At 38.4% G+C, this 72,089-nt stretch overlaps 4 protein-coding genes across 6 annotated transcripts; 2 read left to right on the forward strand and 2 right to left on the reverse strand.

Moving 5' to 3' along the window:
* Window positions 1–705: 705 nt before the first annotated feature.
* LOC112566640 (ras-related protein Rab-32B-like) lies at window positions 706–6,791 on the forward strand. Its single transcript, XM_025242914.1, is given in 9 exon segments — window positions 706–823; window positions 1,002–1,034; window positions 1,426–1,522; window positions 1,805–1,861; window positions 2,291–2,323; window positions 2,862–2,889; window positions 3,210–3,284; window positions 4,328–4,436; window positions 5,184–6,791. Coding segments are annotated over 9 exon segments (714 nt in total). The 5' UTR covers window positions 706–714; the 3' UTR covers window positions 5,357–6,791.
* Window positions 6,792–7,070: 279 nt separating this feature from the next.
* Window positions 7,071–9,596, reverse strand: LOC112566638. Its single transcript, XM_025242909.1, has 4 exons — window positions 9,462–9,596; window positions 8,989–9,039; window positions 7,879–8,721; window positions 7,071–7,450 (listed from the first exon to the last, which is right to left on the reverse strand). Exons 1-4 carry the CDS (start codon window positions 9,525–9,527, stop codon window positions 7,391–7,393), a joined length of 1,020 nt encoding a protein of 339 aa, XP_025098694.1. The 5' UTR covers window positions 9,528–9,596; the 3' UTR covers window positions 7,071–7,390.
* A 113-nt stretch (window positions 9,597–9,709) lies between these two features.
* On the forward strand, window positions 9,710–15,451 carry LOC112566639 (DNA polymerase eta-like). 3 transcript variants are annotated; one of them, XM_025242910.1, is made up of 6 exons: window positions 9,710–9,848; window positions 10,673–10,807; window positions 11,270–11,493; window positions 11,934–12,109; window positions 12,928–13,031; window positions 15,082–15,451. In XM_025242910.1, exons 1-6 carry the CDS (start codon window positions 9,844–9,846, stop codon window positions 15,236–15,238), a joined length of 801 nt encoding a protein of 266 aa, XP_025098695.1. In that variant the 5' UTR covers window positions 9,710–9,843; the 3' UTR covers window positions 15,239–15,451. The 3 variants fall into 3 exon arrangements, with proteins under 3 accessions (XP_025098695.1, XP_025098696.1, XP_025098697.1); XM_025242911.1 differs by having other exon boundaries at window positions 13,736–15,193; XM_025242912.1 differs by having other exon boundaries at window positions 14,517–15,193.
* Window positions 15,452–24,309: 8,858 nt separating this feature from the next.
* Window positions 24,310–53,143, reverse strand: LOC112566636 (ribosomal protein S6 kinase 2 alpha-like). The gene is made up of 21 exons (XM_025242908.1): window positions 52,567–53,143; window positions 49,824–49,859; window positions 48,875–48,991; window positions 48,321–48,402; window positions 47,921–48,001; window positions 40,800–40,879; window positions 40,107–40,213; window positions 39,495–39,675; window positions 38,871–38,941; window positions 38,087–38,175; window positions 37,760–37,927; window positions 37,238–37,368; window positions 36,132–36,182; window positions 35,710–35,784; window positions 35,416–35,505; window positions 34,964–35,122; window positions 33,980–34,141; window positions 33,535–33,611; window positions 32,632–32,749; window positions 31,920–32,057; window positions 24,310–31,377 (listed from the first exon to the last, which is right to left on the reverse strand). Exons 1-21 carry the CDS (start codon window positions 52,624–52,626, stop codon window positions 31,246–31,248), a joined length of 2,205 nt encoding a protein of 734 aa, XP_025098693.1. The 5' UTR covers window positions 52,627–53,143; the 3' UTR covers window positions 24,310–31,245.
* Between the last annotated feature and the right edge of the window lie 18,946 nt (window positions 53,144–72,089).

Consider the following 72,089-nt stretch of genomic DNA (forward strand, 5'->3'; position numbering starts at 1 on the left):
AGCATTTCACCATTAATATTTCTACACTGAAACTGAATCATGATAGGCCTGTATATAGTCAATGGTATTAAATGGTCCTTGTGATAGCAACTGTTTCACAAACACACCCATTAAATCATCTATTACAATCACCTCAACATATGAAGACCAAAGAAGCACCTGTGACTATGCAAAGTTTTCCCCTGGAGGGTGCTCTACAAAAACTTTTCAGTGTTTTCCAAATGCTAGGACAGTTCAGATAACAGATAAACATCTGCCCTTTGATAGGAAAGAAGGGAGACAAATGCGGGAAGGGAGGTAAGGGTGCTTGTCAGGCTAGATGAAAGCAGGTAAGCAAACATGACCATTATTGTATGTGCTCCTCACCTCCCTCCCATTGGTCAAACTGTACTTTGCCACATGGTAGAAGTTTGGTCTTTAAATAAAACAGCATATGTCACTCAGATCTTATAACTTTGATTAAAAGCAGTTCATACATTACTACAGTGTCTATAAAGTCAAACATGACAGAAAACAAAGCACTGGTAAGTATTCTCTAGTTGCTGCTGTAGCTTCTTAGAAATAGCCTCAAGAGTTTGCAAACCACAGAAAATTCAATTACTATGGATGAAACATCTTTCAAAATAACTAGGAAAACAGTATTAAGAACAATTTTGAGCACAATCGTTTTACAGGAGGAAGAACTAGATCATCATTCTCATCAAGAGAACATTGATGAGATACCTCATGAAAATGAGGCGAAAATCAAGTAGAATGTGTGCATTGATGACCCATAAGCAAATGACAGAGAAGCATGTACTGGACAGGTGGAGAAGAACTCCAGGTGATTTGCAGGAGGCTGACTGCACCTGCAGGATCGATCGAGGCATATACAGTACCAGATGTGATCATTAAAGTCTAGTGTCATCATCCAAACCTAGAGCAATGCTTGAAATGTTTACATGTAGACTTGTTCTGGAAATAAACTGAATGATCACATTGTTATATTTGGACCATTGCAGGGAAAACGTCTATCATTCGGCGATACACTGAGGGTAAAGTTTATCAAATCTGAATTTGATTTTTTTATTTATCATCTGGCATAAATTAAAATATTTCTTTATTTCCTTATTCTGTATTAACAAAGCTATATTTTACATTTTCCTTCCCCTTTCTGTTTGTTTTTATTTTTTTAAATAGAAGGCAGATTTTGAAATAAATGTTGCCCCTAACTTTGATATTAAGAATTTATTGATATATTAGAATTTCAACAGCCAGTCCACAATTGAGAGCATAAAGTATTTTCATTGCACAATCACTGATGACAAAAGTTGATGAAAAACATTCCCCCCTCCCCCGGAAGCCAGCAATCATAATCCTTGCTAAATAGAAAGATATACTTGTCTAGTTATCTTTTCTTCATTCTTTCCCTTGTCATTTTTTAAGGCTACTTCTCCCCCAATTACAAACTGACCATTGGAGTGGATTTTGCCCTGAAGAGCATTGACTGGACTGAATCGACCAAAGTTAGCTTACAGCTGTGGTCAGTATAGATATCTTTTTTACTATTCATCTCTTCGGATGAAATTAATCTTGCAAGGTAGCTTTTTAATATCAGTGTGTTGATCACAAAAGTCAAATTCATGTACATAATATTCTGCTCATCATTTTATTAGTTTCCACATATTGTTTACAGGCTCTCACATAACAATAATATTAAAGAGAACATTTTCTTTTTTTAGAGTTGGGGAAGGAAAGCATTTAAATTTTTATTTTATTTTTATATTGAATTATGTCTTGATATTTAAAAAAAGTTTTGCTTTAGGGATATTGCTGGACACGAGCGTTTTGGACACATGACCTGAGTATACTACAAATATGCGTAAGTATTTGCTTTAAACTTTCTCTTTTTTGAACAGTTGAAAATTACATTTACTTACTGAGATTTGTTAAAGCTCGTACACATAACCACTTGGCCTTATGATGAAATCTAGTCATCATTTTGTGACAGGTGATAAATTCAGGATCATTATTATTTGAGCATGAAAAGGTTGGTTTTCTGGAAAACTTGACACAACTTCAGCTTGCAAAAATTTTAAGACCTGTCTGCATTTTTGTCTTGGATGCTTTAGCACTATCTACATGAACTGTTTTGATGAGAAAAATTGATTTTCCTAGTTACAGTATGAGATAAAAAAACTAGACCAAAACTTACCCCAGCTAAACAGTTTGATTGACAAGGATTTTTCATATAGATATAATTATATAACAGATGAATAGGATTATGAATTAAGAATTATTTAACTTTCAGAATTGCTGCCATTGTTGTATTTGATTTGTCCAGGTAGGTGCATCATTTCATTTTCTTTCAAAAATCATAATTACAGATCAGTAAGTCTATCAACCTACAGCAAAAATTGTAAATTTCATATTCCACGTTTACATTCAAAAAATGATACTGAGAAAACATGTAACTTGAAACTGTCTTTAGCAGTATGGGAAGAGGGATAGCGGCTTCATCTTCTCAAGTGGAAAATGTGACTGATACTATCAGTATTACATATAGCCAGTAGGAGTCTATGTGTTCTACTCCATAAAGCACCTTTTATTACGGAAATTACATGATAGAGTGGAAGACATGACCGTGACTGAGATTCTCATTCACAACTTTTTGAACACTGTGAAATTGTGATTAATACATAAGAATATGTTATAAACTGCCTCTGCCTTGACAGTGCCATTTCACGAATAAAAGGGAGATAAAACAATGATGAGATAGACAGCAGGAGAGAAAATGGGATGAGAGGGAGTGGGAGATTGTGTACAAGTATGAGTAGTTTTCTTTGATACATAAAGTACTTTTTATGTGTTTTCGCTCTCAGACCAGCAACATTTGATGCTGTCATAAAGGTGAGCACTGTTTATTTCCAGCAGTCTTCGAGCTTATTGTTCAGAATAAGTATTTGTTGATGGTTTGTTTCTTGAGTCATAATTGTCTTGTTTTATATATCTCAGCATACTAATTCCATGATTTTAGACACTTAGGCAACTTGTTAAATCATTCCATGGCAAATGAAATATCAAGATCGGAAAGGATGTCATATTCTGGTAAAATTTTTTTGAAAAAGTCATTTCCTGTTCATTATATGTATTTATTAATCTTAATGCTTCATATTAAATAATCCTAGACATCAAAATACTATTATAACTATACATATTTCTGCCTGCAGTGGCTGGATGATGTAAACTCCAAGGTGATGTTAGCCAACGAACAACCAGTACCTGTCCTGCTACTAGCAAACAAGGTACCATTCTTATTTTATCTGTGAGGGATCAATATAATAATTAACAACCTGCTCTTAATGAAGAAAAAAAGTAAAGGTCATTCCCTGACCTTTTCAGGTCATTGGGGCACGTGGTGTTCGAGACTCTTTTTTTTCTGCTTGCCAGCGTTAGGTGAGGGCAGTGTCCATCTTCTCTTCCCTCTGTCTTACCTTCCCCAATCCTCTTTGGAGTCAGGTACCCATTACCGCTAGCTGGGTCAACTAAGAGAAGTTTTCTGTGCTATGCTCTTAATGTGCACATCATTTGACACTCCTATATTGCTGTGAATGTCACAAGTATAGTTTGCAATCATGAAACAATTACGAGTAACACCTTTTAAAGAGTTTTGATACTGCAATGTTCAACATAGCTAGTAATTTATCTGATAATTTATGAGATTATTTCATCAACTTAAAAAAAAAACCTTTATAATTTATTCCACATTTAGTTGTTATATATGATCAGTTTTCTATTTTTAATTTCTACTGTGTAAACAGATGTATACTGCACATTTTGGACCTTGTGGACTTGTACATAATTTACATTAAATGGCATTGAGGTCACATAATCAACAATGGACACATCAGTCTTCAATGTACATCACAGAATTAACAGTTATGCTATTTTTTTTTTAATACCACTTAACTACATCAGAGTTCACATTTGCACACAATATATTTACACCTTAGAACTAGATATTTACTGTTATGTTGAAATGTTGATTATAAATACCAAAACAATAAGAAGTCTTATGCTGCACCAGGGTCAGAAACTAGACTTTTGTCCAACACAGGACACACATACATGTTATCATCTGAAAATGTATGATACAAGTAAACGCCACTTTTAATTTTCACTAGAAGTTTACAGTCTCATAGTGAAATGTTATGGATCTAGGGGCAATGAGCTGAAGGAAAATTATTCTATGAGAAATGCTTACATTTCTTAAAAACAATAATCAGAAATGCATGCACCTCTTTCTGCCTTTATGAAGAGGTAATATTCTTAATTTGATGAATTTCAGAGTGACATTGAAGAAGTCAGTATAAATACGGAGCAAATTGACAAGTTTTGCAAAGAACACAAATTCATTGCTTGGTTTCCAACATCAGCAAAAACAAACACAAATATTGGTGAGTCACATGTTATTTCTCTACTTTTCTTCGCTAGTTATGCATTGGAAATGTGTGAAAATACTGAGTACAACATAATAATAATCTGGTAACATATAGCCATATGTTTCCCAATTAAAATCACGCCCGCAATGCTTTACAAAAGCTACCAATTTACTAATTGAAAAATATTCCATGCACCATCATCGTCCCTCCCTGACTGACACACATACACACCACAGACCCATCTACAACCTAAGGAATCATCTTGTTAAAGCCACACATAGGCACAATGCACACAAAGCATTCATGAGTTATCATTTTTCATGGGCTAATGAAGTGGGACAGTGGTAAACAAGATCACAACTGACAGGGTGTTTTCCCTACCCTAAGGGCAAGCTCAAGTGCTTCACAAAAATAAATTTTTACTGCACAGTCTACAGAAAATTTGATATCCAGATTTTCAGCTGTGTGGACAGTTTCCTGATATGATGTTGCATGTTATTCCCTCAGAAATGCCAATAATAATAATTCTGGAATTGAGGTAACTGATGTGCCTCCTGTTTCAGTGCATTTACAAGGTAAACACAAAATACAAGTCTTAGTGCATGTGAAGATTCTAATTTAAATATATTGGTATTTTTGAACTATTTTCATTATCAATAAGACTATATATCACTGTCTGATGGAAAAATTATCCTTATATAGTTCTTCTACATTCTGCTAAGTAAATCGGCCTCCCCATCTGCTTGTTGAACACTGTTGCAGATGAAGCCATGAACTTCCTGGTTAAGTTTATCTTGGACCTTCCAGAAGAAAGTCATCTGCCAGCTCCTGATCGACATTCATTGCCCAACTCTCTCGTTTCCTCCATGGATAATTCCTATACCAGAAGTCTGACTGACAAAGACATGCCAAAAAGATGGTACTGCTGCAGCTGAGAGTACATTGCATTGCCTGTTTATACTGAGAATTCTTGTGCTTTTGCTTTGGAAATGCTAGTGTATGCTCTTTTTCTTGTTATTCTTTTATGTCTTCAGGTAATGAAGGCACTTGAAAATTAAAATATTTATGTAACTGATTGAGCCATAAATACATATTTAATATATATCTTGTTACTTTTACACAGAAACATGACATCTAAAATTATATAGCTCTATATATATGTATACACGTGTTGTAGGTCACAATGTAATTATACTACTTGTGGGGGTTTTCCAGAAAAGCAAGTAAGTAAATTTACATCTCATTGAGAGCCTCTGATGATAAAAGACTTGAATATTGCTTGTTGCAATCAAGGACAAGCAAAGCCTAGTGCTTTCAAACAAACTCTAAAGGCCAGACTTCAAAAATACAGCAAGTTATGCTTGAAAAGAAACAAAAAGAATTTATAATGAAGCTCATGTGATAAAATATTTCTAACTTGGCATATACCCTACTGTTTACTTCTTTTTATTTTTCCTTGGTTTTGAAAGAAGCACAGCAATAAAATTGCTTTGAATATGAAATGAATTAAACAATTTACTTGAAACGGTAGAGAATTATTTTACAAACTTTTTCCTTTTGGTTGGTCTGTACTGCATACTCAATAAATGTACTGAGAAAATTGTATCAACAGCTTTGATGTCTGAAGTCTATGTTACCTATGGAGATCTCATTTTGTAGATTTTCAGTTTAGTAATTATAAAAAATTGCCTAACATGAATTTCTAATTTATGGTTTTGTGACTGTACTGATAAAGACATTACTATTTTTAAGGAAAAGAAGAAAACACAAGGTATTTGATGTTCTTACACAAAGATATAAAGCACTATCTTGAATTGCCCCTTGGGATCAATAAAGTTGTAATCAAATACATGGTGTAGGCCCCCTCAGCAAGCTTTCTGAGTGTAAAAATAGTTTTATGTGAACGACATATTTATAGGTTGTGCTTGAGTACAGAATTTTTTTAATCTGTACATTTAAAAATGGCTCTTTATGTTTAAAAGTGTGGAATTATTTACTTTATTTTTTGGGGTGGGAGGGAGGAGGTGGGAGGTAGAGTCTGGTCAAAGTGACAAATTGATCCAGTTTATTTTTAGATTTCTACTTTTGGAAGGGTGTGACCAAATGGCAGTGGGCTTGCAGACCACTGAGTTTCAATATCTGGCGATTTGTGCCACTGGTGAATGATTGATTCTGTTATGATGGTGCTTATCTACATTGTGCACACATCTGTTATTTGTTGACCTCAAAGCTTTTCTTTTTTTTTCTTTTCACGTGTACCAAAAAAAAAACAAACAAACAAAAAAATAACCAACATTTATGTAAAAATACAACCGATGCATGTTGTTGAGAGTTTGAAGTGTGACAGACTTTTAATAAAATGCATGCCATCATCAGGATTTCCTGTTGTGATCTATTTCAAATATATACTTCCATGCACTTTCGGGCATATGAACACAAACTTTCATGCTAAGAATGCACAATACTTTATAAACTCCTCTAAAATAATTTCCTGCTATTTTCAAATAGTTTATCTTGGTTGTACTTCATCCCCCACTCATTTTATGGTTAATCTTCGTTTTAAATATATTTGTACTTCTGGAATTCATTTCATCATCATTCAAGATCACCAATACACATCTCACTTTGATAGCCAGAAGATAGCAAGCATATTTTGGTTTAAAGACTAATTTTATGCTTATAAATACTGTCTACATTTACAATGCATGCCATTAAAATGAAACGTTTGTTAAAAGCCAATTTATTTATTATTTAAATACACATTATATACAATTGACACTGTAAGTTATTTTTATCAACATATGTAATTATTGAGTACAATGTTCAGGAACCTGGAATGTTGCAAAGGAGAGATAGATATGGCCATCATTGGAGACAGTCTGTATGATAAGCAATTCTAAGTAAAATATTGCACATAAATTACATATAGTCTATTTCTAAACTCTGTCCAAAGGCATAGTTACAAACTGTCACCAGTTATCAAGGAAATCAAAGCCTGTCTTGGGAAGTTCAATGTCATCTGTGGAGCTCTGTAACAATATATACATAAAATGGTATTATTACTAAGCACATGAGTATATCTTTTTTTTTTTCTTACTCTCATGGTCTGCAAGTACAAATTACTACTTTTTTAAAGGTTGTGTTGCCTGCAGTAGCCATATTTTCCATTTTATTAGTCCTCTATTATAGCTTGAATTTTACCACTATATCAGTGAAACTAAAAGAAATATTATCTTAACAGTTAGTGTTGAGAAGATGTATAAATTACTATTATCAAATGAACAAGACTGGTTTCTTATGTTTGTTAGCATAATGGCTAAAAGAAGAGTTCTTTTACATAACATAAATTGAATAGCCAGCATGTAACTGAGATATGTCTGGAATGAAAGGACATACACTTAATGCGATGTTCTGAACGAAACATATTTAAGAGTTTTAAGCAAAATGTTCTACTCACACTGTTTTGTGCAGACAGCAATACTCCAGCCTGCCCCTTTACAATATACAGTACCTCCTCTTTATCTAACTCCTCTGAATCTGCACTTGATGGCTTTAAAAGTTGTGTGGTGTGGTCTGGACTGCTTTCTGCTGATATCTTGCCAGTAGTTTCGCCACGTTCCATCTCCATGGTATCAGGCTCTTTTACTGAAGATATGATTGACTGTTTTAAAACAGGCACTGTCTGCTTTATGTCGTCATCAGAATCTGTAGATGTCTGCCCAACAAAATTTGACCACATGACTGGATTGCTGAATGCATTCCTGTCCTCTTCTTTTGAGTCCTTTATAAGTAACTGTTGGGCAGCATCAGCAGATGACTTCCCTTTATTAGTATCTTTTTTAAAACTGCCAGTCTGATGAGTCTTGTTTGGAGAAGTAGTCTTTTTTCCCTTGTTAACTTTTGCTGATGACACCTGAATGTCTGACTGCTTGTCGGTGGTTATATTTTGAAGTGTCTTCACTTCTGGTGAAGTAAGCACCACCCCATGGGATGGGCTTGCAGAAGCAGAGAGGTCATTAACACTTCCTTCAAAAGCTGGATTAACTTCCTCTAGCAGACTCTCCACCAAACTGGCCGATCCAGATGGACTATGCACAGGTGTTTGAAATTCTAGACATCCACACCCACTGTATTCTTCTAGCACTACTTGTGTCCATGTAGGTGCATTTAGTGAAAAATATTTATCATTTCTAATGACTTGGTCTGTTTCCTGCTCCTCTGTTTCTGACTTGACACATCTATTATGTTGCTTTGTAAGGTTTTCATTGTCCAAATCTAAAAATGTGAGATCCTGCTGACTCTGAAGATCACAAGTGTTAAGAAAGTCAGATGCAGACAATCACTGCAAAGGTTATATCTAGCAGAACATTTGCAACTGACACATTAAATATCAAAATAAATTACAAAATAAAACAATTGAAGAATAGCAAGCAACTATCTTCTAAGATTATTACTGGACAAAATACTTAAAACATAAACACTTTTTATCATCCCATTGTTCAAGAGAATGCACTACACATGAGCGAGTACACAAATATACACTCTTAATGACAAATGCATGGCTCACCTTGGACTTCCATGAGAAAGGACCAGAGTGCTCATCACGCCATGTCCATATCTAAAAAACAAAAGTATAGATTGAAACAAATATTTATTCCAGAAATGGGACAGAATACTGGATGATTAGACAGTCTTTTATTGTTTCTCTAGAGCAAAGCTATATCAAGCACATCAAAATCGAAATCAGATTTTAAGACTCTTTATAAAGCGAAGCAAGAGATAACCGTACATTTGTATCATTACATTGCTTTACATAAAATTAAGTATGTTTGTGCACTAATTGTAACACATCTGTTGACTGGCGGGAACAAACAAAAATATCATACTCTGAATGAAGAATGAATAAAATTTTATAGTGCACTAATCATTGCACACAGACGCATACACAACATGCATATCTGTCTTTTTCTCCCAAGAAGCGCGCATGTCATTCACAATCAAATGGCTGCATAAAGTTATATGTATATGGTATGATATTACATCGTTTTCGTCCACCATAATCTTTTCTCCTGACGATAATTTGAGTACTGGCCAACACTGTTTCATTTTCTCGTTCCCTTCCTTGTCTGAAGCTTTGGAAGGATACAGCTGGCGTATTGAGTAGGGTACATACAGGTCGTTGAGTAATTCTTCTTGCTGTTCGGGTGAATATTTTGTCCACCTGTTTCCTAAATATTTGATTAAAGACTTTTCACGCAAAGCTATTTTCTTAGAAATGTGGTTGAAAGAAGCAAAGTACGAGAGAATTTTCAGCTCCTCCATGTCGCTCTGATCGTCATGTGCGCATGCGCATCTCAACTTCCGGCGAGGCCATGGAGGACTTCAGCGCGAACGGCTCGAAGTGAAAGTGTGATCTACGTTCATGGTGTGAGTGTCAGACCTACAAGTCGTAAATCAGTTAAATTTACATTAAAACTTGCTGACAGAAACAACATAGTTATCTCATGGTACTGAAGTAAGACGCAAATAAAATGTGAAACGACAGGATTGTTGATAGGCTTGACATCAGCACCAGACTGGAGAGCAGAGATAAGCTGATATAAATTCGCATTAGGCAAACATCTTGTGTCAGGGATTCGTCATTAGCTGCATTTAATTTACTAAGTAAGTAGAGAAGCCCAAGAAAAACAATGTCCTGCGGATTGGTTTTCATGAAAACCTAAAAACCAGTTTTATTTTTGTTTTCCAAATTCGATATAACCATGAACGTAGATCTACGTCCATGATATAACAAAGGATAGATTAAAAAAAATAGACAACATTGTGTCTGTTCTTACCAAGAATCAGAATACCACATTAACCTTGGCTTTTAAGAATATGCCACTTTGGAAACCAGGCAGTTGTGTTATTCAGTTGTAGTCACATTGGCATAAATAAGTTATTGCTGAGTTAATGGCACAGTATTAGCATGCTTACATAATGAAAGAGGTAATATATAAGTAGCAGCATTTGTTGCTTTTTGAAGCATGCCCATGGTACTGGTATTTGGAGCATTGCTATTGATTTCAGCATAGCTATTGTGCTGGTGTTTTAAAATTGTTGTGTGATCCCTAAGAACTGTGCTTGTTAAGTTCTATTATAGCCAAAGATGACTTTATTAATTATATGGTGCATTGTTGATGCTGATGTCTCAGTTTTTATTATTTAGAGGAATGGCCATTTTTAATAATATGCTTTGTGTAACTGTTCAGCATCATTGCTGTTGGCTATGAGGCGCGAGCGCTTGGTGTCACACGTAACATGATGGGTGATGATGCAAAAAAGATCTGTCCAGACATCGTGCTAGCACGTGTACCTGAGGTCCGGGGCAAAGCAGATTTAACGAAGTGAGATATTAAAAAAGAAAATTAAATGTTTGGTGTGTGGTCCATCTAAACTTATTCTCCTCAGAAAGATGTATTAAAAATTGTGTTAGTGCGTTTTGTACATTTTTTTTTCATGTTTGACTTAATTCCTTTGTCAGAAATCTTTACTAGGCTATGAAAAGTCATATAAATAAGCAGAAAAATATGGAAGTTAAAAGATTGCTTGATGCTGCAATATTTAATTCATGCTGTGGCCAATTAATTTACAAGTTTAAAAAGCAAGTATATTCATGTTTTTGGCTAACTTTTTATTTTGCATGTGGTCTGAGGAATTGTCTATTTGTTTAAAGTCTATTATTGTCTAAATGTAGTTAAGTATATGTTTATTAATCTTGTATTCAGCTCATGAAACTGCAGCAGCTCCTTAAAAACCTCCCAGTCTAATCAGCAAGTTAGGCTAACACTGACTTGTCTCTGTGACAGGTATCGAGAAGCAGGGGCTGAGGTGATTGAAGTACTGAGCAACTTTTGCAATTGTGTAGAGAGGGCAAGCATTGATGAGGCCTATTTAGACCTTACAGAGGAGGCTAAAAAACTATTAACAAGTCAGACATCTGGATCCTTGACAGCTGACCAGCTATCCAACACATTTGTTGAGGGTTTTGGAGATGATGTTGAGGAGGATATGGATAGAGCCCAGCTGAATGGTGAGATTTTCGTGGACCTCTGTGCACTTGTGACAAGATCCTCTTATGATAGGATCACCTACTTTCCTCTATAATCTCCTCAGTAATATCAGCAAGAAATTATTTGAAGGCAAAAATTATTTTAAATTCAATAAATGTTCAGTGGTTAGAGATATGGAAATGACTATGATGACATTTATTAGATTTCAGGGACAACAAAGATTTGGTGGTGCACTGCTGAGGTGCTCTTAGATTCCACTTAGTCTCATTCAATCCGTGGTGAGAGTCTTACGATAAAGAAGCATGTTAGTGATATGTTGCTATGCTTTGAGTAACATCTGTTTATTGCTTTACTAAACACAGCAGTTTGTAAGTTTATTGCAGTGGCTAACTCAAGCAACATGTTCTTTTTCTTCATAAAGTTTACATCACTTGCAGGTAATTTTATTTCTTTATTTTAGAGGAAGCAGCCAGGCACAGAAATACAGACAAATGGTTGAAACAAGCTCATGCTTCTAAAGAAACAAACAGTGGGGATGTTTTGCTGGCAGCCACTGCATTAATAGTTGAAGAGATGAGAGCTACTATTTTTAAGAACACTGGATTTCAGTGTTCTGCTGGAATTGCACATAATAAAGTAAATTTTTGTTGTTTTGGTATTTGCTAGCATCAGCCATGTCATTGTCATCTGCATCTGATTTTTAGATAAGAATTTCATATGAAAATAAGTTTAATAGATGAGAATACTTGAAGACATAAAAACTCAAAGCAAGCAGGAAGAATTCAATGAATAAAAAAGCTTTTGTGAAATAAAAAGCTTTTGAAGCATAGATGATGCAAAGTGTAGAGATATGTATGAAATAAAGGACTAGAAACTGCTGCTAATGGTGTTTATTATAAACAGTGAGGTCAGATATGACGATATACAAGCTTGGGAAATAGTGCTTATTGCAAATAGTGAGGTCAGATAAAATGGTATACAAACTCAGAAAAGGCTGTGTGGCAATTGATGCAGTATGTTATGCACAGAAAATAGTTGGCAGTTGGTATTTTAATTTCTTATGACAATGACAACTTTATTTGTCCCAGTGGGCAATTTGAACATGGGATACAAAGTAAAAGTTAGAAATAAAAATAAGAAACGAAGTTTGTTGCAAAGTGCAGCATTAAATTATGTCAAGAATATATAACTTTAATTTTATTTCAATTTGGGTGGAATGAATGGTACATTAGTTAGCAATCTTTTTTAAATGGTATTTTATCATTGTGTAGCCTGTGAAGATTTCTTTGGCTATTGGTAGTAAGTTTGCCACAGATATCAAGATTTATTTCTAGCATTTATGTCATTTATTTCTAGCAGTGTTAGGTGCTTAGAGGTGTCTTTTGTTCCTAACTATAAAACATTGAAAATGACTGCTGACACTGATAATCATTGTTGAGATCTTTGTGTGTCAGATGCTTGCCAAGCTTGCTTGTGGTCTACATAAGCCCAACAAACAGACCATAGTGCCTCAGGGCTCTGTGGAAAAAATCTTTAGGACTCTTCCTGTAAGAAAAGTGTGAGTATGCATAGAAGCATGAATGCTTTTTTTTTATTTGTTAAAAGAGGCTATGTTTGATGTACAAGCTAGAGACATATATTTCTGGACTAACAGCTTTCAGGAAGTTGTAGGCTATCAGGTGTTTGTGACCCATTTAACAGCATTTAGAACAACAATATCTAGAACCACAGCATGTTGATATTTTTAATGTTAGTAGTGTACTTGCAACAAGTTTACTGCTGAGTTCTTTCTTTCTTTTTGACTTACTCTTTTGTTTGTGGCACTGGTCCCACTAGCTAAGACAAAGACGTAGAAGTCTGTTGCCTACTAAGCCTCATTAACTTGGGACTGATTACCCATAAACCTTCGTCACTCTGATTCTCTTACCACCTTTAAGTCAAATCAAATCAGACTTTATTATTAAGTCTAAACCTAAGACACATCTTTTCAGAATGACTTCACTGTGACGCTGTCCTAACCATGAGCATGTATAATGTGTGTCTGTAATTTACTTCGTGTATGAGTAGGTGTGTCTGTTGTAGAAGTGAGCGTCTGTTATATGCAAATATGGGTGTGTGTTGTACAAGTGAGCGTGTGCATGGTTGTTGATGATTCATTCTGTATATTATTTATGTAAAGCTCTCTGAGCATATCTTTAGAAAAGCACGATGTATTTCCCCATTATTATTATGACAAAATTCACTGACCTTGACTTCTCACAGTTTTCCCAAATCCAAAAGCAAAACAGGCTCTGAAGCAGGGGTGGGCAAAGTACGGCCTGCGAATGTCTTTGGACCAGCCAGTCTGCCAAATGTGAAGTCCACTTGTTTTCGTTTTTATTCACACTACTTTAATTTGTTTGAAATATAATTTATCAAGTACAACGGTGTTAGAAATCACCAGTCCGTAACATTCTAATGCAGACAAGGTACAAAGATAACAACACGGCTGACATGTCTGATGGAGTCGTTAGAGAACATTGAGGGGGCGGCTGCCTTCAAAGGAAAGGTTGTTTTAAAGTTATGTGAGAGAATTGAAACAGCTTCACTTTACACAATTAGTGAATGTACATATTTGTTGTTCATTCCATTATCACTAGGTGTTGTGTAGTCACGTGGCCTGTGTTTTTGGTATTTTACTGGCCACCACATAGCTTAGAATTCTGACGCCGGCCTGCAAACAAAAATCTTTGCCCACCCCTGATCTAAAGCTTGAGCTTTCGTACCTTCATGGAAACAAAAGCTTGCATTATTTGCACTTCCTCTTCATTTAGATTGTGAAGTTGGAAATATATTTGACCTATGGCCTCTTTCACACATAGACAACCATGATGTAAGTAGAAGATGAATGGAGATTCAAGCATTTTACTTGTAAAACATTTGAACTTAATAAAGGTGGGAAAATTGTGCAGATCTGACACCATGATGACGTTTTGTGTAAAACAAAATTCTGCTTACAGTCTTGTTGCACATTCTTTCTAAATATTATGTCTATCTTCAACAGTCGTAGTCTGGGTGGAAAGCTAGGTGCATCCCTGACAGAGCAGAAATTCTTCAGACTGTTGGACTGTAATTAGAAACATAGAACTGTAATTAGTTTTGTCACAAACATGTGTTGAGAACTTTTTTTTCAATCTTCTTCTGAAAATCACACATGGATAGACCTACATTCAAACTTCCTACCTATATAATGGGCGCAGGTTGTAGGATAGCTTTGAGCTTATTCATGTAGGTATTTTAACAGAGAGTCTACTTTAGTGGCGCAGCTGGAAATCAGAACCAGCGCCACCTAGAATGTAACGACAAGTAATTACAAGGTTATGTTTGTCTGGTGTTTATGTATGTTATGTTTGCTACAAATGTGATGTATGTTATGCATTTTGTATGTACATTATATGTGTATAATATGTATATATGTAATATAATGAATGTTCAGTATATCATTACGTACGCATTGACATGTTACACACTCACCGTTCTGTTTTTTGGTACAGTCATTCTTGATCAGCTTCAGATCTCCTCCTTTTTGCTTTGTTTATGTTGATTGGAATGCATTGTCCAAATTTCAGAATTTGTTGCATTGGGGCGTCTCTAACTGCGCTGGCTGGGACTAGTCGGAAGAATTTACTCTTCCTTAGTTTTTGTATGGTAATCTCACTTGCGAGAGTTATAAATCTTTTCCGAAAACAGCTGAGCTTGGGATACTTCTCTACCATGCCAAGATAGAGCAGCGTTTGCGCAGTTGTGAGCTCATCATCGATGATATCATATAGATGCTGTTTGAAATTGTGAAACACTTGAGTCACGTCATATTCGTCGGAAATTTTCAACAAATTTTCAATTGTTTCATCTGCACAAAACATAATCATCTGTATTACGTTTACTCTTCAATAAACATCTGCACTCCTCGTTACAGGGAATATAATCACGTGAAACTAAGATGAGTGTCATATTCTTAAAAAATAGAACAATACAAATTATATATTCAGAGTGGGTTCCCAGCCTGCAAGAGTTCATCGGCCCCGAACGGGCCCGTTTCGGGCTGAGAAATGGGGCCGTTAAGGGAAGTTACACTCCCAGCCCGCCGTATTATGGGAGCCTAAAGTGCATCGGCCCCTTGCGGGTTTGGGAGAAATAACTCCCTCAGCCCTTCAAAGCCCCACCCTAAAAACACCTCGCAGCCCTTCCATAGTCCCTCAGCCCTCCAAAGCCCCACCCTAAAAACACCTCGCAGCCCTTCCATAGTCCCTCAGCCCTCCAAAGCCCACCCTAAAAACACCTCGCAGCCCTTCCATAGTCCCTCAGCCCTCCATAGCCCCACCCTAAAAACACCTCGCAGCCCTTCCATAGTCCCTCAGCCCTCCATAGCCCCACCCTAAAAACACCTCATAGCCCTTCAAAGCCCCTCTCAGCCCTCCAAAGCCCCATCCTAAAAAACACCTTTCAGCCCTTCAAAGCACTTGGTAAATACCAGCAGACAAAAAATAGACATGATTCAACAATTTATTAAATACAAGCAGATACACAAGGTTTTCATATTAATTTACAACAAAGAATTTTTCACAAATGCCTGATCAAAAAATATTCATTGCAATTTATCATATACATATACAAGCAAAAAAAATAAAGGGTTTTAATATTTATTACAACAAAGAATTTGAGTCTTCAAAAACTTCAGGCTAATTGTTGCAAATACCTGACCCCCCAAAAAAGAAAAAAAAAATCATTACAATCTTCAAAACAATTTATCATATACAAGCAAAAGATAAACAAGGATTGAATATTTATTTACAACAAAGAATTTGTCACAAATGTCTGACCCCACCTCCAAAAAAAGAAAAAAGTCATTACAATCTTCAAAAACAACTTATCATATACAAGCAAAAAATATACATGGTTTTAACATTATTTACAACCAAGAATTTGAGTCTTTACAGTCTTCAGGCTAGTTGTCGCGAATACCTGACCAAAAGAAAAAAAATGAAAAAAATCATTACAATCTTCAAAACATATCATATACAAGCAAGCAAAAAATATACATGGTTTTAACATTTATTTACAACAAAGAATTTGAGTCTTTAAAGTCTTCAGGCTAGTTGTCGGGAATACCTGACCAAAAAAAACAAAAATCCTTACAATCTTCAAAACAATGTACTATATACAACACAAAAAGGAGAGAAGAAATTTATTATATACAAGCCAAAACTAAACATGGTTTTAACATTTATTTACAACAAAGAATTTGAGTCTTCAGTCTTCAGGCTAGTTGTTGCGAAAAAAGCTTTAATTAGATTTCACAACAGCCACTTTCCCCCCTAAATTCTCTACACACAGATTCCTCTTCCAGCCTATCAAATTTCTCACCTGAAACATGGGATTGCTGCTGGAGTCATTCCTTGTTCACCTACATTTCGTAACTTGATTCATATGTGGAGCAAGCTTCGAAACATTTCTCTGTGCTCCTCAACAGCATGACCGATCTGCAATCAAAATATTAGTCCTTTAATGATAAGCAAAAACAAGGCATTTCAATTTATTCACTTCTTACCGATGTGCCATTCAGTTGAAGTAAAACGTATTTCTGTTTCTTACTATTTATGAGCTTTAAAGCAGCTAGGAGGCAACAGGAAGTTGATGGCCAACACCACTTATGTAAATAGATTCATGTAGGCTTGCTTCTAGTGTTGATTACTATTTGTGGATTAGAAAGGAAAACTAATAAGAGGCAGAATCACTAGAACCATATCACATCAAAGCAGTTGCACTTGTAAACAGGTGTACAACATGCAGAAATTACCCAGAACAGGGTAAAAGGCAGGGTTAACTTTCTTCATAAACAAATCATGAATGATAAAGCCATGCTTACATTGATAAATTAAACACATGCATGGTTATTTTCTTTGATTTCTTATTTCACTGACCATCAGATGGCTTTGTCCTTGGACTTGTTCCTCCATTCTTGCCTGTTACTTCCAAACTATTTGTAAGCAGTGGCAGATATAATATCCCCAGGCTGCTGCTGTGCACAAAGGGAAATTGTGATGGTTAAAAGTCAAATACAAATGTTTCATTGTAATACATTTGTACATGAAACTACAGTCTACTTCAGGGTCATATGCAAACCAAACAGGAAAACATATTGACTTGCAAAAACAAAACAAAAACAATCAAGCATGCTCTCAGTATCCCAACCTTTGCCCTACATAACTAGCACCACAATTTCTACCTGCCTGCCCCACTATTTCTTCAAAGAAGCATTTTGACTAAAAGAGCCTGCTCTGTAGTGACAATTATCTCGTTATGAGTAGCAACATCTTTCATGTATTGATGAAATGTCAGTAGTTTTCAGTGTATGGTTAGATATGCTATCTCTCTCTCTTACATATCCATATGTAAAGTTTTCAATCTACTTGAACAGGAACATTAAAAATGGAAAAATTAAAATTTTGACAAGCTATCAAGTGACAGGACACTTAAATGAAAGTGGAGCATTTATCTTGTGAGACTGACTTATAGCTAAACCCAGTCAGACTCACTGCAAGAATCTCTCTCCTTGCAAAATAAAGTACTTAAGCTCACATAATAAAAAAGTAGCAATTTAAGAAGCCACTTCAAAACACTTACTGGTACAGCAATAATCCTGTTTCATATGCAGTGTGATGAAATATTTTAGTTCTTCTTTTTTAATTCCACTCATTCCAGATTGGGAATAACCAGTCTCGTCGTATACCATGTCAGTTGATTTTCTTACAACCCTTCCAGGATCTTGAATATCCTACACAAATAAAGTAAAGCATCCTACACAACATGTTAATTTATGGCATTGTCACAATTCTTCATGAAAAACCTCTAATTACTGTTATTTTATCACGTGTGTGCACATTTATGCAGAAACAATCTGCAGCCTGTGTTGTCCCTTTTTCTAATATATATCCTACATTGCCCAAAGATTACTTGAAGTTATCACTAAACTGTCAAATAGATGAAATTTTAAGCTAATGAGGTAATTGGTTTGGTTGTGTTTACATTGTGTTTAACTAAACTGTAACTGTGGTCAGTCTTCATGTTTGCAATAATGTACAACAGCTTTACAACAATGTTATTTTATATATTATAATTGCAGAATGCAACACAATAGAACACACTTTAAGCATTCATTGTAAAAGTGTGCAAATATTATAAAACTGGACTACTTTATATGAAAGAAAAAAAGTATATATAACACATTTTACCAAACTGAAACACTAATGCATTTCACTCTGTCAGGAATACTGTTTGCTGTTCTCAATGATTAAGAAATGTGTAGCCTTATTTTACAACATGGAACGGTTTATACGCACACTATACATTCAGCTTGGCTCATCTTCAGCCACGCTGTGGAGTTATCTGTTGACTGTTTTGCAATCGGCATTATTACAATGCTTTGACTAAGCACGATCCCCGATCTTCAGCATTTCCTAGAAAGTGAAATAACCAAAGTCTGCATTAAAAAAAAACACAAACAAACAAACAAAAAAACGATTACAATAATCTTTCAATACACGATCGAGTGTTCAAATTTCAATAGAAGGTAAATTGCTAAGAACTATTATAGGGTCAATTAATTATAAGGATTGTTTGAAACACTAATATTTTGCTTCGAGAATTTATACATAAAATACCTTGTGTTAGCCATGCGGCATCTTACTACAGCGAGCACATGGCACAAAGCGGAAGTAGCACGCAACAAATCGACGATTCGGGCTGAACTATACAAATTAAATTAAACTAATACCAGAAATCCTGATACTGTACAGACAGTTTCAACTGGTATGAATAATTCATGTTATAATATTTTACAGAATTTTAGGGTACACGTTACACTTAATTCACAAACTCACCGAGAGTGCGATGACCAAAGCGGTTGTTGCAGGTAGAAGCCCATCGGGCGGCGAGTGTGGAGTCCGACAGCCGGTCAGCAAATGCGGGCGCGAGGTCAGAGGGCGGAGTGAAAAGTCCGACATACGGGTCACTGTAAGCGCGTAACGGCTACGCCCTATGGGCGTTCGGTCATTTAGGAGCGGGATAGCCCGTAGCCCTTACTTTCACCCGTCCCCCCGATCGGGGCCCTTCAAAATCTGAAAGCTTATGCAGGCTGGGTTATGGGTGTTATTGTGTGATCTTGAAAATACATTACTTTTGATTTAATTGATCTTGGAAGACACACCTACAGATTTTAAGTTTATTTAGAAATTTTGACTGATTTTTAAAAAATAAAAAGGTTCAGATGGAGTTCACTTGACAGACTGGAAATTAAATCTTCCAGATTAAACTTTAATGGGCAAAAGTCCCGGTCATTACAGTCTTTGTTGTATTATTATTATTGAATGTTAATAAGTGAATGCATTTGAGTTAATTTTTCAGTGTGTAATCGCTGTCAATAAAATATCAAATGCTTGTTTGTATAATGTTTGATATTTGTTTAAGCTTTTTACCAACAGTCCTAGTTGGTTTTTACAGCTCGTGTTGCCCTTTAACGAGTGGGAAAATGTATAACTTACTTATTAACGATATGCATTCGTGTTGAACCTGCAATTCACATGTAACAAATGAATCTGCACGTTAAAACATGGAACATCAAACTCACCTTTAAAGTCAATAATTCCTGGATAGATGTGGTTTAACATTTCTATGACTGTATCGTACCTCTTTCCCGGTAGGTGTATTTCTTTTAAGTCCTTTTCCTTAAAATTTCCTGTAAACATTGTTCTAAAGACCGAAGAGTTTATCATAAGCAATTGACGATTTACATAGATTTTCGCGCTTTCTCGGGTTACTAAAAATAGATTGTGACGTCACGCAGCAGAGTATCATGGGACTGCTTTGCGGCCAAACACTGCACGTTGTTCTTTCTGTTTACGCTACGGCGACTGACAAAGAGCGACATTTTTTTTAATTAATCTCTGAAACAATGCTGAAAACAGGAGGAACCAAGCATTGCTGTTGGGGTTTATGTAAATCGGACTCCAGATATCCAGAGCGGTTACCGGAGGGGACGTTTTTTATTCCATTTCCAAAGCCTGGTAAGACCAGTGACAAAATGACCCATGCAGTGGGAAAGACAACGGCAAGTTCAAGACTGAGAAAGCAAAGCGCCTGCAGTTTTTATGTGGGCGATCTGATTTCCAAAATGTGGAGAAAATAACCAGGAACACATATATCTGCTCTCTGCAATTTCGTGGTAGAAAAGGCCCAACATCTGAGAGCGACGTTTAACCAGTATTAGCGACTTCTGAGGCTGCGAAAAGGACTTTCACCGAAAATGATTGTCTACATGTTTGACACATCTGAATCGTTTGAGAGCAAATTTTTATCAGTTTATGTTCCTACACTTCAAGTCTATGAATGTCCCTATATTGCCAACAAAGGATATAGATAAAACATCTTTGCCAAGAGTGTTTAGACAGTTTAAAAATGTCAGATACTCTGTAGACCGCACACAATTCTTTTGTCAGACACCCAGGATTATGGGCAGCAAGGCAATGTGTATTCCTCTTACAAGCACCATACCAGAATAAAAGAACTGATTGCAGTCGCCCCTAAAGGTGCTGCATGTTTTATTGATATATTTGAGAAATGTGGCATTCTACAACACATTGAACAAGGAGATGTTTTGCTTGTGGACAAAGGGTTTAAAGTACATGTATAGCATTTGTTTTTGTCGAGACCAGCTTCTATAAAAATCCCTGCATTTCTAGGTAAGCGAGCTAGCCTGTCTGCAGAACAGGAGATGGATACAAGGAGGGTAACCAAGGCACGAATTCATGTAGAACGCTCTAATGAAAGACTGAAAAAGTTCATGCTTCTCAGTAGAACTATCCCGCTAAGCCTCAGTTGTGTTGCCTCCCAAATGGTTTTTCTTGGATGCTGTTTGGTAAATTTTCAGAGTAGCTTATGTATTTAAAAGCAAGTGAAATGCTAATGTACCACATAGATTGGTCAAAGATAGAAATGTGGGAATATTTTTACCAAAAACAGACTGAAAAGAATTTTTGGTGTTAAACTGATGGTCAGCCTATCAATACATTCAGGGGCATATGACAGAAAAGTATTGTAAATAAATCTGTATAGTAATTAATATTATAGGTTATAAGTACTGTTCTGCTTCATAGTAAACAAAGAGAAAAATAAAAAAATCAAAACCGCATTTTTACACGTTCACGTTTTGTTTTTTTAAACAAAAAACTGCGCAGCAACGCATTCGCTGCAAACGCTGGTGTAGTACATGCGGGGAATACATGTCCGCTTTGCATTCCCAGAAGCCCTTACGCGGCTAGATCGTGACGTCATCTGTGGAAAGCGCCATTAAACATACATCGCTTAAGTCGTCCGCCACTTCGAAGCGACTGGCGGACGACTTCCTTTTCCTGTTTCTTGTGTTACTCATAGTTGTTTGAAGACTGTGAAAACCAATAACAGCTAGGACAGGTACTCTATAGGTCCTGCGGGGGAAGACCTCATCAGCAACTGTGAAGAGTTGCAGTTTTTTGAGCAAATGACATAAAGTGACGTCAAAATAAGGTGACGACAAAAAGAAAGAGAGCAGACGACAGTGGTACTCAGAGCCAGAGGGAGCACTGATAGCTCAGCCGTGGTGTAACAAACGAATATTGCGATTTGGGCAAAGGTGTTAATATAAGATTCACAGGAAACCGATGGCCTGGGGGCAAACGCTCAGAGCATTGAAACTTTGGTGAAACCGCGAGTAACAAGAAACGTAGGTCCAGTTAAAAACCTTTATAATCTGACATTTTATTATCTGATGATATAATTATTTCCACTCAATAATTAACGTATGCTGAACAGAAGTCCTACTTTTTTTTAAAAATTTGTATCGTTAGTGTCAGTATCACAAACAATTTAAGAACTCTAATAAAAGTTGCTGCTTAGATTTTACCCTCTCACAACCTACTCTTCTTTATCCCGCTTCTTCCATCAGTCGCGGTGTGTGCGAATAAGTTACAAATCATTAGAATTTGAGAAAGTGAGAAGAAATTGGTGTTTACGCTGAACCAGCAACTAAGACTATATCCCGGCGAGCAGCCAACCATAATATATAGATGCCGCATGTTGAGAAAGAACAGCGTGCCCGAGACGAGAACTGAACCGAGGACAGCCAACCTTCAGTTTGGTGACAGGCGTCACCGGGCCGCCCACATCATTAGAGGACAGCTAACGGCGAACTCGAATCAATGAAATGACAAGTTATGCTGAAAGCTGTCCGCAAGTCAACTATTTGTTACACCAATGTGTAGGAAATTTATGTTTTCATATAAATGTAAATCTGGTCTGACTTCTAACGTCACTAACATATGCAGAAGCCGCTGTTGCTACTGAAGTGTTGCACAACCAGCGAGTCGACCTTTGTCCCCGGGAAGAGGTCACGACCTTTTCTAAGCCCAGACAAGAACTTCGAAGTGCTCACGTGCTTGGATCTCGTTAGCGGAATGAACTTCTTCGTTCATATTCTGAAACGGGCGTGTGTTTACGCCGAGCCAGCAACTAATGTTACATCATGGCGAGACAGGTAGCCCTGTAAACAGATACAGTCAAATCTCCCTACTATGCCACCTACCGGGACCGAGCAAAAGTGGCATAGTAGCGAGAGTGGCATAATACGAGGGTTCGTAAAAACGGCTTTATTAGCTCAAGTTACCCGTCAGTCCAAAGCTCTCAAGGATCGTCGGCTGGCGCTAGTTGTCTCCTCTCATTCTCCCCCTCACCTCTTCATCCTCCACCCCTCCCAACCACATCCGCGCACCTGCATCCTGTCGCTAGTCGACCCTCCCGCTCTCCCTCTGTCACGTGACTGTCACCCGGCCAGCGACCATCACCCCCTATCGTCAGCCTCCACCCTCCCTGTGTGCGTGCTAGGTTCCATCCCCCTAAGTGCGATGCCCCACACTACCATAGAGTATAATAATCGAGCACTGCGCGGAATTTTACAACTTGTACCTTTTAACAATCACAAAAAAGTGGCATAGTAGCGAGAGTAGGGGTGGCATAGTAAATTTTTTTTTACATTGAATTTATAGTCGGGACCGAGCAAAAGTGGCATAATACGGAGAGTGGTATAGTAGCGGGGTGGCATAGTAGAGAGATTTGACTGTACAAGCAGAGAAAACCAGCGTGCCCGAGACTAGAGTATATGAATAATTTTGCATCTGGGTGGTACAATATACGAAGTATCATAATTACCCACGTTAATAAAAGCTGCACTTTGAAATTTAAAAAGACACCAATTGCAGTTCAGGAGTTTGTAACGAGGTTCTAACGTATGGTGCAGGTGTGAAACAGGGTCGGAATGCCCCGTGCTAATGTGATTTTAAACTAGTTTCGCAATCCTAACAGTGCAAACCGCGTGTTCTACCTGACATTGGTGCTGTGAGAACAATGTTTCTCGAACATAGTGAATCCCGTGCACCAGTGACTAAGGGATCTGCCCAAGATTTTTGGGCCCGTCTCCAAGGCCTGCGGAAAATGTTTGCACTATTGATTCCAAGAGTCCTGCGGGTCAATCAGTGAATATTGCGAACACATTCAGCACGCTGCGGTTCCGGGTGACAGGCTTTGCACACGACTGAAAACGCACGGCGGCAAATGTCTACCAACATTTCGCAATCAACTCAGACCACGCCAGTCATTAAAAGTCAAACTTCGTGTCTAACTTCGTTTGTGAATGCTGCAGCCGATGTTCACACACGCACACACACACGCGCGCACAGTGAGGCATCTTCTGAACATCAAAACAAGTCAAATTCTTTAAAAAATATTTACATCTTAGTTCTTGATTTCTGTACATCATAAAACACATTATTGAAAGAACTTGACTCTTGAACTGACAGCTCTGATTTGGCTCATCCCAGTGAGGGGAGATGCAGAAAATAGGGGGAAAATAAACTCCTATGAGGTATACCGAGTATATGAACAAATAATGAATTGCATGACAGGATAAATATGCTATATAACACAGAAAACACAGCATCAACACAAAAAGGGTACAATTTTAAACTTTTAAAAAGCCAAAAGGTTTGTAATCTAAGGGAAAGTTAGTTGGGTGGCCAAGGAACAAACTGCATTTCCCTGTTGTTCAAGAGATCTTCATGCATGCATGTACATACTAACGCATACACACTCACACACTGTGTTAACAGCAAGCATTAAAGTGTCAAGTGCCCTACATGACAAACAGAAAGCCACATCCTTCTGTACTGTAGCTCCTTTACTTCAGAAGCGTCCCTGCATTATCGTTAGAGCTTGCCACAAGCTTAGTAATAGTCCCTTGTTCGATGAGGTCAAAGAGCAAACGGGGAGGTGGACTGGATGAGAGAGAAATGTGACGTATGCAAAGTTTAAAAGAATTACTAGGAAGAGGGAGTAGAGTGGAAGCATATGAAATATGGGCTTAGCAGGAAAGAAAATTATCTAGAGCTTTGAGTCCTGAGAATGTAAACAAGTCTTATCTTTTTATAATTTGTGGGCATCACTCATAAGTTCCTGGGTGGACGAAATATTTTCCTGAACGTAGTCAATTTTTGAATAGGTGGCGTAAAATTATTGTCCTACCAACATGCTCCCAACTATGATTACTGAACACATCACTTATGAAATGTTAAACAGGCATAAGAAGCCTGGCTTGAGGGACTGCAAATGGATGGCTTTTACTGATCTCATCCTGATGTTGAAGCACTGATGGGAAAGTTAAAAAAAAAACTGCTTGAAGTAAGGGGTTCTATGACATATCAATAACAGACTGAACAATATCAAAAACACAAGTCACTAATGATGTGCTTATCACAGGCAGGGTACTTACAGCCCAGCTGATCTATTGTCTATTTAAGGCAATCTGTTTCGCACTGATGCATGTACGCATGACAGTATATGGAGGATGTATCGCTCCGTGTACTGATATGCAGGTGTTGACAATATATGCACACACAAATACATACACAAAACAAGTAACACTCCGCTTCAAACAAAACATGATGATGCCATGTAAAGAGACCTATGTACTAAGAGATATTTTATAGTAAATCAAATCTTTAAAAAAAAAGCAATCTATATTTGGTGCTGGCACCAATGTAAAGACTTTCACAATACCATACATCACTTTTACATGCATTCTGAGAAACAAGCATTTCACCATTAATATTTCTACACTGAAACTGATCATGATAGGCCTGTATATAGTCAATGGTATTAAATGGTCCTTGTGATAGCAACTGTTTCATAAACACACCCATTAAATCATCTACATGTATTACGATCACCTCAACATATGAAGACCAAAGAAGCACCTGTGACTGTGCAAAGTTTTGCCCTGGAGGGTGCTCTACAAAAACTTTTCAGTGTTTTCCAAATGCTAGGACAGTTCAGATAACAGATAAACATCTGCCCTTTGATAGGAAAGAAGGGAGACAAATGCGGGAAGGGAGGTAAGGGTGCTTGTCAGGCTAGATGAAAGCAGGTAAGCAAACATGACCATTATTGTATGTGCTCCTCACCTCCCTCCCATTGGTCAAACTGTATTTTGCCACATGGTAGAAGTTTGGTCTTTAAATAAAACAGCATATGTCACTCAGATCCTATAACTTTGATTAAAAGCAGTTCATACATTACTACAGTGTCTATAAAGTCAAACATGACAGAAAACAAAGCACTGGTAAGTATTCTCTAGTTGCTGCTGTAGCTTCTTAGAAATAGCCTCAAGAGTTTGCAAACCACAGAAAATTCAATTACTATGGATGAAACATCTTTCAAAATAACTAGGAAAACAGTATTAAGAACCAGTTTCTTTTTCAGTGTTAAAGTGTCAACATATTTCTTGTAAGCTTTAGGTGTAAATCTATTAATCAACAGACTGCACAACAGCCTACAAAATACGAGGGTCAGAAAATGTTTAGAAGTGAAAGTGCATAGTTAAAATCTGCATGGAGTGAAAGCAACAATGGAAGCATCTTTAAAAGTGATAGGATGGCGACTTCAAAGTTACCAGTCTGCCATCACAGCAAGCCACATAAAAAATAAAAACCCTGTGTACTGTCCTATAAACAACGGTTTATGATGAGAAATTAAGGTTTGTATAAGCAGATAACAACAAAGGTATGTATTGTTACACAATCATCAGAAATAAAATACAAAAATATAATTTTTTTAACACTCCAACAGCAAGATAATGAACTGTATTACACAAAATAAAGAACTTTTTGTCAGTTTTTGTTAACTTATTAGGTATCCATTGTCATAATACAAATTAACGCCAAGCACACATTCCCCCCCCACCCTCCAAAACCTCTCATACTCTCACTTTCAGCTCTTCCCAGTGACATTAGTACAATCTCCACTTCAAAATGTTGATACACCATCATTGTTTTGTCATGACTTCATATTTTCATACCTGTGTGTAGGGTAAGGGTCACTTCAAAAAAACACAAATAAACACCTGATTCTTTCATGTTTTGCCAGGAACACAGCAATCAAAATCAGTCTTTTCATTTCATGAAAAGGGAATAAATAGAAGAAAAAACAAAAAAATGCTAAAATTCCTTAGCCCACCAATTCCACTGTCACAGATCAAAGAAACATTGTGTTAAAGTCTATTAACAAGGTTAACAATTAGATTGCATTAGTTTGAAAACTGATTTTCTGCTTGCTTCTAATCCTGTTTGAATGTAGAATTAAAAAAACAAGCAGCAACTACATAATTCTATGTAACTGCAAAATTTCAAGCATGTTCATATTCGCAAAATACATGACACTGCTTAAATACAAAATGCTATAAAATGATTAATAAAAATTACTATAAACATCTCTACAACAAAGCCTACAAGCATTAACTTATTACCATTCACTGCATCTGTCTACAGATAAAGAGGCTTTCACTTGGAGTTTATAAGCTATGTACCCTGGTCAAAATCCTTATTATTAGAATTATTTAAAATTTATCATCATAAGACTCATGATTTTGTACCTGAAAAAAAAAAAACAACACATTCTGGGCTGGCCAGTCATGTATGAAGTAACATGCAAAATCACAAGCACCAATTCATTAACTAATAAAATGACTTTAGGGGGATGGATTGCAAGCCTACTTTGTCCATCCCTGTACAATGTGGTGCTGATATGGTTGGTTTGTTGATTTGCCATTTTCACGAATCAAGACACTTCTGCTTGTATGCTATACCTACTGCTGAACCACGTCTGCTTTATATACAAGATTTAAAACAAACTTATCATAATGAAAAAAAGAACTTGAATAAGCTGTTAATGACCGCAATGAGGAATGAAGTATGTATTCTAAGAATGATCAGAATCCTTCACATTGTTTTGTTTAAATAGTTTCCATCTCAAATATGTTTATTCAAATGAAAGTACACTGAACGGCTGAGTGATTAGAGCACCTGTGTCTGAAACTAGAGTAATGCGCACCAGCAAGTAAATGAAATAGCAACTTATGTCCACCTGGTTTATCTAGCTGCTGGAAGTGTACCTGATCTGTTACAAGGTTGGGGATGGAAAGACAGCAAAATAGAGGAGATCGCACTGCCTTTAGCAGGCCCCCCAAAAATGTGAGATCTATAACACCTTATGTCAAGCAACTGAAAGTTTAACCCTGCCTCTACCTTTTTTTTTTAAATTCCAAAGATTATTACACTCTCAAAGATTAATGATCTACCACCAAAGCATTTTTCTCAGAATATCAAGATTTCAGCCACTTTTCATGATCATTAAGATCATTATTTTGATGATGAAGCACAGTCTATTATTTCATTACTTCCCAATGAGTTACTGTGAAACTTAGGCCTCTCTCTCACACACACACACACACGCAGAGGACCCGTTTAACAAAGCCAAGTAAATTAGTCAAGACCGACAAAATAAAAATGCTTTTTTCTGTAGGATGTAGGATAAGAAATAACAAGAGGAAATAGAAACTGTAAGAAAAAGCACATATTTCAAGATTTAAATCTATACTGTTGCTTGCTAATTAGCAGTGCTCATTTCATGCAAAATATTAAGGAGTATGAGCAACAGGCACGACTGTGCATGAATTGAAATTGTGGTTCAGCTCTGGACAAAATTAGTTGCCTCAGCATGTACAATGTTTTATACCCCCATGTAGCACCTTCAACGCACACATAAATTCATTCCAATATTGAGCTTCTAAACCAATGCTGGGGTCATTTTTATGATTTATAATGAACTTGTGACCATGCATACATGTTAAATGTGAATGAGGTTATGAAAACAATGGGGCAAAACAAATGTTGCTTTTTGTACTTCACTCCCTTGAAACCATCCAAAGTATTCCTCATTACTTCCTCTCTTATTTTAGTGTAAACTGAGTGTTTTGTGAAGAAAAGCATGAACCATTCTAGTCTATCTGCAACACAAAAATGTTCAAGGCAAAATGTCATTAACCTTTAGCATGCTTTAAACTTCACAACCTTACTGAAAAACAAAGCAGCAACGTCTTTTTTCAAGATGGAAAGTCATAGGCTAAATTCCCATACATTTTTCACCATAATGTGAAAGGATATTTCTTTCTTTTGTTTCAAGTATAATAGAACTAATCTGAATCGTCAAATGTGGAAAATAAAACCTGCCAGCCAATTTCAACTGTGTGTGTTTGTGTTATCTGTAAGTTATCAAGCAAGTGCTTGATTAAAAAGGCACACGCACATTTTTTCTTGCAACTTCAAAACGTGAGCTGGCAGTACTTAGTGTCAGCACCCTTTTGGCTTCTGAAAAATAAAAACCCACTATGCAGAAGTCTATAGCATTAATGATTATCATTGCAAAGGAAAGGGATTCTGAAAAAAAAAAAAAGAAAAGAAAAATTTTGATGAATGATGAACTCTCACATCATGATATATCAAGGCATTTGTGCCACTCATAAGTTAATACCTAGACAGGTCATGTTTAGAGGCCAGACATCAAACCTTTGACTTCATCACAAAACAAGCCCAAGACCCTCAAAACCCAGAACTGGAGCGCTGGCTGACTGAGGCTTCAGCCAAATGCAGAGAAGCCCACAACACCATGTCTACAACTATGCTGAGAAAACTCTGCCCTCACCCTTCAAAAGCCTCCACTGGGTACATATTGTTGATATGCAGCTCTCTGGCAAATTTCTCTAAAATGCTCCGCTGAAACAGTTGCCAAACTGTCACGTTTCACAAAGTATGCCAAGAAGCCCTTTGTAAACAGTTTATCAGAGCAATAGGTCATTAGTCCTGGTCCTAAAACTAGAGTATGCCAGCATTTTTGGAGCTGTTTCAGAGATTCTGAATGTTGTGCAGCAAAACTTCTATTGCATGTACCCCTTCAGATTTTTACTTCAGAACATCACCTTGTATGCTAAACAAGTACAATCACAGCAATCCTTATCAAGTAGATAATAAACTACTAACACTGCTACGCAGAATGATTCTACAATGATGCAGCAAACTCCTATGTAGATAAGCATCTAAAATTAAAACCCTGTATTAGAATCATCTTGATAAACAATTAAACAAAATTAGCTTAGATGTTGTTTTAGAAAAGTACATCAGGAAGTGTAGAACTTTTCAAAATTATGCAATTCAATAAACAAGACTTGTAATAATTTTACATCAGTAACTGGGATAATATTACCAAGCAAAATTTTAAAAGTGATGATGATTTACAAAACTACTGGGTTACATTGGCAGTCGGAAAAAAGAGGGTCAAATAGCTGTCAAAAACCTGTTGTCTTTATAGCAGACATCACTCAAACTCAATCACAAATGTCTACAGTCACTGCTGTAGACCAAGATAGCTGCTGTCCAACATCCTAGATGGAAAAAAAAAACCAAACAAACAAAAAATTTCCCAGAGAAAGGGACGTATAGGACCTCTGTGCATTTCTTTACTTAGACAACCTTTCAAAGGTTGAGTTTATGAGCAAAATAAAATCTTGCACTGATTACAATCAACTGCACTACAGCAAATACATACACTCAAGATGAAATGGAAGATTTGCCCTTCAAATCAAGCCCATCCAACCTCATAAAAATTCTTATCAGTGGTTACCCATACTGAACAAGTATGGTACTTCCGTTGTCTGTGACCAGTTTTCACAAAATAAACACTATTCCTTCATTTAGTCTGCAGCCCAGTCTCCTTTCTTATAATTCATTCTCTCTTGCAGTCAACATCTGGAAAACACTGCTGCTCGAGCATCATCATTTGTAACAATCACTGTCACCATCGGAGGACTTCTGTCAGTTGTGAAAGTTCACCAAATAATAAGAAAAAGTGGTAGTCAAAGCAAGTCAGAAAGACAAGCAAAAGTTTAAGAACGAGCTATGAGAAAGACAAAAAATATAATCACTCATGCCATTTGTATGTTCTTGATTTCACATGCCATCTGCTCACAAGTAGAAATCTACAAAAGCTGATATTCAGACTTTGTGTTAACTTTGTAGTGATACATTTCACAAAGATATTTTAAGTGCCTAAGCAAGAAAAAGGAGACCAAAAAAAAAAATACAAACTTGCAGGTAAGTATGTGGTATCACTTTCTTTCACTCCTGCTGAGTGATACAAATATGCATCTCCTCTTTTCCAACAAGAAGAGATGCATTTGTTGTGGCTCTGAGGGATAGTCGCTGCTGTATACGAAGGAAAACTTGGGAGAAATCAGACTGGGGTCTACTCCTCTGATGGAGGTGTTACAATGCAGTGGATGACTTCGGACGAGCTTTACCACGCCGCTGTGCAAGTCTTGAAGCACCCACAGGTTCCAGTTGAGCCTTGTTGATGTTTTGGGCATTAAAAGCTTTAAATGTAGCTGCCAAAGATCCCTGTGGGGGGGGAGGAAAAGAAATAAGAGTGTTGTACTACTTTATAACATATATAACATATAACATTTATAACATACTACTAACATTGTACTACTTTATACAGTTGTCTTTTAAGTCTAGAGAGGCTCCAAAGGATAGAAAAAAGTCCCACCATTCGGAAAAAATTAAATTTATGCATACTTATATTTAAATTTTTGTTTGTCAGAGGTGATTAAGTATTAAAAATGGTCTCTACAGACAGAAAATATCCTGATGTGAGAGATAATTGCTAGATGACCATGACAAAGACATGACAGAAACAAAAGAAGCCAGGGGGTGGGGGAGACTGGCATTTCAACCAGCAACTAAGACTATATAACGGCAAGGCAGCCAGCCCTGTAAACAGATGCAACATGCAGAGTAAGAACAGTGTGGCTGAGACGAGAGCTGAATCCAGGAGAGCCAACCCTCACTATATTTGTGACGGGCGCTAACCGTTGTGCCACAGGACTGCCCACATGACAGAAACACCATGATCATTAGAAAACAGGTCAATCATTTACCTTTACAAGCTGAGCATCCTGTATGGTCAAGGGAAGGTGTGGTAGCATCTGGCGCTGCGAGATCCACTGGTGCTTCAACACCTGAGCTGCACTCAGGCGAGTGTGTGGGTCAATGTGCAGCATCCGCTTCACTAGATCCTAAAATTTAGAGGAAAAACACCTGAAAATGGCCATCTAGACCTGGAAGCCTGAACATTTCTCGTCTTGTAGGTGCATGAGTGTGGTTTTGAGTGTGAGAAAAAGAGAAAGAAAATTCTTTAGCATCTTTCAAAATTATAAACTAAACAAAAAGAATTTTTCCAATGTTTTTTTACAGCAGCCTACATCTGTCTTTATGGCAAGACAAAAGTTATTAGTTCCCCTTGGAAAAATAAATTGTTTTGATTATGAGACAGATTGCATTTATCTATGCCTGGTTTCTCAGACAAAATGGGGTAGGCATGTGGGAAGGCAAGCATGATCTTAATCCTGCACCTCTACAACACATGCTTCTCTGATCATGCTTGCATTTCAGTTTAAATTATTATTAGTTACACAACCTTGGAAAGAAAATTATGTTGCACAAAATAAAAATTAACAAGAAGCATTAATTGTTTGTGCTAACATCAAGTAATCAGTTAAGTTGTCCACCCAAATGATAAAGTTAAATAACCAGTCTAAAAACCACTTGACAGATCAGATTTTTTTTTTTTTTTTAAGTGGAAACACTGACCTTTGCTGGGGCGGAGACTGAATCCCAGTTACCACCAACAAGCGTAAACTTGCCTTCTTCAATGCGTGCTAAAATGTCATTTGGTGTATCATTTGGACCATTTGCAAAAGGTGTGTGCCTGTGACAAAAAAACTTGTTGATATACACCTTTCAAAGAAAAAAGACCAGAGATTAAGTCCAGCAATGTATTTTTGTTACTCTGCTTTCTGTTCCTAATAAACTGTCGGAATTTAATCTTAAATGCTGTCCTCTTTGTTTTCCTACCATGACAGATATTTCTTCATTTGTATTCAACCATTTTCACCTCTGATACATGTTAATTTAGATCCATTTCCAAAACATATGCAAAAACTTGTAATTTTACTAGGCACATAGAATACATACAGTATTGATAAAAACAGTAATCCAAGTGAATTCCACAACTTCTGCTACAACTGATTAGACCAGTGGTTCTTAACCTTTTTTGAGGTACCGAACCCACAAGTTTCATATGCACATTCACCGAACCCTTCTTTAGTGTCATCATGAATTGCGGGTGTGTCTTGACCTCCGTGGCGGAGGCTCCGCTGAACCCCTGATACCAACTCACCGAACCCCAAGGGTTCGATCGAACCCAGGTTAAGAACCACTGGATTAGACCCTTTTCTTCTGATTAATATTAAGGTCAGAATTTAAATAATCCATCCAGACTTGCTTCTTATAAGACTTCCTTGCAGCAGAGCAACTCAAAATAGCTTCCCATATAACACTCCATAAAATCGTCCCAAAGATACACCATCATAAACTGGTAATTCATGAAACAATAAAACAATGTGTCAGGATCCTTGCATGTTCACCCCTTCCCTCTGTCCCTGTAACAAGAATCTTACTACAGTCACCAAACTGGGATGAGGCAATGCTTACCCTGCCAGCATGGTGTACAGCAACACTCCCAAGCTCCAGATATCACAGGATGCATCATACCCTTGTCTTTTTAACACCTGCACAAAATTCCATAGCATATATCAATTTTGTCATTTTAAAACCTGCACAGAAGCAAAAAGGCTGGTAACATTGTGTGATAGTTTAAATGTGTGATCGACAGAATCAAGAATATTTTGTAACAATAAATGGAAACTTCTGTTTTATTAGGAATTCAAACATGGTTCAAAATTAGTCTTTTTGGTTTCATTTTATTACATTTTCTTGCACTTTCACGTGAACACAGAAAAATTACTCGTTTTACAAAAAGCAATCTTGTGTGCTGGTATCTAATATAATCTTTCATATCATTAAACTAAGCATGCATGGGTGGATGTGCAAGAGTACAAGAACTGGTGTCAGCTTAAACACAGTATTTGACCCTCACCTCAGGGGCAACAAAATTGGCAGTATAGCAGGGTGTCATGAGCAAGCCGTTTTCCGCTCTTAGTTGCTTAGCAAAGCCAAAATCACAAATGCGAAGACTCTCAGGTGAACCACTGTCATCAGCATACAAAATGTTGGACGGTTTGAGATCCCGGTGAACCACCTGAAAATGGCACAGAAAAGTTCACCTAATGTACAAAATAGGTTCCATCAAAGAGGACAAGAGCCACCACTTAGGCGGGAAAGTGAAGCTGTGCTGACCCGGATGAGACCACAGGCCAAGCCCCCCTGTACCGACTATCACTGTTCACGCGAGATGCCTGGTGGTACAGGGTGTGCTGCACCGAGTTGTCACAACTCTCAAACTAAAGTTTTCAATTGTTCTCATTCTTGAAATATGACGAGAGGTGAATTAACATTTCCTTTCTTTAGTAGATTCAATAAGTCACATTCATCAGTATGCACGGTTTTGTCGCCAAATGACATCACAGAAAGACCTGCCAAATTATTTGCCATTTTCTCAAAAGCACAGGCGCAGATGCATTTCTTCCTCCTGCCTGCACAGGAAAATTAACACTCCTGCCCATGAGTTAACAGCCTTCTCCAGACCTACATGGCACTAACCTGACAGTTCAGCTATCACAAAGCTGATAAAATTATCCACACATTTATCCCCCTTTTCTTCTTGTGGGTTGCATCAGGATGTGTAAGATAACCTCCCCTTTATGTCTAAAACCCCCCGATGGCACACCTTTCCCCTCTACCTGTCGTCATCTCCCCACAAATAAGCTAGCTCTCTTCACGACTGATCAATTTGTATACGCAGGAAGCCAGTTTGAATATTTGTCTTTCTACTGTGTTCTTGAATAGATATGCCCTTCATAGTAGTGTCATGGAGTGCCACAGCAGGTGTGAACCATTAAGACATTTACAGCTAGAAAATCTTCTCAAGCAGCGAAATAAAAGTGCCAAGGAAACAACTTACCCCATTTGAATGTAAATACTCCACTGTTTTGGTAACAACTTCTAGAACAGCACTTGCTTCCCGCTCAGAAAAGAACTTCTGTCGCAAAATTTTGTCTAGGAGTTCTCCACCTTTCATTAGCTCTGTGACCATATACACTTTGCTTCCATTGTCATAAACCTATGCAAGACAGGTGACATATCCCTTATTAGGCAAAAACAGAGAACGGATGACAGAACATAATTTGCCAACATCAACCTTTAAAGTACATGAAGTCTACACATAAACTACCTTTTGAAGATAGCTGTAATGCATTACTTGATCTAGTTTGTTATTTTTAATTATGTGCACACACACATGAAAGTACAGAAACACACAAACAGACCTTTAGTAAAAGTGCTCCCAAATGGAAAAGTGTGTAAAAGCTGAGAATACAAAATAATAGAATAATATAATTATGCACATTAACTCACATCTCGCAAAGTGATCACATTGGTATGGTGTCCAAACCTTAAGAGAATCTCCACTTCTTCTGAAGGGTCCCTTTTATCTTTGTCCATGATCTGAAAAAAAAAAACCACACAAAAAAAACCCACTAAAATACAAATCCCATTTCCTTCAAACAAAAAGTTTCTTAATAGCATTTTCTGAGAAAAAAACAAAAACAAAAAAAAATACAAAAACACACGCACACACACTCTCACACAAAAAATATACACGCAGGCATGTACTAGCAGCAAATACTGATGTTAGTAATTGATGGTTACCTTTACTGCATAGCTGATGCCCGAAACTTTGTGCACACACCTCTTGCAAACAGAGTAGGAACCAATGCCGATGTCCTGTAACATTTATTAACAGAGGGGAAAATGTTTCTTCAAGTCACCTGTTCTTGCACTATTGCTTCAGTTCTGATTCTCAAGATTTACTGTAGGCCAATCTATATTTCTGGTTCTTTATTTAAGAAAAGGTAGATCTATAGGTTCATTGAAAAGAAAAAAAAAAACAAAACATCCTATCTTATTACATCATCACCAGTAAAATTCAACCGAAGAAAAATAAAGGAAACGATCAGTGGCTAACCAAACATGACACATCTAAGACTTTCAATGAACAAAGCATTCTTTCTCCTACACTGTGGTATTTCAAGGTGAAACATTTGAAGGATATTTCTGGAAATGTCACTTACTTCCTTAAGTTCATAGTCTTCTGAGAAACTGCATATCTTCACCCCAGGAAGCTGAAATACATTGAAATGAAAAAAAAAACAACTCTATATTTGGTAGCACTATATTTTTCCTTGTAGGAATTCGAGTTAAATAGAATGAACAGAAAATATTATACTGTTTTTAAACAAAAAAACAAAACAAAAAAAACAACAAAAAACTCTTCGAAAGGTGCAAATCATACTTTACAGTTCGCAGATGATGTCCCCCATATTCAAATTTTTATTGGACCTTGAAGAATTTCTGGGTGCAAATTGTTTTTTAATGATGATGGGTAAAGCTGAGTACAAGACACTGTTTCCCCAACTTTGGGTGAATACCCCCTCCCTCTCAAAATGCTATTATGCAAAGGTGAAAATGCACAGAAAGATGTCAACAACACAGATGTAAAGGTCTGTACATGGATACGTTTACCCCGTGAAGGTTTCACCCTATGTAAGCTGGGACCATATGTAAATCGGGCATATCTGTGATATTGTGTTTTTGACTTCTTTTATGTGCATGATAACCAAGGAAAAAAAATGCCCGTTACTTGTCTTTTAACACAGTGGGTTCTATGTGTAATTCAGTATAACTGTAGATGATCATGCCTGCAGACTAGAACAGCCTGAGCTAATGTGTATATTTGATCCACCTCAGCACAGCAATGAAAGGAAATAAGGCGTGAAAAGAGGAAACATCAAAACAGCTCAATGTTTAGCTGGTGTACATAAGTGTTTCTACAAGTGCCTACAACTATTATTAAACAGCCACAGTGTCACAGCTGCAGGACTGGAATGCTAAACAAATATGTTCTAGCAATGACTGTAAAGGGCATCAAGCTTTCAATTCAACTACACATTTGAATACACCATACATATAAGGACCTGGACACATTCCTAAGATCATAAGTGTACAGAGAAATGTAAATATATACTTAGGATGTCAAACTGTAAATTATCAGAAGACTGCTGTTAAATATTTAATCCCATACTTTGGCAATACTGTTTCTGATGGGGAAAAAACAAATAAGGTGGTTGGCAAGTGAAACTAAATGCACACATGCATAACAAGTAAAACATGTTCTTACCTTAGCTAGGCTGATATGATTATCAAGGGGATCATCTGGAGGTTTGGTTTCACCAAGTAATGCTGGAGCTACAAAACTAAATCCTCGGAACAGCTCGTGAGCTGTAGCACTTGCTGGGATTCCAGGAGAGTCTGGAAAAAAAATTTTTTTTAAACTTTTGGCACCAATTAGACACTGATTTTCTTTTTTATCATCTTTTCCATATCTTTCTCTCAATGTTGGCAAGTTCAAAATAACTGCTGTTTTGCAGATAATCTTTTTGTACTGTTCTGCCATTTAGCTATATCAAGCAAATAAAAAATTTGTTCTGATTGCTAGCAACACCAGTTTTAGTAGAAATCACAAAGCATCAGAACACAAAAATTCTGAAAAAAAAAAAGAGACTGCCCCTTTGGTAGTAGAACAGTAGCTAAAACCAACATCTAATTTTGTGCTTTTTAAGAAAAAATTTTAAAGTAATTATACAATCTGCAAAATTAATTCCAGAGAAGGCTATCCAAGAATTGAAACACTTCAATATACCTTTTGGAGTTTTTGATGTGAATTCATGATCAAAGTAGAAGACTTCATCTGTCTGCACCACAGCTGGCTTAAAAGGTGGTGACATTTCTCTGCGATATAATTTTTCCCAGTCGATTGTTGCAAAAAATGCATGCGATTTCAAATCTTCAATGCCATTTGGAGAGGAACCTGTTGCAAGGAATCATATGCTTGCTAATACCCCCATAAAATATTGGTGACATCAGTTCTATTCTTCAATTGTATTGTTAGTGATAATTCCTCAACTGACAACCCTTGAAATTTAGTGAATGTAAGTTTAAGACAGCTAAAAAAAATAACCCAACCTACCAAGCCTGTTGGCTGGATTGCGCTTGAATAGTGCACGAAGTAAACTTTGAGCTTCTGGACTAAGAAACTGTGGCATGCCTAGTTTGGCTCTGTTGGAAAAACAAAGCACCTCCGTTTGATAACATTATACAAGTCTGTCTTTGAGCATCCATGTACCATGTCAGCTCTCTCATCAGCCGGGAAAGTGGTAACATGCTCTACCTTCCCCTCTTAAGGAAAAAAAATCAATGGAGAGTTGGGCTTAAATGATACATTATCTGAATCTTGTCGGATCAAAATTTTGGGCTGCAACTGTTTGCTGGATTGCAAATGAGCTGTCTACTTACAGTCATGTCAAAAACACAGCTTTAACCCAATTCATTAAGTTCACCATGTTCACATACTATTTCATAAAAGAAAATAAACTAATGAATCAGAATGTATCATTTAAGCCCAACATCATTTCCCTTTAAGCAATACAAAAAAAGGAAGAAATTACAGATCCAACCAAACTTTTTTCCACAGTCATAAACATGACCAGAAAAGATCTCATGCACACAAAGTCAGACACCTCTGGCCAGCTATTCAAAGTCAATAAAAGAGTCCTAAACCTTTACGAAATGACAGTTATAAAATACATAGTCATGAAAATAAAAGATTCCTCTATATTAAAAAGTAAATTAAAGCTGACAAAATGAAATAGGTAATGGGTAATTATCCATTTCTTGGGCTAGCAGCACTCAAACCCAAAAACTTTACTATTTCTTTGTTGCTTGTGCTACTAAGAAATACAGATGGCGCTTACTTCAAGATCTGTGTCATGGTTTCCTTCCTGTTTGCTCCTTGGAAGGGGAGAGCACCTGTCAGCATCTCAAACTGACCAACAGAAGTGTATTATACCTAATGTCAATGGAGGTGCAAGAAGCTTACTGAAAGTAATGCTATGTAAAATAAGCCCAAGTTATATAGACTTGCTCCCGACATCTTACTGACACAAGATATCAGACCCATTAAAGAATCTGTTCTGCACATATCTTTCAAAATTATTAATTCACCATAGAACTTACACTGTTGCACATTTCCACTGGACAATCACTAGACATTGAATTAATTATACACAAATCAAAGGTAAGAGCTTTATTCCAGCATCAATCAAATGTCTGCTCTTCTTTAGTCCCACATCAACCAAAGATAAGAAATTTATCATTTCATATTCCCATGAAATGCACCAACCACCTTATTACCAATGAAGAACTGTTGTCAAGGCTATTTGAAGTTGTATGCTTTCTTTTGAGAATTTTATTCTCAATATCTTAAAGTTACACAGTAAAAGAATGATTCTCACACATATCTGGTCTTTCAAAGAAAAGCAAAAAACAAAAGACCACACACACACATATTAGCTGATTTAGACCTAATGCATTCATACCATGAGCACTCCATATGACCACCAGTCTGCAGCTGTACTGTGCCCTTTCCGATTGACAACCTCAGGTGCCATGTATTCGACTGTTCCACAAAAAGAAAATGTCTTCTCTTCATCAAAAATGGACTCCTTGCTTAGGCCAAAATCTGTTAACTTTATGTGCCCTTCTGTGTCAAGTAGTATGCTGGAAAAATAAAAGGCAGGTTTCAGCCATGACCATCTATCAGGAAACAAATAATTAAAAATTTTTAAAAAGCAAGCAAGACCCATCTTCATACTTTGTCTTATAACCTTTCTTTTGTGTGAATTCCTCCCTCTACCTGATTATTTCTTATTACATATAATTTAAAATGTAGTTCAAAATGAGCTGATCTTTTCTTCTTCCCTACAACTATTCACCACATGTAAAGCTGATGTTGCTGGTAGATGGTGGAGAAACCTTTACAAAGATTTTAATATCTAAATGTAAACTAATGTAATTATACTTGACACTTTCAAGCTCTTTTACTGACATTACATGGAAAAACATGAGCACCCACTCTCTCCTTTTTCAGGGGAGGAAAGAGTGATTGGTGGTATTAGGTCTGAAGATTAAAATCTGAAAGTCTGACTTACTTTTCTGGTTTAAGGTCCCTGTAGATAATTCCTAGACTGTGCAAATGATCCAGCGCCAGAGCCAATTCTGCCAGGTAAAATTTGACGTCTTCTTCAGTAAACATCACCTGGAGATTGGTGCATCAAACATTAGCATTTTGGGTTACCACGACCTTGACATGATTAAGTGAGAAGTTGTGTGCATAATTTTGAGTTACCTCTAGCCTAGATATGAATTTGTTTAAGTATACAAAAAAGACCAGCTGCTGCCACGACTGTTACATAAATCTTTGCAACTGAAATAAGCAAGCTTTGCTAAAACACACCTGATGGGAAGGACCAATTAGTGCAAGTTGTACTCAAATCATTCCTGATTATTTAAATACCATCAGTTTAACATCCAAAATTTGTATCCATCAAAATTGTCTCAGCAATTATCTGAAGATGCTTTCGACTTTATTTGTACAACAAACTTGTAAATGCAACTATAGGCTGTATGTTACCATGCATTCTATTAAGGGAATCAAGCAAATTACACAAAGCTTCAAATATAAAATGGCTAAGATATATGAAACCAAATGTTCAAGGAAAATTTATCAATGATGCCCACAACAAAAATACATGCATGCTTATGTCTTATTACTAGAGCTAGATCTATAAGAACTTGCTTATGGCAAAATTTTTAAGCAGCACTTCTTCAAGCAAATTACTGACTTCTTTGGACAGACGAGTAAAAAGGTCCCCGCCTCTCAGAAACTCCAAAATCAGGTACAGCTTTCCTTCAGTCTGAAATGCTGCACAAAGAACAGCATTTTGTCCAATAGTAGTTGATGGCTGGCAAGACTAAGCTTATGATTTTCCCACTTACTCTTCAAGTATTCAGTATCAGTATTGTGTGGTGCACATATACATGCATTCACAATCAGCAATCAATAAATTCCATTAAGCAACACCAGCACAGTTGATGGCAGCCAGTCACCTGTAGCAGCTCATGAGTCATTAATGTGTAGCACTTCCTTCACATCAGCTTTTAAATGGAGGAAAGATAGTCCTTTTAGTGTGCATCACAATTTGAAGACACAGCCCTTTGATTATTAAAAAAAAAAATCCTACATCTCTGCACATCCATGCCAATGGCATAGATGTACTTTTGTTTAGACTTGTACACACAATCATGGCCCCAAGTAACATGAAATCACCACTTGCACTGAAGTACAACCACAAAGATACCAAAAGCCAAATGTGTTAAGTGCTAGATCGAGTAGCTGAAAGTTTTACATTATCAACGCCAAAAAAATCCAGTCTTCTCACCTGCATTCACGTCAATAAATCCATTAGCCAGATTTTCGTTACACCAAAAAAAAAAAATTCTGCATTTTTTTTTAAACGAAGAACAAAATAATAGCATTCCAGAATTCTTTTACATTGTTAAGGATGGATCTGTGATAACCTGCATTGCAAACACTGAGTGATTAGTGGCTGCACTGCTTTTATCAGGTGAACTATGAAGGTCTGATGGGCACCGCCCTGATCTATTGCTGTGACAGTCCTGCTATTACCTTTTTACCTTCTCTTTTAAAGCTTGGACTCAAAACAATCTCATACACCTCCCCCCAAGTTTCTACTATTAACATCCATGCATACATCTATATAGAGAGAAAATCTGTAATAAACATGTGATGTGATTTTATAGCAAATTCTTATAGAAACTTGAGTTGACGTTACGATTCCTATTGTTTATCTCCTCAACAAAACACAAACTAAGTTTAGTTACTTCCCAAAGTTCTGCCTTAATGTGTTAGTTATGCTATGCTCCTCACTGTAGTAATCTCTGAATGGACAATACTTGTTGCTTCAACCCAGATGTGCAAAGTTGTTATTACAAAGCTGTAGTCCCAGGTTTTCTGGTCACATGCTTCTCATACTTTAACGAGTGCTATGCTTTTCAAACCATAAAATTGTCTCAATCTGAACTCAGCAAAAGATTCAACATATACTGCACCTGATGCCAAATCAATTTCCTCTTCACATCATTACATCAAAAGGAATACTGAAAGCTTTAAATGCACCAACAACTTGCCACTTACCACACATAAACACATAACCTTAAAAAAAACAAACTTTCACAAAGAAGAGTGAGACAATAATTACTAGAATATCAAGGGAAGTGGATGGCTGTGTGGTTAGACTACTGGAATCTGAACCCAAAGGCACACCAGTTCAATACAGCCAACTTTCCTTAGGTGACCCAGCTGCTGGGAATGGGTACCTGACAACAGAGAGTTCTGGATGGTAAAGCAGGGAGAGGAAGATGGGCACCTCTCTAACAAAAAGTTGTCCCAGAGAAAAGTGAAGTCTCCAACATCTTATTCCCCAAATGAGCCAAAAAGGGTTAGGGAATGACTACCTTTTTTTACCTGCTAGAACATTAATGATTTAGAAGCAAAGCAGTTGAAATCTTACCTATGTATTACATGTTACTTCCCCCTCAACATATACCACTTCTACTAATATTACAATGCCAACAATCAAACTACAAGACAGCAAAATAATACATAAGAACCCTTCATTTTGTTACATGTGCTGGTATATGCAAGACATTGAATTTAATAACCAGTGAAAACTTCTTCAGTTTTTCAAAATCAACCAGCGTTAACTGCACCTATATACATCAGTATCTGCCAGTGAGCAATGGTGAATGGAGGAAAAGGCAAACATGCTTCCTACAACATAGGTCATGGGTCATTTGATGAATATTTTTATTTTGTATCATGTCTTGAAATGTCACCAAAACCAAATGTCAACCAGCCCTATGCACTTTACATGAAGGATGGCGAGAAATCATTCTGAGCACTGTTTTTTTCAAGATCTGGTTGTGAATGAACAAGCTGAGCCTGTATGGATTAACTGTAAGATGACAGCTCAATCCAGTGGGGTTATTTTTTTTTGTTTTTGTTTTAGTTTATGAGTTTTAAATTATTAACATCTCAAACTGCCAGAAGGAACAAAAGCTATGACTACTACAATTAAACAATAGGATACTTGTAAAATATATATTTTAAGACTGCAAAACCATATCAGCGGTGAAGGACTGCCAGTAAAGACAGCATGTCTTGCACCCCAAATTAGACAGTGGGGAGGTTATCTAAATAATTTACTGGCATACCTTTTCTATGCAGTTCATGTAGGAATTTTATTATCCCTCGATTCAGCTGCATCATAATGCTATCTCATTTGCTGTTTTAAATGTATATTTTCAGTATGAAAGCTTGTGAATTTTGCCTGGCTAAAGAGAGAAATAGAAAACACAATACAAAGTGCTTAAGTACTGACTTGAGCGTTTAATAGAACAGGGCGTCCATCATGCATCTTGCACGAAACAGAAGAGCTCTAAAGCATGTTCTAATACAGGTCAATGTACTGAGTACAGTGTGCCTTTCCTCTTATACATTATACTCTGTGTGGACTCTGGTTTTACTTACTCATTTCAGAGAATAATTTTTACAATAATCCTGATCATATAATACCTATTGGGCAATGCTGCAGTTAATGACAGCACATAAACCAAACTATCAATCAGTATGAGTAAAGAAGTTTTTAAAATTTTCTGTCAAATGACCCAACGTTAGGTGATAATAGCTGTACTGCTATTTTATACCATATAAACCTTGCAAGTCATTTACCCATGTTTGTCAGAGACTGTATGATATCTACAAATTTAAGTTTCATCACATTCAGAACCTGCAGTGGCTTCTAAATGCAACGAAAGATTGTTTGAGATATGGATCCAGAATCTTTACAAATAATGAAGAAAGAAGGGGTAAGGGTGAATTTCTTCTACTTAAGATTGGACCAAAGAATTTTCTGCTGCAATTTCCAAGAACCCAAGCAGCGGTATCCATAGAAATAACAAGGAACAAGACACACCACTTACAGAAAAATCAATGCTAAGTGCACATATCCAGCTGAACTGATGGCCACAGCTTTCTCAAGGGACCCCCTTGAATGATTCTCTATTTCACTTAAGTGGCACAGTTTCCTCACATAAACTTTCAGTTTTCAGTTCATGATGGCACAAACTCCTTTTAAATCTAAAGTAGTATCCCAGCTCATGTGGTCATACACAATACTGCAAAATTGAACTACAAATTAGGATGTTAGTTTGCAAACACCAAATCACAAAATCTGCCACAAGAACTTAAGCCCATTTATGATGAATTGTCCAACATTAAGTTAAGTAGAATCCATTCAGCTTTAAAAAAAAATTTTTTTTTTTTAAATGTGAAGGCAATCATTTTTTTTAAAGAAGTGAATCATCAATTATAAAAAAAACAGTGATCTGTGCAAGCTCAATTTTAACATAAGCTTTGCATTAGGAATTTGATGTTTATTTCACCAATATCAAAATTTATTTTAAAACTTTCAGAGAAGTGCATGGGAAACATCTACTATCTTTAAAAGGCCTGGTTTCCCACTTTGACTTTTATGAAAACGTTACTGTTTGTTTAGACAGCATTCCTCCCTCCAGAGCAAGAGCTAGCAGTGGTTTACAATAACTACAACAGATGTTTAACTGTCATCTGACAAGCGGGTAGTCCTTTGAATGAACTCTTGTTCTGACATGTTCCCCCTCCCCCTACGTCATTCCAGCAATTAATCACAAATAGGAATTACTTATAGTGTATGGATACCAGCAAATAGGAATTCCAACATGCTGGTTTTCAATTTGTCTTCAAGAAGAATGTGGTTGCCATCCTCTGACACTGATCACTAGGTTGATGCTTCTGGAATGTCACAAGTAATCTTTCTCATGGAAATGTTATTGAAGGCCTAACAGGGTGGATTTCCAAACTGCTATTGATCCTGTAGCACAGACTCTTGAGTCCTAGCATATTAAATAAGAGTTTGCGTGCCACTGGATTGGGATACTTGCATGTGCGTGGGTGTTTGTGTGTACATTTGCCATGCAAATTCAGAGGAAGAGAGAGAATATGTAAACAGATGTATTTGCCTGGATGAATGCTGAGCACATCTGCTGCTATCCCACAAGATGGCCCAACAATGCTAAACTAAAATTTATCTTCACCCTCTCCTCATTTAAGCACAAAGCAGACAAGCAACACTACTCTAGGTGCATCAGACCAATCCATGCACAAATCATCTATATGACTCATGGGTATGAAAATGTATACAATTTGGTGTCAGGGTTCTGGAAGTGTATAAGAGTTCATGACATAGGTCTCCTGTCATGAAATTAGACAAACACATGAAAGTTGACAGTTTTATCATTACTTGTTAGCAAATGTTCCTGATAGTTTTGCACATATAAAAGCATATTGTTCTTAATTTAAACAGTTTATTGACAATGATGATCAAGATTACAAGAATTTTAAGTGGGGATCTAAAAATCTCTTGCGTTTTATGGATGGGGAACAATGTGTATCACTATTATTTGGAAAGCATCCTACCCTTGTGTTAATGTACCATCTGCAGCCCTGAATTGACAACAACAGTATACCAAAATCAGCAAGTTCGCGGAACAAAAAAAGCTGACAAACAAGGTGGGATACTTCAAAAAAGATGAATAACCATGTTAATCCCTTAGCACTAGACATCTTTCAGCAAATATAATACTAGATTCCACTTTGGCTTTGATGGAGATATTCAAGGAAAAAAATTATACCCTCACAGTAGATGAAGTCCTTTTCTGCCCTGACCTCTAATCTTCCTCATGCACTAATGTTTCTTTCCCTTTCCGCCAGAGGATCAATACTCCCATCTTAGGCAGGGGGTGGGGGAATGGGTGGGGCAGGGTGAGAGAAAATACAAATAATGTTGTGCTTGCCAGAAAGAGGCAATCCTTGGCAACCGCGTGCACTCCTCAGAAATACAGTCTACATACATCAGAGATCAAAGTGCATTACAGCACCACCAACTTGGATTATCTGTAGATTTCCCTCCCCCATCAGATTTAAAAAGCATTTCTTTTAAAAAGATTTCTTTTTCATGACTTCTATGGATGCACACATATCCAAAGAACATCTTTCTCTATCTCTCCCCTTCTCAATATGCTAAAGCATTTTAACAGAATATGAATACAAACTACACAAATCTTTCAAAGAATAAGAATGCCAGTATGCTTGAAAAAAGTTGCCCAAGTCTTAAAACATTTCTGAAAACATGCTGACAATGTATGTAAATGTCAGAATTTCGTCTGACAGCTGTATGATCTCATGAATGATGTCTTGAAGACAAACTATATCATCGTTTTGACAGTTAAAAACCATAACACATGAAACATCTCTTTTGATAGAAATGAGTAGGTGCTCGCGATGAGTATTTTTAAAAACTTATTTTAAAGCTTAGAAGGCTTGAAAGACAATAGCAACCAAAAACAGAAAAAAAGAAATTTGTTGGAACATACAGGCATGTAACAATTTCAGGGTTTACGAGATCAACACACATTTTTCAAAGAGCAGGAAAAATAGTTACAACTGAATATGTAAAGCAAATCTTCCCATGATGGTGTGAGCTCAATGCGCTGTACACAGATGACTACAAATGAACTGACAGTCAACCATCCAAGAAACACAAACATCAGCAAACACCATGACAAGCATGAACTAAGAGCATGGATAAGAACAAAAGAACTGAGGAGTAGCGTTGATAGTGCAAGATATTTCTTAAAGTAATCTGTTTGTGAGCTGGACTTACAAGATTTGAATGCCGACACAGTTTGAAGAGAAAGTGGTAGCAAGTTTCAAAATCTGAGCAGGAGAAGCAGCATTTGCCGAATTTCTCATCTGAGGAGGGCAACACAAGCAGACTGATGGAGGTGGTAGCTGCAGTATCTGCAGCAGGTATGCTGAGGTGACACTGTGAAGACAACAGTAGCACTTTGGTGTGATCTTGTAATCAATGTGAGCTTGAGGTGGCTGCCAGTGAATCTCACAAAGGAGAAAGGTGTAGCATGGTCTGCTTTTTGCCAATGGAAGACAATATATGCAGCACTGTTCTAAGCCCTTCGGAAGTTTGTCCACTAGGAAAGACTGACAAGTAGAGTTGCAGTAATCCATCTGGGACTGCATAAAAATAGATCCGCAGGTTTTAGTGGTAGAAACTGACAGGAAGGGTTGGATATGACTGATCCTGCGATGCACAAGATGGACACAGACTGAACTGGTGAGATTAAAGAGATAATCGTGCATCAATAGCACCAAGATTCTGGATGGTCTGTCACCCCAGAAATAGTAGTAGTAATGGATGGCCCACATTGCAATGTATTTGCAGAGGCTACTGGCAGGACCTCAGTCTTAGTGCTGCTGTCATTTTTGGATATATATAGCTGCATCTACAAGCCAATGGTGAGGATAGGTTACTTGGTACCATGACAGATCTTTTTGTGAAATGCACCATCCCACATTGTATTACATGGATGCCAAAGAACAGAAGCACTGTTTCAACATATATTCCAAAAACAGGTCTCCAGAAAATATTCCCAGAAGTCAATGATTACACTGAAATGCTCCATATCATTAAGCACAGGTTTCAGCAGCACATCACAATTGGTATGATGGTAGGATACAGAGTTCATATATGCCAATATGCAGGCATCTCAATGATAACTTGTAACAATATCCTTGAATGTTTGACTGCCTTGACTCCAGAAAGCATAATAATGCAGCCCATCGTTCGTTCTTTACATTTTACCAATAAAAAGCTGCTCACCACAAAACAGCAACAAGACTGAGAATAACACACAAATAAGCACTAAGATCTCATTTATCTGCCATTTGTGGACACACCCAGCAGGCTATTGTGTGAACATTACTCACCATAGTGAAGTCGTACAATGAAGGGATGGTTAACATCTGCCAGAATATCCCTCTCCATTTTGGTTCTCTGTCTGTCTCGTACTGTAATATACATCGATAATGTTGTAACATTTAGTGAATGAATAAATATGACAAAAATATAAATAGCGCATACCACTTAAATACCGAAGGAAGAAAAAAAAAGAAATTGATTTACAATTATATTCTGGAGTACATAAACAAAAATACAAACAAACAAATAAAAAAAAGGACATCTTGGCACTGGTAAACTAAATAGCTAGCTTTTTAAGGATATGAGTAAGCTGCACTACTTGTTCTCCCTACCCCTCCAATATTCAAAATGATAAATTTGCTTAATAGCAGTTAAAAAAGAAACACCAAATGAAAACTAGCAACATACCTTTAAGTGTAGCCTTTTTCAAAACTTTCATGGCATACAACGTTCCAGCATCTGCCCCAGTTATCTTGCGCACCAGAAAAACCTAAGCAACAAACACCAAAAATGTATCAGATGAAAAATACAGTTGCATCCTTTGCCAAGCCAATATTTCACTGCCAGCTACTGGCACACAGTCAACATCATTAAAATATTCCTAGCTACAACAGGCAGGTCAGTTTTGTTCTCTGGAAAAGACGACACTTTTTGATGATACTTTAATTTTTAGCTTTTCTTGGGAGGTACTAAGTGTTTTTGTTTAATTCTACTTTTTAACTTTTACTTTTACTACCTGATAAATGATAAATAAGCATCACAAAATCAAATACGCCAATGCTGCCATGTAACATATGCATTTATTTTGGAATCTGGCTTGGAATCAATCTAGAGTTAATTTGTGACAGGTGATGTTATAGCACAATAAATTATAATAATTTATTAAATTATAATAGTACTGGAAAAACTTTTCAAGGAAAATGAAAGTCTTTTCCTCTTAAAAATATTTGATGCAAGCTCACCTTTCCAAAAGAACCCTGTCCAAGCACTTTCAGCAACTCAAACTGAGAAGGATCCGCCCTCTCCCCTTGCCTGTTTGCAACGGAGGTTATTTCCAATTCATTTGTAGAGTCATCTCCCTTAGGAAGGGGGAAGAAGAAAAAAACAAAAACAAACTTAAATTAGTATCTGAGATCAGTCGCCCACGTGCAAATAATATTACCATCTCTTCTAGGTAAACACTCTATACCTTAAAATTTGTTAAAGGGCATCATCCCCAATCATGACTGTTACCATAATAGTAAAACCATCACTGGATTTTTAAATATCATGCCACATGAATCTAAATCTAATAATGCTATCAACTGCATCATATGTATTATTTTAAATTAAGATGGACTGCCTCAAAAACCTTGAGGCAAGTGACTTCCACTGGAGATTTCAGCATTGGGGGAAATTTGAAAAAAATAAAAGCCCCAAAAAAACCCAAGTATTCTATAACCTATAAAGAATTCTTATCTGCTGACTTACACATGTGCATGGAAAACAAAAGCTGTACAATATCATAGTGAATAATTTCAGACCTGACTCCACAAATAATGAAATAAAGTATTTACATAAAAATGTTATGCATGGTCTCTAGTGTAAAGCACATGAGGGGACTGGCAACAAACAGTTGACCTGGCAACCAACTTAGCATGCAGGTCATTGGATACTTCACTCATGTAGCATCAACCAACCACATGACGATTAAAAAGTCTTTCGTCTTTCAGAAACTACAATGAAATCAAAGTGTGGCACAACAAGGGTTGATGTATAAAATATATTAAATTAAAAAAGGTTACAAATTTATTTTTTCTCTAAACTCTACTGAAACTCATGGGTTTATCCCCCAAAATACAAAAAAGCCACAGTACACGGATAGATCAGATTTATAATCCTGTTATTATTAAAGTCAATTAACCAAAATACCTCATCATCCACCAGAATGTCTTCTGTGCTCCCCGCCTGCAATTGAAAAAAAATTGTAGCTAAGAATAAAAGGATCAAGGGACTTTAAAAACAAAGGAAGCAATTCAAATCTAATCATGACCCTAAGCCACTTCAGTACTGTAATGGCTTAGGGTTATTAAAAGCTTCATAGACATCTTTCTTACAAGTTTTATAAAAAGTACAATAGTAACATAAATCACAATCCCCTCCTGCCACATTAAACAATACAGTATAAAATCAAAAAAGTTCTCCAACACAACTGCTAAATTCCTGCATTTTTCCCCTATCTATTACCCTATCGCCACTCACATATTGCTTACTACACTCTTCATAACCAACTTAAAAGAAATGACATAAGGAAGACATTCTAGATGCTTGTAGCTTTTGTCTATGAAAGTGGATAGCTGAATGGTAAAAGTAATGGCATCTGAAAACAAAGGTAGTGAGTTTGATACCCAGTTGCCCCAGCTGTCAGGAAAGGATCTGAACACCATAGAGGCTTGGGGAAGGTAAAGCAGCAGGAGAGAGTGATGGGCACTGCCTTCTGACAACCCCCCGCCCAAATAAAACTAGGCCATGTACCTTCAATTGAATGTGATAAAATTTAGATCTAAAAATAGGGAAACCAAACACCATCTGACAAAAAATATGCTTATAATAACCAGAAAAAGACTTCTAGATTCTATTACTTGCTTCAGATGACAAATTTGGTTAGACTGATAAGAGAACAACAACTAAAAAAAAAATGTACAAGATGATTTATTTGTAAGCCTTGGATTTAACAACATACACCCTGTTTCAAAACTCATTTAAGAAGCAGCATATGCCAGTCTCTATCATACTATCTTTGGCATAAAGCCATCATAGAAAAATAAATTATGGTGACAGAGAATGCAGAGATAAAGATAATGATGGTTTACAAACTACATTACAGTGCAATTTATGCCGTAATTTATAGCTAAGTTTCATTATATGTTGTCATCCTATCCAGTGTTCCACAGTTTTTGTTTTGGGATTTTTAGGGGGTTTTCTTGTGGAGGGAAAATACAAGTGCCAAACAAATTCACTAATATCAGTAGTTAGCATCAGCATGAGTTACAAATCTTTTCAAGCCTATCAAGGTGGTTGTGTTGGATTTTCTCTACTGCACACTTAGTTTCCACATGAATGCAGATAAATGGCTTGTAAACAATAACTAAGCTTCATTCAGGATATAAACTTATAATTAACTTAATTATATCAAGAGAAGGCTGTAACTTGGATGTGTCAGTCTCTCCCCTTTTTTTATTTAAATTTAACACAATTTAATGATAACTTGCATTAACATTTATATCACTTTTTCCATTTACAAAAATGTGCATGCATTTTGATTTTCAGATAACAAATCCAACTGGCACACCTAAGAGCAGAAAGAAAAACAAAGCCAAATAAGCAGAAGTTCAGAGAAAAATAAACATCTATTAAAGATGGTTTTTATAGTGGTGCCGTAAATGATGTTCTCTAAACAAGGATGGGATGCAGTTTTCACAGGCCTCTCACTTGCATTTTAACAGTATATAAAAGTATAAAATTAGAATTATAAGAAACATCTTCAAGAGTCAGTCTATACGTAGTTAATTATAAAATTTAAATGATCTTAATATAGACAGTTACTACAATTATGAATAATATATAGCATATATAACACAGTATAATATCATCTTCTTGTATTCCAATAACTACTAATTGTTACAAAATGGCCATCGAGCATTGAGTGAGGGAGACAATTAGCAATGCAAAATAAGCCATATGAAAATTGTCTTCACTAATACTGTCTGGTGTTTAGTAAGTATAGGCACTATTTTACTTTAAACATTGTTAGAGATAATAAATCAAATTTGGCATGACCACAACAAAGCATTATCAGCAGTAAAGCACTTGCTAGACAGTGTCATGGTCATACATTTAATCAGTAATGAATGTGTGTGTTAATTATGACTGTAATTAATCTTTTTTTTTTTAAAAAAAAAAGGTGATGCTGCAAGCCAAAGATGAAATAATTATCTTTGCTGTCAATGAATACAATTTCAAATTAAAATTCTGCTCCTGTATTCCTTTTCGTCTGCTAGAAGCAATACTCCTTATGATATTAATTTCATAATTGCTTGATCTATGCTTTTCTTTAACATTTCCTGATAATGAAACATAAGGTATGCTTTTATTTTTAAGCGGTTTAAAACTACAGTATCAGGGCCGGGTGTTTGATATAATCACACTGTAACATTTGTACCGATTACTGCTGTCACTGTAAACAGGAAGGGTTTATCTTTGAAGCGAAGACCGTGTTAACTCGTCTATTTTGAACCGACATGTTGATCAAAAACCGCTCCCTTTACAATTGCTGGTAAAGCATTGTTTAAGGGACTGGAATGCATGCTTCGTATTCGTACCCATTTTATTCGGTCCTTCTATGACAGAGCGAGTGTCATAAAGATGCACTAGTGGGAAAAATGTCAGCGGTGCTTTATTTCCCGTTAGAGACAGCATCACCTATCGAGGTACACCTTCACCGGTGACCACCGCTCAACTTGTCAGACGAGTTGGTAAACTTCAGATTAGGCCAGACAGTTGTGCATGCACTTGACTAGCAACAGAGTACACTGTGGTGCTCAGCGGAGCAACCCTTCCTATCCAGCCCCAGTCGTGACAACTACACTCAAAACAGCCATTACAAGCGGCTTACCTCCGTATCGCGGGCAAGTTCCATACGCCGCCATGGATCTGCCAGCTGTGCCAGAGGCATTGTTGGAGAAAAAAGCGGAATTTTGACAGGTTGTACAGAGAACACTCAATCCTGAAACAGTGTCTTCGCCAACCAAAATGGCGGCGACTGGCGAAGTAGAGGCTCGGGTCTCACTTCCTGTGACGCAGACTACCTTAACCGAAAATTCCACGCGTGCTTTCCCGCGCCAACCCTGCATTCCACGCCCCACTGCGTCGACGAGCACGAAGCAGGTGAAGTAGAGCACCCAAAGCCACTTCGTAGGCGCTTTTTCTGCTGGTTGTCGCACTGCGCGAGTGGGCGTCTACCTGCTGGTATCCAGCCTGCCAGGCTACAGGCTTGCGTGATGGAAGCGAGGCAGGTCGTCTGCCACTGGACAAGCAACCTTTCTTCATACCCCTGGGCTAAACGAAGATGCTGGCGTCTTTTTTTGAGCATACCAATTCGCCGGTTGGACCCAAGCAGCCGTTTACTGCATCTGGAAGATCGTGACCGCTGCCATCCTTTGCCGTCACGCACAGCATTTCGTCGCAGCTCGTGGATTAGAGACAGGGACTCTGCGGACCAGTGTCCCCCCCGACAGTGGCATCAACGGATCGGTGGCAATCAGAAACCGAGTGAATGTCGGCCTGCAAACGCGATAGGCAATCCATCATTCATCTGAAAATCATTCTTGATATCATATGATCACTAGCTGTTGCTTCTGATCGAGTTTCTGGAAGCTACCCACACTGCACAGGCGATATTCCCTCTAAGCTGGTAGTAAACAACAACAACTACTGACAACAGTTTTCAAGTTAACGTTGGACAAAAAAAGGAAAATGAATACTTTTTTTTAAACCATGTATATCGATCGATTGCAGAAACGCAAATAAAGACTGAAGTCAGTCTCATGTAAACAAATAAACTAACTATTCATAATTACCTCTATCAAATATAAGACTACAAGGACACAAACACGCGCGCGGGAAATCGGCCATATAACACTGCTTTCCGAACCCAATAAAGGTTTTTTATAACGTTTTAATGATGTTACTGTATAGTATGCATGTCACATCAATATATAGTAGTGCGTGTGTGTGTCGGACAAACATGTTTTCGCGACGGACAGCAGGCACAAGCCGCATCAGGCTAAAAATAGAAGGCGGCGGATGTATAATCAAGACAAATGAGTCTTTGAACCTGAGCCTCGGTGGCGGACACGACTTCTATCGCTCGGACACCAAGATTCCGCCTTAAGCGGATGTTGTTGTCATCATGCAGAGGCAACATGCTAAACTTCTCTCCATTTTACTCGGAAATCTTTAGGAGCATGAAGTCTTCAAAGACAATTTAGTAGTAATTCTCTTTTTTTTTTCCACACGGTATGTTAGAGATCAATGACTTTATGCTCACATTTTTTTTATTTGTAATTAAAACACACACACATGCACGCACACTTGTATACTCGTATGTCCGTCACAGTAAAGAATGCGATAATCGCGCTTTGTTTTGCTTTTTGGGGAAAAAAAAATTACAAATGTCTTTATGACATAGGAGTTGAAGGAAGGTTTATCTTTCGAGTTTCGGTTGCCAGCGAGACTAGGTTATATGGGACATCTATTTATAACAGACTACGACCTTTTTGTAAACTGTAGATTTGTCGTGTTCTTTGCGTATAAGAACGATTAAGTCCGTCGAGAATTAAGCAGGCCGCATATTCTGTTTTCAATTTTTTTTCGGTTAAAATTTTGTCTAGAATCTAACTTTCCATCATCCATTATTGGACTTTCAAAGACCTGACGACCTACCGTGAACTATCTACATCAGATTTTTAGGGGCTTCTACAAAATTAGTGCAAGGTCCGACTTCCGGAGGACATTGAAGGCGGTTATCATTCTCACATAGAGAATGCATCCTCGTACGGGAAAATCTTCCTGCAGATATTCAACTCCAGGAAAAAAATATATGACCTAGTTTATATATTGACAGACTTTTGTGACTGCTTCCGATCTTATCTGCGGAAGATTTTTCTGCAGGTCTTCGAGCCGAGCAGATGGCTTTGCCAGCAAGCTGCGTGTCTCGCGCCTCGCGTCAGTCTCGCGCTCGCGTTGTCTCCAAGACGTTTCCCTCCTTCACCCTCCCGTTCACTAGCACTTCCCTTGTCACCCAGCAAAGCTGCAGAGCAAACTTAGACAAATTGACTTGTCAGACACAATTAGCCCTGCGCCTGCTACACACAGTCATAATCACGAATTTCCATTTCTGCATTAGTTTTAGCAGATTTGCTCCGAGCACAATGCAAGATGACTCCTCAAAATTATCTCCTCAAAAAAATTTGTTGGCTTCAATTTTAATATCTCCTTGTTTTTCATTCGTCCCTCTTCATGCCTGTTCATTTGTCACAATTTTTTCCCGTGAACCAGCGATGTCACACGGGTAATAAACCCCACAAATAAACTATAACATCTAATTTCGATCGCTTGCTCCGCCTTTACAAAACCCTTTAACCTGTTGAGTGTCAGCAGGGATCGAGTTTAAAATGAATGACGTCATTAACAGTTATTTAGGAGGCTGCTTAGCGACCTGATACAAACAAAGCAAAACACACAACACTAGGAAAGCCAATGATCACAACTGTAGACATCGTTAAAAATGTTTTCAGAAAAGCATGATTTTTTTTCTTCACATGTTACACAATTTTGTGTTAATCTTATTGCAGACCAGACTTAGTGTCTACCATTGAGGACGTGGTGTTATGATAGAGAAGAGGATACGTCGTCATCACAGAGATGGACTGAAAGAAAGAAGAAAACAGTCAACAGTTTGCGGTCCTTTGTCTGAACCAGTGCATCACAGGCTTCACAGGGTTGTCCGTGCAAGCAAAACAAGACAAATCAGTTACATCCAGATTTCCGAACAAAGTCGCTTATCATCCACGTTTCCTGCTCCCCTTCTTCCCCCCTCCACACATCACACACTCTTATCTCCTCTCTCTTTCTCTCCCAGTTCAGTTGTAGCTTCATGACACAGTTGGCAAGAGACTGGCACACATTTTTTTCAGAAAAAAAACATTGAAAAAATCCTGTGGTTCTCTCCTTTGTTTTTGTCTCGTGTTGGACGTTATAACAGGAAGAAGACATCCGCTGACCTTAATGAATCGCGAAACAGGATACAGGAGTCGGATAGGGATCAACAAAAGGAAGTCTTCTCTGTCTCTCTTTTCTTTTTCTTTTTTTCTTCGTCGCGCACGAATTCTCTCCACAGTTCCCAACCCACACTAGTATTTCTCTCTCATCAACATCAGAAAAGCTTTGAAAATAACAAATGTGCAGCACCTAAACTGGAAAACAGGTTAATTGTTTTGCGAAGACCACAGTTTTACATGCATGTGGAAAACAACTGTTTTAGCCTGGTCTTAATACAAAGTCTGAAGATGTAATCAGACCACGTGGGCAGCACATTGATGTTGTGCTACGGTTGCTGCTGCAGCTGCTTTCTGTGTCACTGTGTGGTGGATGTTTGTCTGTCCGGTCACTAGGTGGCATTACTTTTGTCTGCGTCACTGTCAATAAAATGTGTGACTCAGTCTGGGGTCTGTTTGTTTTGTGTCAGTGTGAGATACAGATATTTTTGTTTATTTATTAATGTTTTTGTTTTGTGCGATGCCCCTGTTTTGTTTCAAACGTTTGGTATTTTGTATCAAATGTTTTGACACCACTGGTATTTGTGTCAGTGTTTCACATCAATGTTACCGGTGAATTTAATGTTCTTTGTCACCAGAAGACTTTTCACTGTGATGAGAGACTGTCTTCTATGATCACCTTGTGATGTTACTATTGTTTGCAATATAGTTGTTATGCTGGTCATCTGAGCCCGTATTTCCAGGCTTTTATGATGTTCCCTGTCACTATTCATCAGTTTTTGATCGTGTCAAGTTCAACAATACTTTTTATCACTTTACCTCTCTTCATCCAATAGAAAAAGTAAAGTCAACAGATACACAAATGGACAAAAATTTCGCTGAATGATTTTCAAGTAAATCGCAAATTTATCTGTCAGTAAGTTCCATGAAGTTCTAGACTGTTGATACCTTAAAGAACATAGCAAACATTGAGGACACTTGTGTGTATACAGGGAAATCTTCCGGGGATTCCATTCTTCCACACAAACAAATGTTGACTTTATGAGGAAATATCCACTTGTCTTCCTAGGGTATTTATTAAAAAATAGGCTTTCTCTCTGAACACACATGACAAACACGAAACAAATTGTTACTCGCATGTATTCATGGATTATTTTCCTTCCTCAAACTGCTGTTGATTTATATATTTGAAAAACTCAAAGTTACATCTTGGGTATTCATTACCAGGAAAAATTACTTGGTAACAAAATTTAGGGGAAAAAAACAAAACAAAAACCCTAAATCATATTTATTATAGTAACATGTCATGGCTTTTTCGATGAATGGAAACAACTCAAACAAAAGGTTTATGGACTAAGCTGATCGGTGCTCAGTGTGTTCAATGTACAATTTACATCACGATCAGTCCTTAATTTTAACTTGTTTAACTAGAATGCGAATAATTAACCCAGAGATCCACTTAACCTAAACTTTTTGTTCTACCTCAGACTTTTTCTGACCAACACAGGTTTGTTTCATTTTCAACCACGACCAGCATTTCTTATTGATGGTACAGTTGTGCTTTTGCGCTGAAAATTTCACCGAAACCATAGAACATTTTTGACAATTTGTTTTTCCCAAGACCACATATTAAGTTAGTCAACCAGTGTAAGTCTTCCTCATGAGGTGGCGGATCCTTTTCACAGTCAAGACCTGGGTAAACTGAGACCAGTGAGGTCTTCTATGAACAATGTGAACATGTGAGCATGTGGAAGTGTTCCTGTTAATTGGCATTTTCCTGTATGCATGATCAATGTGTCTCTTTAATTTTATCTTTCTCTTCCTTCCTCCATCTCCTCTCAAACTTGTGTATGTGTTCGGGTATATGTTATGAGTGTGCCTACACTTTATGTGCTGTAAACTCAAGCAAGTTCTCTGCTCCTTCCTCAACCGTTTTTTTTTTTTTTTCTCCACTTATATTACTGCTTCTTGCATCATAAAGTCCATTCATACACTACATTACTTATTGATAGCCAACAGCTGTGCAGGAGAACGAATTTCAGGTGTAAATCCATCTCGGTACATTTTTCCACCTTATTTTTAACAGGTGATTACCTCGTCAACTGACACCTGACTGGAGAATCAGGTCACAATGTTGCCAGGAATAAACGTTAAGGAAAGGAAAGACCTGAAAACCGTGTTTCACCTTCTCCAAACATGTTAAGTCTTTTTAGTAGCCCAGGTCATGCATAAAGCTGAAGTTGGAGCTGTGGGGAGCTGATTTTTGAACTCTTCCTTCTTCTTGACAGTAAATTAGCAATCCAGTTTTGTATATTTATACCTAAAAAAAAGACCCGTTAATCTCTCTGAGAGCCGACACTGACATAAACCACAAAGGGTGATGATTAAGTAACAGTAAGAGTGAGGATTGATTTAGCGAACTGTTCTTGAAGAACACTTTTCATACACGTGCACATACACACCGTAAAACGCACACACACACACACACGAGAGCATAATACACACACAGAGGGTCCAGGAAACCGAAAACAAGTGATGGTCAACAGGTATCATATCCAGAGAGAGTTAAGTCGGAGGCGAGGTACGAACCAAGAATATCTTAAAAACGTGAGATCTCGAAAGAAAGAAAGAAAAGAAAAGAAAAGAAAAGAAAAGAAAAGAAAAGAAAAGAAAAGAAAAGAAAAGAAAAGAAAGAAAAGAAAAGAAGAAAGACCCGCTTAATACTGACTTCGCAGTGCTTCATATTCAAACCTAATCTCCAAATTAACATCCTACGCACTCTCTACTGTTGGGGAAAAGTTTAAGGCGACCATCACCCTCCCCCTAACGAAAATTCTCCCTTAAAGTCGCTTATGTCAGTAAATATTTTGATGAAGCAATCGCTATTGTGTTCCATGACCACCATAAATAGCTACTACACCTGACCGCGATTGTACCTTCCCAAGAAAACATACATCTTCACATTTGCGGCAAGATAATTTTAGCACCTCCTCCGCCGCTCGCAGGTCGACAAATCATACTTAAGTGCATCATCAAGAGACCTTTCTACAAGGTAGGCTTCTCTTTCACCTTTTCCCGCTTACAAAAGCCGGTAGGATCCATTCTTGTAAAATGATCTTGGCTGAGAAAGGAGCTCGGATTTGGCAGTTTCAGTTCAGCTGAATGCCAAAATGTAGGCGATGAATGGATTCTTTTAACAGAAAGAAAGAAAGAAAGAAAGAAAGAAAAAAAGAAAGTATCTATTTTTGTTGTAAACTAATTGCTCTGTATAAAACTCAAAGATAAATTTTAACATTTTTGTAATCTAGCAATGGTTAGGGGTACTCGGCTTTATTCTGGTTCTTCATTCTTCATTCATTTTGGCACCAGCTCTTCTAGTTTTATTGTCACCTTCTGTTCTCTCGCTTCATTTGAGTCAACCGCGGCGTCAGTGATGCGAAACAACGAAATTCCTGTATTCCGAATGTCCCTTTCCTAGGCTGACAGGTTGACAGCACATGTTTGGCAACAGGGGCACGAACGAGTTAAAAATTAATGTGGTGCCATCTGTCATGCAACCAACTCTCTTGCATGCTTTCCAGGCTCTTTTTTCTCTCTCTCTCCCTCTGTGTGTGTGTGTGTGAAAGAGAGAGACATCGGTACACTCTCAATTATGATGTTGTTCTATGTTGTAAAGGTTTCTTCTGTGTATAACTTTTTTCTTTTCTCTTAGAAATCCACTTAACATTTTAAAAAAGATACAAGATACACAACAAATGAACGGAACCTACTAAACATGTCCTAAGACCGGGCCATAATTAAAAGTAATATTTCTACCAGATTTGGTGCAGATGGGTCAAACGGTGGGTGTATATTTTATTAGGTTTCAAGTTCAGCCCGCTAGCTCCAAACATCGCCATTCATTGCTTCATTTGTAAATACATTTTTAGACGATAACACGAAAGATGAAATACACGAAACGAAGATCACAGAGAGATTCACAGACGGAAGAGGACACGATCAAGATAACACTACCAATAACCACTTGTTGCGACCACCTTCCATGAGTAGCTTCTCCTATACTCTCCCATATATATCTCCCTTCTCTCTATCTCTCACTTTTTATGATTTGTATTCATTTGTTGCTCAGCATTTTATTTAACACTTGTTCATTTTTGTTAAAAAAAGTTATCCCCATGAACAAGGAAACCCCACAAGAGAACCCAAAAGTCTTCCAGGTCCACGTCTACAATTTTTGCAAGACATTTTTGACATAATGATGCGGTGCTGTCTGCTTTCCCAAAGTTCGATGTCGGACACATAAGTGAGTCACACGGTACTGTGTTTGTGTGTTGCGTGTGTGTATATGTGTGCGTGTTGGAGACGTTGTGAGTGGTACTCTCTCTTTACGACCAACATCCGATCCTTGTCGTACGCCTTCCATCCCACCCACGCACTCCTTTTTTTCCATTTGTCACGGAGGAATCGTCTGTAGGTCTGACATCAGACTTTGCCTTGAGGTCATGAGCAGGGGTCACTGTCTCGCGCTCTGCGTACACTTCATCACGTGACCTGCATGTCTGTCCCAAGACTCTCCTCTCTCCACTACCATAATATTTCAGTAATAAATTAATAATGCGCTCCTGGGCACGTTGGCCCACTGGTAGGTCGATAAAGATTCATAAACTAGTAGTGTGAAATAGGGCTGCCATAGAAACTGCAGGCCGTAGCCACAATAGCAACGAACTAAGAGTACCCCAGCCACGAACTCGACCCTAGGAGGGGACTGAGTGTAGACTGGAACTGGATTCCACGATTCTACCCGTAAAAACACTGCGGGCATTGTGTTGAGGAGACAGATGACAATGACATCTTTTAGTGAGGCAGGAAAAGTCAGAATTTTTACAACAGTTTCAAAGTGAGAATATAATGCGGGTACATAACGGGTACTTCTTTTGTCAAGAGAAGCTGTAATACAAATGTTGGTCTTTTATTTCGGGTCAGCAACACCCGATGTATACCTCATGGAAATCGGTGGTGGAAGAATGATGGGTTGGAGGCAAGATCTGACTACACACATTCTCTCACCAAGGTCCTCATTGTCCTGGCGAAAAGTGCCTTTGATGTTATATAATTTGACTTACTTTCACACGAAGTACTAAACATATTTGTACCATTGCTACTTCCCACCCCGAAATAACTTTAAAATGTTATGGACTGTATTGAATTGTCTTGACATCGACCTCACTGCTGGACACAAAGCTCTACAAACATACAAACCTCTTTTATATACATTTCTGAGAAAAACACCGTTTACATTTCCACTTTCCTTTGAATTCAATCTTAATTCTTCCCCTCTTCCTCTTACACTACACCCCCTCAAACGAAGAAACCTCGATTGATATAAGTTTCAGAGAAGGCGAAGTCTGACATTTAATGTCGAGGACTTTTTACAGCCGACAGAAAGAAGTAGGCGCGGAGCGGTTTGAATGTCGTCAGCGCGCTGCAACCGCCGACCATCCGGGCACTTCTGGTGTGTCTGCGCCATCTGTCTTGCTGAATTGATAGTGTATTTAGTGAGCAGTTGCTTAACGGTCTTTCACTTCAAACGGCTGCAGCAGCTTTTAATGAAGATGGATCTATTTTCAGATTTCTCCCATAGCAAATGTTTCTCCGCTTATTGACTGGCTTCCTTTTACTTAGCTGTACTGATTGATTCCCTGCTGTACAATGAGCGAGCTTTTCTTTCTTCCTTCCTTTCTCTTTGCCAAGCAGCTGCAAGACGAAAAGTTTCTTCTTGCGGCATTCAGTATAAGGAGGAAGCAGACGAATTGATAATGGACCCTTGAGAGCAGAGGTTTTGGTAGATGGGGTTACACAGAAACCCGAGCTACGAGACAAGAGGGAGGATAGAAAAAGAACTTTCGAGAAACTTGTCCACAGGTCTTCTGAAGTACACCAAGGATGTAAGTTCGTAAATGATTTGAACGGATGTCTGAAAAGTTTTAGATAGGAAAATGAGAAAGAATGAATCAATATATTTAATGGTGACACCTTAGAAGGTCCGAGAAGGAATGAGTCGACGAAAAGTTTAATAAGCTAAGTATGGAGTATTATTCAGAATCGTAAATCATTAGAATTCAGTGAATATCTTGGATCGTTTGTAATGTAGGAGGCAAGTAAGAGAGCATTGCAGAGCTGGCGGCTGTTGTACGAGAAAAAAGTCAACGCGAACTGCAGAAGCATGGATTGGCTTCCAAAGATTCCGTTCCATTACATGAACTTATTTGGCCAGTTATGTCCATCTAACCTTATAAAACTAAACAATAAAGTGTTCCTTTATGCAGGAGATAACTTTGAGAAGGAGACAATGAGATTCTCAGAAGGGAGAAGAAGGTCCTGACTGTCCACAATGAGAATCTGAAGGCAGACTTTGGGAGGTCATCGAAGGTGGACACTAGCACATGTAGAAATATAATCATCAGGTTTTGTTGTTGGAGGTGTGGGAATAAAATCCCAAGAGATATCGGTATGAATTAAAAAATGTTGACTGTCCATTTTAATAAGTTTTTTTTTAAAGCAAGTCGGTTTAAAAATCTATGGACAGAAAAATTATATCGCAATATTTTTATGATTTGGCACGTCCACATTATTCGTTTTAAAAATGCATTAAACAAACAAACACGAGGGAAAAAAACTCCGCCAGGATCAATCAAGCAGTGCCTCTGTACCTGTTGTTTGTACAAGTGTCTCTGATTATGCAATGAATCCATTAGGATCCACACACACAAACACACACAGAAGCACCGTGCTTCTTGAACACGACTCATAATCCAATAACAATTGATTTCCTGCGCATGCTCTCTTCTCGCTCTCGCTCGCCGGCGACGTTCGGGTCACGTTCACGTCCTAACGAACCTTACGTCTCACGTGGTCGTCTGCTTTCTTGGCGGTTTTATCGTTTCTGTCAAAGGACGGAGTCACGAAGCCTTTCGACGATATTCTTGGACAGCCACTTGTTTCAGTCGTGAACTTTTGGTGAACCCACTCAGCTCGCGATTCCCCGAAGGACATGTATGCTCGAGTTTTGATCTTATGAAGTTGACAAGAAGGCCGGAGACTATTGAATAAACAAATGTTGGCATGTTGTAGATATGTATGTATGGGTGAGTGCTCTTAAACGCGGAATCAAAAATTCATTGGTTTGAGGATAACCTCCCCCTTGATCTATCAGACGGCGGAAGAAGAGAGTTAAGTCTTCCTTCCACTTACCCTTCCCTAGACACGGTGAGCCACTCCTACTTCTCATATGTCCTCTAGGCTATGTGACCCTTTCCCTTTTTACTTCCGCGTGTGTATATATATATACAAATATAGTTATAATATATGTATGCATGTCCTCAAACACATCCATCACTTAAAATATACTTCCACGCTGTTACATGTCTACATATATATAGGTAGATACCACATTAATATTTTAAATATATGATATTTTTATCTATGGTATATATATATATGATCATAGTTCGCTCCTGATTTTCCACTGACCGAATTATTTGTCACAACATTCAAGCATCGACCCAACTGCTTCTTCTTTGTGACAATGTTTCACAAAAGCGCTCAGATAGCTTGAATGGAAGGCTGAACGCGAATAAATAAATAAAACTACCTGACCTACTCGGGGTTCATACAAATAAACGCGGAAGTATATATCAAGTGATGGGTGTGTTTGAGGACATTCGCTGCTGGTTGCATGTACAACTTTTGCTTTTGTTTCATTGTGTTTGCTTGTGTGGTAGAGAAAGTTCAAGAGGAGGGGTGCTTGAGTGTTTGCATCTTCCACACGTTGAAATTTTCCCACTGGCACGCTCACCCAGTGAAGGACGCTCGCACTTTCGCACTTTTGAAGCTAGGCCTAAAATTGAGACATCGCGGGGGTTGTGGGGAACAAAGTGCACGTTCGGTCACGTGATCTGACAAGTTCCAGCGCTCACACCGATATACATGATCCTGCAAGGTCCCTATTTAGCTTGTCGGATTTTATTTCCTTTTAATTACAATTGTTTCCTTAACATTTATTGAAAACAAGGTATATCCTCTCAATAATTTCTTTTGACTTCTCCTTCATCGGTGATGGCAACACTTCCTGGAGTCAACACTCCTGTAGGATGTGCTCCATGGTTTGGTCTTTATCTCCACTGGAGCATCGTGGGGATGACACCAGACGGTAAAGAATGTGATTTATTCAGAGTTCAAGATAAACATTTTTCAATATTAAAACAAAAACCATTAAACTGGTTATCGCAGCCACTTCCTTTTCAAAATTCATCTGATAAAAAAAAATCCATCAAAGGACGTGTTTAAACTTGCGTGATTTTCACAGAAAATTTTTTAAAGTGTGCGGCGTTCATCGCTTTAGCAATCTTCCCATACAATCGTGAAAGCTCGATTTGTCACGCATCTGCCGAAAATCCGTAGAGTTTTTTTTTTTTTTTCGGAGGGAGAGGTTGAGAGCCCGGAGGATCGGCGGTAAATAAGTCGTTAGGTTCTGCAGTCGACCACAAGGTATGCGATGTCAGGCGCTAGCTTTGCTCCAAGGAAACTCGTCCTCTCTTCGCACTGCAGCCTGAGTCGGGCGTAAACGCTGATTTCAATGTGACTCCCTCCAGCTCTGTCGGCCTCCCTGCATCAGCGAGCGGCAGATGATCATGTGACCTTTTCGACGAACATCCGGACTGCCCCCGGAGTGGCGCTCGCGGCAAGACGCCTGTGTCGCCAGGCAGGGTTTGAAATATATTTCCTTCACTGAATCTCTCAGTAAGACACGTAGACTAAAGCTTTCCTGGGCATCCTGTGTAGCTGCGCAGCTGGATAACAACCCAGCTGTAGCAATACAGTACAGCTCCAATGTTGAGAGAGAGAAAAAAAGTCCCTGTCAAAATGAAATAAAGAAGAAAGGAAGAAAGAAAAGACTTTGACAGCCTCTTTCATCCGCTCCGTCACTTAGAATTTCTGTTTCCTTTCAACTAAGGGTTGATTTATGAAGGAAAACTTTTCAACCGTTACACCGTCCTCAATGATCTTGAGGCCGACGGCAGGTAAACGGTTATCCTAACTTCCCGTTCCTCTCCACCGGTCAGAATGACATTCACCACAGGCCGAGACGACATGCACCCCGGGTATTGACCACAGCGACCACAGGTCATTACGACATCGACCACAGCTAAAGACAGAAGTGTTACTAGAATGTAGATACCATGTATTGGGTTGTATCTCAGCCTTCACTGGGTGGGAGGAGTGGGTAATTACCCCCTGCCTCGTTATTATTATTATTCTTAATTTTGTTGATGTAAGGAGGGCAGAGGGAATTCCCCGTGTGTGCACGACTGTTGGCGGAACTGTTGATGTCTATGTTGGAAGTTTGGGGGGAGGAGGGAGGTGATGTCGGGGTCACTGTGATGTCTAGAACATTGTCGGCAGGGATACCTTTATTCACCTGCTCATTCTCAGGGACCAAACAGCTATAGACCAAGACACACACACGACACTCTTCACATCACTAACCCAAGAAAATCGTTCGACCTATTTAGGATTACAAATCTCAGTTTTTAAAAAAGAAAAGCATCCGGCAGGACGCCAACTTCTCCCGCAGCATCTTGCGACTACTGAATTCCCAACAAACCGTAGATAGCTTAATAACGGTTTCTCTCCATCAGCATTCAAACATGAATAGGAAGCCCCGCGACGACTCAATAGTACGCTGCTGTGATTGATTCTGCAAAAGAAGACATCAGAATCGACTCGTACTCTCTCCCTCTCTCCCTCTCTCTCTCCCTCTCTCCCTTCCTTGCATTTTCTTTCGTCAGGAAGAGAGAAGCAGGCAGGTTGCCAGGGAAGGTCTCGCAGCGCGGTGTCGCGTTTCGCGGTGTTTGCTGCCGGTGAATGGAGCCGATGCTGTGCCGAGTACAGCCTCCTAACCTTGTAGTAAGAGGATAAGGAGTTGCAAAAATAAAAAAATAATAATAAAAATAAAAGAGCCAGTGACGTCAAGTCTTGTCGGCAAACGGCCAGGTGAGGCGGAGCGGTGAGAGCGATTTCTTCGCAGAATAAAATCAGTTTGTCAGTCTGTCTGTGCATGAGGTTGAGTATCTGTCTTCATGGCCCTGTCTTTAAGTGTAGAGAAGAAGGTAGTGTGTCTGTCTTTAGGAGACACAGAGAGAGAGACTGTCTTTAGGAGAGTAACTGTATTTTTTTTCTTCATCTTTTCGTGTCTTTTTGAGCAAGATGTCTCTCTTTTCATGATTGAGAGTGTGTATTTGTGTGTATTATTGCTTCTCTGTCTTTACCTGAATGCGAGCTCGTTGTCTGTTGTTTGTTTGTGACTGCGTGAATGCCTTTCTTTGTTTGCTTGTGTCATGAGAGATGAAGCTTCTTGTTTGTTTGTTTAGCATGTGTCTTGTGTCTCTAGTTCCATCTATCCTGAGGTTAGTCAGAGGAAAAATTTATCGCTACGTTTCTTTTTATACCCTTATCAGAAATTAAGTAGCTGGTGGAATTTTCTGCTCTTTTCACGTGCTGTTTGCTTTTTCTCTCTTCCGTCTCTCTGTGATATTGGTAAGCCAACTGTTTATGTCTAAGCGCATTGAGTTTGCCGCTGGCAGGCAAGTGCGCAAAATAAATCATAATTATAAATAATAGTATTAAGTTGATGACTGAGATGTGGATGAGCTTGCATGCAGGAGTGTGAATCACTGTGTGTGTGTCCACTCACGGTGAGCGAATGCTTTTGTGCGTGAGAAACCGAGTGACAGGCGGATGGAAAAGAAATTCCACTTATATACATCACTACTCAGTCTCCTTCACTGCCTATATCGATGTTGCTACCAGAAAATTATCTGCAGATACACACACCAAGAAAACCATATCATTTAAAATCAACAAAATCGTAGAAAGTTTCCTGTACGACAGAACTCTAAGACAGTGCGCACGAAAGAGTTTTAAAAAACGAATGCCTCGGTTTGATTTGTCTATCAGATGACCTGTGACCCCAACACCAGGAGCATGGCAAGACAGGATGTGTTTCAGAAGGTAGCATGTATCGTGCTTCCATAAATAAAAAGTGTTTGTACGACTCCCTCAGGTTTATAAAAAAAAAAAATGTAGAAGGAGAAACGAAAACGCCTCAAGACAGGTAATAATCCAGCAGATGAGAAACGACAGATGTTTGTAGGGTCACTCCGTGCGACACCTTGAGTGAACTCTGCCAAAGGCAACTCTCGTGCCCTGCAACACTCACACACGCCAGTCTCCCTGTACTTAATCTCGACTGATAGAAATAACCGTTGAATCCATGATTAAGCGGTTTATGCAATAAAACACAAAAATAGGTAAAATATTCGTCATTGAAATGTGTGTGTCTGTGTGGGTGTGAGAGAAAGAGAGACAGAAAGAAGCATACAGGACGCTACCATTTCCAGTATTTTTGGACTTTTACATTTTATTAATGTAGATAACGATTCTCAAGCCTGGTTATTTGCTGTAAGGTCAAGTGGTCGCGTGGTCTGACCAACAACGCAAAAAGCTGATTGCATCACCCGGGCGCAAGGTGCAATTATTTCTCGCAAAAAAACAAGGTTTATACACACTATCCAGCTTTAGTGAATAATAAAATGGATTTAGTGCTCCGTTTTAATTGCTCCAGCCCACGTCTGCAGGTTTGTTTACACTTCTCTTTTTTTCCGGGAAACCCTCGCAGGGAGAAAAACACGCTTTCTGGCCTCGGCATCCGGGATACTCTCAGAGAGAGAGAGAGAGAAAAAAAAACATTTTTGATGAAGTCTGCATTAGTGCTAATGACTCTGCTTCAATGGTTTATGCACTGGATAATTCTGTTAAAAAAAAAAAAAAAAAAAAAGAAGACGGGTTACCCCTAGGGAGGTAGAGTTTTTCAGTCAATGTCCATGAAAGACGGAGGAAGCGGGTCAATGCGACACGGCGCGTGGTTTCCTCCGAAGAAAACACGTCTAGCCACTCACCACGAAACACAACCAAAGCCACCGAAATCGCTCTGGCATGGGAGAAAGGCAGGGTATGTATAGGGGAATGGAAGGGGAATGGAAGGGGAACCGGCAACATACCCAACAAAATGTGCGATGTTTACGTCCAGACGCCATGCTGACTTACCAATTCCATGCATTCTGCCATTTCCGCCTCCAGAGAGTTCAGCGGTGCCGTTTGTTTCACCATCGCCTCGTCTTTTGGTCTTTGAGACAAACACGACTTTCCACAGTCTGTGGAATCTGGAAATAGTCCTCCAATGTTCTCCCAATACCAGACTCCGAACATAAAAAATAAAGGCTGCAGCGGCAAACAAGCGGCGATCGTTTGATGTCGTCCGGTGGTGATGGAAGCGTACACAACAAAGATACTTATCTTCTGTGTCACGAGCAAGACCTGTGCCACCTTTAAATACCTACGCCTCTGATGTGGGCGTGGTTTTGATGCGGATCGAGAAAACGACAGTCTCCTTTTCTCTCTGTCTCTCTCTCTCTCCCGTTCAAAGCGAAAGAAAATTCCGTGAGGTTAAGAAAACACGTTTCCGATGTGTGTCACAATCGGCTTCTCTCCCCTTTGCTTGCCCCTAGAGCTGGTAGATAAACCGTAAGAAAAGGAAGATCGATGTGACCTAATTCGGTTGATCGGAGAAAAAAACCGAACAGCTAGCCTGGGGCAAAAAAAAAAAAAAGCAATACCTTATTGGGGACATAGCCGTTGGGGGGACAGCACTCGAGTCAGGGGGGGACAGCGGTCGAGTCAGAGGGGAAAACACACACACACATGGGGGGATAGGGGAAAGGATAATGTTGATGCGAGATTTCTCCTGAAGGGGGGTAGTGGTCACAATCGACGACCAAACCAAAAATAACTGACCCAGTGCTTTGAAGGACGGTTGGTGATCGAAGATAAAGAACTATTTTTAGACGCACCCGCCAGTTTGGAGCTGTCTAAACCCAGCAACATTCCGACAACATGAGATGGGAACTAAGCTGGTACCGCGGGCTTGCATGTTGTTCTGTTGCTGCTGCTGTTGCTGCTGTTGCTGCTGCTGCTGCTGCTCACTGCTCGCTTGCTGCAGTTGACACATTTTACGAGCAAGGACGGAACTTCGATCTGTAGGCCGCAAGATACAAGAGGGTTCGAGTGTTAGGGTGGGAGGCAGTGGGATGACTGGGTGCGAAGGGTGGTGGGAGCCGAGGAGACTGGCTGGGAGGAGGACGACGACCCGCCAGGCTTCCACACACCCACGCAAAGTGTTTGCTCGCGCGCGCGAGCGTGCACACACACGCACATGTGGTCGAAGATGCTGATGGCGCGCGGGCCGGAGGTTGGATGGAGGGTTTGGGGGACGAGAGGAAGGAGAGGGTGTCTCAGTGCTGAGTAGGTCGTCGCGCTTGCTTGCAGGCTGACGACAGAGATGGTTCTGCTGGTGCGTCGCCTCGGGGGGACAGTGCAAGCGAGCGAGGGTGTCGGGGTGCGCGTGCGTGTGCGTGTGCGTGTGCGTGTGCGTGTGCGTGTGCGTGTGCGTGCATTCCTGTGCAGTCACTCACGCAGAATAGATCTGTCGCTTAATTGTCGCAAGTGTTAGCTCGCGTGCCTGCCTGTATTCGCGAGGGTGTTCTCTGATGTTTGATTACTTCATGCATGCATTACCGGGAGCGTGAAGGTTTGTGTGTTCACTGCATACTTGTGTCACTCGGTGCAAGTGTGCATGACACTAACGAGGGAGAAAAGACAATATTTTGTGTAAACCATTTTTTGTTTTTAATTACTCTTAACAGAAATATTATTAAAGCCGTGAACCAATTAATCTTTGATGACTAAACGATATAATCAAACCAACAACAAAAACTACTAAGTCAAAGACCTAACTAAAAGCCAAAATCCATCATAATTTTAAGATGACATTCCTCACTAATCTGGAAACAAAAATCAGAAAAAAACTTAAAAAAAATTTATCAATTTATATTCATACCTGCCAACTATATCATTTTGCTGTATAATTCGACAATATGCATACCTGCAAACTGTATACATACAGCTCATCGACCTAAGGTCTACAGCAGCAGCAGCAGCAGCAGCAACAATCATAACTACGTCAGTGGAGTACATCACGTGACAATGTTAGCTTTGCTGCCGTGGAGTGGTGCAGCCTTTCCTGCGGAAATTAAGAGCCTCCAACAATGCCGGTTGTAATCGAAAAATCCTCTTAATGCATTAGCCGTGTCCCTGCCGCCCCTCCCGTCCCTCCCGGGGCTGACTATCGTTACCCGGCGACTGCGCCGCCCTGCTCCTCGTCCTGCTGATAAGGTGTAAAAGGTCATCGCACCTTTTTTCTTCTTTTTTTGACTAACGAGCGTATCTGGCTTTTGTGTCCAGGCCCCTTGCAGAGCTTGCCAAAACTTGGTCTGTGGGTTTTTGTCAGAGAGGAGGGTTTTGTCTCACTGGGAAACAACGGTTTGGAGAAAATACTGAGAATATCTTTGGTTCTGTGGCTTATCGCGCGTGTAAGAATTTTAACATGAAATATGTGTAATAAATATGCTAGGTCTGAAAGTCGGGGATTTTTCCCTGGTTATTTAGGGTTTTGTTATATGATTTTTGTTTTCTTGTTGATATATATCTTTCTCTTTCACTTTTTTTTTCTTTTCTCTCTCTCTCTGCTTCTGTCTCTTTCAGTTGGTAACATGATCTTTTATTTAATTACTTCAAAGTTAGTTAATGTCATATTCACTTTTGTTATAGACACAGAATAAGGATTGTAATATGCGAAGAGTACAAATATTGCCTCGTCGTCTTCAGATGCATGCATGTTAGAATATTTGGATTTCAGTCCCTCGCCTTTGCTCCCCATCCCCTCCAACACGACGGCGTATTTTTTTTTCTTTCTTTATCGTGGTCTTCCCCTCCTCCATTTTCGTTCCTTCGCTTCTTTGGAGGGAGCAGAAACTGGAACTGCTGCCCAGATTCTCCTTGTGACCTTAACCTTTCCAGTATCGGAAATACTCTTGTTCAATCCCACTAGTCACGTGACTGGTCACAAAGATGAAACGACGTTGGTTACAATTGTGTATAGTGTTGTACAGACGCTTGTGCTCCTCGCAACGACAGTTACCGGTCAAGGGACGACTAACTGAATGACCGAAAGATTTAATGAACGCGTTTCAAATATTTGTGTACAAAGCTCGACTTTAGATGTCTGATGTTGATGGTCCTTCAGAAAGACGACAGGATGTATAAGGTAGTTTTCGAGTAGGAAGGCAGCAAAAGAGAAACTACCACTAGCAGAGTTTTAGTCGGATGGAACTTAAAATTTTCGAGGAATTTATCGTCTATTGCTATGTTTCTAGACAGATATTTGGCTCTCTCTCTCTCTCTGTGTTGGAATTGCGCCCCGGAGAGTCTGAACGGCAGAAATAGAAAGACAATGGCTGGCGATTATTGCCCTAGACATCTCCCTCACCTCCCAGAAGGCTTATTGCCTGGATATAACTCAATGTTTTGCTACTTAAAACAAGGAAGGTACAATCACAGACCGTTTGGTAAAATGCTGATTTACCTGAGCATCTCACGGCTCACAGCAGGCGGCCATTGCGTCCAGGTGTCAAGCAATGGGTTAAAACGTGTTTGTTGACTGGAGATGTCAAATATTGGGAAGAAAACAATCACTTTAAAATGTCACTTAACATGTCACAATAAAAGATTCTCCCCCCTCTCTAATTTCAGGCTGTGAAAGCTGCTTTAGAAGATACATACTTTAGATGAGCAGACGAACCGTTTAGACCTTCTTAAGCTTAGATGACCTTTCCTACACCGTTTATAATGAATGACAGTGAAGTTTGTTTTTAGACTCTTGACTTGTTTGGAGCACAGCTGGGAATGACCTCTGAAAACAATTTAGAACTGAGTGCAGTGGTGTGTTCTGCTTGGGCGCCCTCTGAAGCCAGGATCTGTCACGTGACGGTGTCGCCATGACCCGACGACCGAGTATTTGTGCTCCTCCTGTCGTGCACTTTGTGATGTTTACAGACGATCATCGCCCTCAGGAACAGGGTGAGTGGACGGCCAGTCTTTGACGCTCCATAACTGTAAATACTGGCCAGGTATTCGATGACCAGCACTTATTACTTCCTCTCTCTTCTTCCTGTTGACATGCGCAGTAGCACATGTGCAAATACTGATTACGGAGCCTTTAAGTCGTCAGACATTCCACGCGCGTCTTGTAAGTTTGGAAGATGTCACAGATAAGAGGAGAGTATTTGGACAGCACTGCCTTCAAACCCTAGAGGTGTGGGTGGGCCTTACAGTTGCACTTTGTTTG

Source organism: Pomacea canaliculata, linkage group LG6 (genome assembly GCF_003073045.1).
Source record: "Pomacea canaliculata isolate SZHN2017 linkage group LG6, ASM307304v1, whole genome shotgun sequence".
Taxonomy (NCBI): domain Eukaryota; kingdom Metazoa; phylum Mollusca; class Gastropoda; order Architaenioglossa; family Ampullariidae; genus Pomacea; species Pomacea canaliculata.

Coding starts and splice junctions, on each gene's coding strand:
- LOC112566638 (XM_025242909.1), bottom strand. CDS start 9,527: ATGAAACAGTGTTGGCCAGTACTCAAATTATCGTCAGGAGAAAAGATT. Junction 9,040..9,461: donor TTATGGTGGACGAAAACGAT/GTAATATCATAC, acceptor TTTGTTTTTTAG/ATATGGACATGGCGTGATGA. Junction 8,722..8,988: donor CTTTCTCATGGAAGTCCAAG/GTGAGCCATGCA, acceptor TGTGATCTTCAG/AGTCAGCAGGATCTCACATT.
- LOC112566639 (XM_025242910.1), top strand. Junction 10,808..11,269: donor GGCAAAGCAGATTTAACGAA/GTGAGATATTAA, acceptor TCTCTGTGACAG/GTATCGAGAAGCAGGGGCTG. Junction 11,494..11,933: donor GGATAGAGCCCAGCTGAATG/GTGAGATTTTCG, acceptor TCTTTATTTTAG/AGGAAGCAGCCAGGCACAGA.
- LOC112566636 (XM_025242908.1), bottom strand. CDS start 52,626: ATGCCTCTGGCACAGCTGGCAGATCCATGGCGGCGTATGGAACTTGCC. Junction 40,880..47,920: donor CATTGTACGACTTCACTATG/GTGAGTAATGTT, acceptor TTCTTTGTGCAG/CATTTCAGACTGAAGGAAAG. Junction 31,378..31,919: donor AGGATGCTCAGCTTGTAAAG/GTAAATGATTGA, acceptor CCCCCCCCACAG/GGATCTTTGGCAGCTACATT.